Source organism: Oculina patagonica, chromosome 4 (genome assembly GCF_052425735.1).
Source record: "Oculina patagonica isolate OP01 chromosome 4, crgOcupat, whole genome shotgun sequence".
In the NCBI taxonomy this organism is placed as follows: domain Eukaryota; kingdom Metazoa; phylum Cnidaria; class Anthozoa; order Scleractinia; family Oculinidae; genus Oculina; species Oculina patagonica.
In genome coordinates, this window is record NC_135761.1 from 19,262,090 (window position 1) to 19,323,037 (window position 60,948).

The following is a 60,948-nucleotide window of genomic DNA, read 5'->3' on the forward strand; positions in this document are numbered from 1 at the left end:
TGTATTATATTCAGTTTGAAACCTGTTTTATGTTTACTTGCTTCATTTTCTTTCCAGTACTGTAAGATGCTATTTCGATTTTGTCATGAAGCAAGCAACTAAATCACGTGACAACGTTCATCCACGCGATCGATCACTTGACACTAGAGTACAATTCTTGAGTTCTTGAGTACAATTTTTTACCTGATTTTTTAGGAATTTTTCGATTGTTTGAACCGTCGTGCTTTATGAAAATTTTCGTTAACTCGAATTTTAAAAAGACTATTGAAGCAACAAATATGATACTTTTACTTTTCCTGCAAACGTACTACTAGACTCTTGTTTTCTTTTAAACCGCTCTGACACTTCCAAGTTCAATTTAATTAAACTACGGTTTTACTGGCGGCACAGGTCTACAAGAAATTTACAGCATACGACGCACACATAACAAGCACACGTCAGGCTTAAGAAACCAATTTTTTCTAAACACGTCCCTGTTATGTTAACTTTCTGTAGATTGGATTTTGGTTTGAGGTTAAAACAGTAAACGTGATAGTCTTCAGCTTCTTTGCAAACAAGTTTAATTTAATTTTTTTGCGGTTTTAAGTTGGTGCCACAGAGTCTACAGGAATCCTTCCGCAGGAAGAAACATGCAACGTTTGTAAGTGTCTCAGTATATAAAGTAGACTCATCTGCGCATACATTTAGCACAAAGTGTTTTGTTCCACAAGGTGAGCATATTGCTTTCTGAAACAGGTGTATACCTGCCTCGTCCTCAGCGCCTCTCTCTTGTTTGGGGAAATGGGCGCTTTCTTTCTCCTTCGCGTGGTCCCTCTCGCTTCGCGCTCTTCACCAGTCACTCGCGTTTCGCGCTCGCTTTGTGTTATTGCAGCGAGAATCGAGTGCGAAGCGTCTGAGGAGGAGGCTGGGTATATACCTTTGTGCGCTTTATATGAAAAATAACGTAGGTAAACTTCCCGTTTTACCAAGGACAGACGATCAGGACCCCCCTTCCCCTTAGTCAGGAATAATTAATAATTATTGATATTAATAAATTAATTAATTAATTAATTAATTAATTGACTATTGAAAGTTTACACCTTTAGCCTTAGGGCGTAAGGGGCTTAGCGTTTTAGCGGGCTACAGGCCCAAACAACCATCGCAATAGTTCATTTTGCACTATTGAGGATTTTGAGTAAATTACTTCTGTTGTTACCTATGAGCGTCTGTTGCCGTTGGCTCATGTCCAAAAAGACATGCAAAATAAAATAGATTTTGGCACATTCTTTAAGGCAGGCGGTAAAGTACATCATAATCTGGATCCCTAAGATACATTTTTAACTCCTTGCTTTTATATAGAGAAGCACCGTGCATGATTTCATGTTTAGCCGAACCTTAATTACATTGAAGACCTTTATTTTTTTTTAGGGCCGAAAGTTGTTACACTTAGCCTTTATTTCGATTTATTACATTTAGGACAAAAAGTTATTACACTTAGGACCTTTATTTACATTAAGGACCAAAATTTATTACATTTGAGGCTTCAACAGGGTCACCGAACTTATTTTTGAGTTTTAAGGACTTAAGCAAAAATTAAGGGTGTTTTAACAGGTTATACTGTTGCTACGGTAACCAGTGACGTCATGAAAATTACCGCAACCTGTTCAGCAATGATTGGAAATTTGCTTGATACCATTATTGTAGCAGCAACTGATAAAGATTTGTAGTACTGACTCATCAACGGGAGAAGAGCTGCCGTTGTGAGCCTCCTTAATCGATTTCAGCTTGTGGTCACAGATTTTACGGGCTACATTTGATGCGAGTGAAATGCGATTTAAAAGTGCTTACGTATAGAAAGAGGAAACTTGCCGTGCCACGACCAATTTCTCTAAAAATTTACAAGTAAATTCACGATTAAGTATAGTAAATAGAAGCGATTGATTTAAAGTAAAAGGAATAAATTAGGACACCGCTAGGTAAAGCTTTATGAGAGGAGAAGCCCAACGGAGTCTTAACAAACACATGATTTTTTTCTTTCGTTTTGTTTTGTGCCTTTGCTTCTTGCAATTGTGGAGATAAAGTTTTTTTTTATGATCCATGTTTTGAATCTGATTTTTGTGTTTCCTTTCACGCCGGAAAAAAAAAATGACTTTACTCCATATTTATTCCCGAAGACTCTTGCTCGCTGTTTTTTTTTTATTTTTATTTTTTCTCTTTCTCTTTATATTACGGCTCGAATTAATAGTGCATTACATTATAACCATACCTTTTTCTAGTTTCTCTTTTCCTAACGAAGAAGGGTTTACCACTTTGCTTAATTCACGGTTCAAATCTTTTTATTTCTTCTTGGAATCTGATACGTCATTGCTTTATTTTTAAAGACAGCTAAAAACATTTTAGTGTCAGGAACCTCGATCAGCACTGACTTGAATTGACGTCGCTACGCGGAAAGAGAGAACAAAACCCTAATCCGTTAAAAGTAAAAAGATCTTCAGTTAAGCTGTCAGCTAAGCTGATGGAACCATTTTTTTTTGCGGGTAAAAGTTAAAGTAAGATATGATTTTTAAAGCTGTTTCTTATTTAATATGTCTTTATCACTTACCTTTCAGCTACAGCATCAAAACACAACTAAAAGCACTATCGACAACTACTCTAATATGTATCTTTTTTTTTCAATCAAAATTGATTAAAGCGAAGTATTGTTTATTATTTATTCAACTCTTGTTTAATGTGCTTTTTGTGAGTGCATTACTATTTGCTACTGAGAACAGCGTGTTTAGCCAATGATTTGTCGAATTTGGTGGAACCTGTCATTCTTGTCCTGTGTAGATGCCAAAGCGATCGCATCTTTCACGTAAACCAAATGGACGGCATACTTCACAGCCAAGAAAAATAACATTACGTTTCTTAGTTGTCACAAAAGATAAATTCTAAAACAGATTTTGCTGTAAAAAGAATTCGTCAACTAGTAGTTATACTTTTTATTATTTCGAAAAGTAAAAAATATTAATCAGGAAGCGTTTGCCGTGAACGTGATTCTACATAGTTGAAAGATAATTATTAAAATTTGTATAGCGCAAATGTCATAAAAACGATCAAAGGTTAAAAAAACAAATATGTGTTTATAAACGTCTTTTTACATAGTGATTAACCAATAATACAATTAAAAGATGTATAGCGCAATTTTCATACTTTATTCTTACAGTTTTTTTTTGCCACAATTTGATTTCGTGATTTTTACGTATTGAAAATAATCAATAAAATTAACGGATAACAGCGACAATTTAATAACGCATTAAATAGGAAAATAATATATAGATGTTTAGAGCCACGGGTCTGTTGCTGTTCTGTATTAAAAGTGTGTTTTTCCTCTATGAAAATGCATCCGGCTTTCTTGTTTTGTTTTCGGCTTAACCCCTTCCTATGGTTCAGTTTACTGTTATCTTCACCTTGTAAATCATCCAAAACTCTACAGTACAGTCATCGAATTTTCAAATTCAAACAGACATTGGTACCTTTACATTTTTCGTGTTATTTGACATATGATCCGTTTTAAAGTGGTTCAGATCAGATAAGAAAAAAAACCGCGCTGTCATTAATCAACGTGCTTCTATATGATAACAATATATTATAACAAGAAAAAATGTCATGTAGTGCAAATTTCATTAAAAAAACGCTCAAAGTTCTTGATGTGTTAATCAACGTAAACTACATGATAATAATTAAGAATATAATTTAATTTTTTTAAGCGCAAAATTCATTTAACAATGAACAAAAGCGCTTTAGGGACATTAGCCGGCCTTGTCCGATTGCCGCTCCATTCATGTGCCGAATTCCGGGCCGAACCTAACTTGTAAATTAACTAAATCAGCACAGCAGAAGAGCGGCGTTTGAAACAGTTTGGTCCGGCAGTTTACATTATTTTCGGCAAACAACCGTTAATTTTGGCAACACCTGTAACATTATATACGACATTGGAGTGGCGGCTGATTCATACGGCGTTCTTTCCATGTGCCAAGTTTAAGGTCATTGCCCTGTATTGCATTGCGCATCCTTACTGCGCAGAATTTTACGCGTAATTAACGCGCGCACATAAACAAAATGGCGGCTTTTTTCTATGCGGCTTAGTCCGCGAGAGAAGTAAATTGTCGCTTTCTGGTAAACAAGTATGGTGACCTATCAATTTTTTCTCATATTTTGAGTGTAGCGATTACATTGTCTCTGTAAAATGAAAACAGGTCAATTTTTATGTTTCAAAATTAAATTATCGCTAAAATTGTGTACTTTGCCAGTACTCGCAGAGAAATTATAAAGGAATTATATGGAATATACAAGGTCTTCCTACTCCTAAACGAATATGGTGACCCCCCCCCCCCTCCCCCTTTTTTATTTCAAAATTTGAGTTCCCTGAAAAAAAAAACCAATAGGCGAAGTATGGTAAAAAAATCTATGTTCAGTTCCATTTCAGGGTAATGACCTTAATGCGTGAATTACCGTAATGTATTTCAAAAAACCGGCTCCCATGATTTCTCGGGTTGGTTTTCCCGTGCTTCGTGACGACTACACGTCTTTACTTGGAGTTTTGATTGGTTAACTGGATTGTCTGTGTTTTTTTGTGATTGCCGAGATTGCATTGGTTTGGTTTTACGACACTCAATTGAAAACTGCTCTATTTGTAGTTGCAAGGTAATTTATCGAACGAAAATCATTTTAAATACATACGTGATGCGGAAATTCGATTTTGATTTTCCCGAAGTTTTAGTATTCTTTAAGCAAATAATGTGTTCTAGTGTGCTGACTTGGGCTGTAAATTCCCTATTTATTATTAATGCAGGTGTTCAGTCAAGAACTGTATACGACTGATCGTGATTTCCGCGAATTACGCGGCTGAATCGGCCGTTCCTCCCAAGTCGAACCTTGTGGAGTTATTTTCGGCCCATAAGTGGAGCGGCGTTTTAACTGGGCTCTACATGAGTGAAATAGCTTTTTATGATAAGGAATAAGGGACGGACCAATATTTTTTGAGGGGGTAGGGGGGGGGGGGGGGGGTGGAACTTTTCTTGACAATTTATTTCTTTACCTTCAGGTTGAGCAAGATTTTCAAGTTTCGTGGGCCGTGAGCTTGTGCCTCTCGAAAAAAAATAATAATTGTCCGTCCCTGAAGAGGAAGGCTGTGTCAATAAGCGGGATTCAACATGGTTATAATTAAAAAAATAATAATAATTAAAAACATTTGCATAGCGAAAACATTTCCGCTGAGAAATAATCAAACGCGTTTTCATGAATAAAATGACTTTTAATGATAAGTAAAGAAAAAAACTGTGTTAAAAGATGATTCTGCATAATAAAAAAAAATAAATAAGTTTGCACAGCGCAAATTTCATAATTTCATAGTATTTTTCCTCGCCACTACGGGGCTCGGAAAAATACTATGCAACTCGCACAATATCCGCGCGTATTATATGTTAAACCATCGAATAAGGTGTGTTTATTTCCCTAGACAAACTGGTTTAGAGTTTCGGCACGGCTGATAAAATAGCTCTAGCTCCCAGATCACATACATTTCTGGTCGAGTTAAATGTATACAATCAGTTAGCCACTAGTTGATCCCACCAATGGCATAAGGCGGGAGCATATTTCCTTGTATAATGTATAGATTTCAACGTTTTAAGCTTCTTGCATACAAATGTTCACGGCTTGTTCAATTGTGGAGATAAAGTTTTTTTTTATGATCCATATTTTAAATCTGATTTTTGTGTTTCCTTTCACGCCAGAAAAAAATGACTTTACTCCATATTTATTCCCGAAGACTCTTGCTCGCTGTTTTTTTTTTTTTATTTTTTTTTTTTCTCTTTCTCTTTATATTACGGCTCGAATAGTGCATTACATTATAACCATACCTTTTTCTAGTTTCTCTTTTCCTAACGAAGAAGGGTTTACCACTTTGCTTAATCTACGGTTCAAATCTTTTTATTTCTTCTTCAAATCTGATCCCTCATTTCCTTATTTTTAAAGACAGCTAAAAACATTTTAATGTCAGGAACCTCGATCAGCACTGACTTGAATTGACGTCGCTACGCGGAAAGAGAGAACAAAACCCTAATCCGTTAAAAGTAAAAAGATCTTAAGCTGTCAGCTAAGCTGATGGAACCATTTCTTTTTGCGGGTAAAAGTTAAAGTAAGATATGTTTTTTAAAGCTGTTTCTTATTCAATATGTCTTTATCACTTACCTTTCAGCTACAGCATCAAAACACGACTGGAAGCACTATTGACAACTACTCTAATATGTATCATTTTTTTTTTCAATCAAAATTGATTAAAGCGAAGTATTGTTTATTATTTATTCAACTCTTGTTTAATATGCTTTTTGTGAGTGCATTGCTATTTGCTACTGAGAACAGCGTGTTTAGCCGATGATTTGTCCAATTAGGTGGAACCTGTCATTCTTGTCCTGTGTAGATGCCAAAGCGATCGCATCTTTCACGTAAACCAAATGGACGGCATATTTCACAGCCAAGAAAAATAACATCACGTTTCTTAGTTGTCACAAGAGATAAATTCTAAAATAGATTTTTTGTAAAAAAAAAATCGTCAACTAGTAGTTATACTTTTTATTATTTCGAAAAGTACAAAGCATTAAACAGGAAGCATTCTCCGTGAACGTGATTCTACATAATTGAAAGATAATTATTAAAATTTGTATAGCGCAAATGTCATAAAAACGATCAAAGGTTAAAAAAAACCAATATGTGTTTATAAACGTCTTTTTACATAGTGATTAACAAATAATACAATTAAAGCTGTATAGCGCAATTTTCATACCTTATTCTTACTATTTTTGTCCCAACTTAATTTCGTGATTTTTACGTATTGAAAATAATCAAAAAAATTAACGGATAATAGCGACAAATTAGTAACGCATTATATAGGAAAATAATATATAGATGTTTAGAGCCACGGGTCTGTTGCTGTTCTGTATTAAAAGTGTGTTTTTCCTCTATGAAAATGCATCCGGCTTTCTTGTTTTGTTTTCGGCTTAACCCCTTCCTATGGTTCAGTTTACTGTTATCTTCACCTTGTAAATCATCCAAAACTCTACAGTACAGTCATCGAATTTTCAAATTCAAACAGACATTGGTACCTTTACATTTTTCGTGTTATTTGACATATGATCCGTTTTAAAGTGGTTCAGATCAGATAAGAAAAAAAAACCGCGCTGTCATTAATCAACGTGCTTCTATATGATAACAATATATTATAACAAGAAAAAATGTCATGTAGTGCAAATTTCATTAAAAAAACGCTCAAAGTTCTTGATGTGTTAATCAACGTAAACTACATGATAATAATTAAGAATATAATTTAATTTTTTTAAGCGCAAAATTCATTTAACAATGAACAAAAGCGCTTTAGGGACATTAGCCGGCCTTGTCCGATTGCCGCTCCATTCATGTGCCGAATTCCGGGCCGAACCTAACTTGTAAATTAACTAAATCAGCACAGCAGAAGAGCGGCGTTTGAAACAGTTTGGTCCGGCAGTTTACATTATTTTCGGCAAACAACCGTTAATTTTGGCAACACCTGTAACATTATATACGACATTGGAGTGGCGGCTGATTCATACGGCGTTCTTTCCATGTGCCAAGTTTAAGGTCATTGCCCTGTATTGCATTGCGCATCCTTACTGCGCAGAATTTTACGCGTAATTAACGCGCGCACATAAACAAAATGGCGGCTTTTTTCTATGCGGCTTAGTCCGCGAGAGAAGTAAATTGTCGCTTTCTGGTAAACAAGTATGGTGACCTATCAATTTTTTCTCATATTTTGAGTGTAGCGATTACATTGTCTCTGTAAAATGAAAACAGGTCAATTTTTATGTTTCAAAATTAAATTATCGCTAAAATTGTGTACTTTGCCAGTACTCGCAGAGAAATTATAAAGGAATTATATGGAATATACAAGGTCTTCCTACTCCTAAACGAATATGGTGACTCCCCCTTTTTTATTTCAAAATTTGAGTTCCCTGAAAAAAAAAACCAATAGGCGAAGTATGGTAAAAAAATCTATGTTCAGTTCCATTTCAGGGTAATGACCTTAATGCGTGAATTACCGTAATGTATTTCAAAAAACCGGCTCCCATGATTTCTCGGGTTGGTTTTCCCGTGCTTCGTGACGACTACACGTCTTTACTTGGAGTTTTGATTGGCTAACTGGATTGTCTGTGTTTTTTTGTGATTGCCGAGATTGCATTGGTTTGGTTTTACGACACTCAATTGAAAACTGCTCTATTTGTAGTTGCAAGGTAATTTATCGAACGAAAATCATTTTAAATACATACGTGATGCGGAAATTCGATTTTGATTTTCCCGAAGTTTTAGTATTCTTTAAGCAAATAATGTGTTCTAGTGTGCTGACTTGGGCTGTAAATTCCCTATTTATTATTAATGCAGGTGTTCAGTCAAGAACTGTATACGACTGATCGTGATTTCCGCGAATTACGCGGCTGAATCGGCCGTTCCTCCCAAGTCGAACCTTGTGGAGTTATTTTCGGCCCATAAGTGGAGCGGCGTTTTAACTGGGCTCTACATGAGTGAAATAGCTTTTTATGATAAGGAATAAGGGACGGACCAATATTTTTTGAGGGGGTGGGGGAGGGGGGTAACTTTTCTTGACAATTTATTTCTTTACCTTCAGGTTGAGCAAGATTTTCAAGTTTCGTGGGCCGTGAGCTTGTGCCTCTCGAAAAAAAATAATAATTGTCCGTCCCTGAAGAGGAAGGCTGTGTCAATAAGCGGGATTCAACATGGTTATAATTAAAAAAATAATAATAATTAAAAACATTTGCATAGCGAAAACATTTCCGCTGAGAAATAATCAAACGCGTTTTCATGAATAAAATGACTTTTAATGATAAGTAAAGAAAAAAAACTGTGTTAAAAGATGATTCTGCATAATAAAAAAAATAAATAAGTTTGCACAGCGCAAATTTCATAATTTCATAGTATTTTTCCTCGCCACTACGGGGCTCGGAAAAATACTATGCAACTCGCACAATATCCGCGCGTATTATATGTTAAACCATCGAATAAGGTGTGTTTATTTCCCTAGACAAACTGGTTTAGAGTTTCGGCACGGCTGATAAAATAGCTCTAGCTCCCAGATCACATACATTTCTGGTCGAGTTAAATGTATACAATCAGTTAGCCACTAGTTGATCCCACCAATGGCATAAGGCGGGAGCATATTTCCTTGTATAATGTATAGATTTCAACGTTTTAAGCTTCTTGCATACAAATGTTCACGGCTTTATTTATAACCCGCCCTTGAAATTATGAACGACTTATATATTAGAGGGTCAATAACCCAACCAATCAATCAATCAATCAATCAATCAATCAATCAAACAGATTGCTACATTGTCGTTCCAAGATTTCCTAAGTATTGGGTTTATTGTTTTACAGCCTAGTTTGTGAAGGAAAAGGTTTTTTTTTTCTGCTGTACTGCTATGCTCGGTGAATTCGCAAGAGAAACAAGACCTGGGCACTGCAATTTTTTTCGGCCGGAATTACGAACAGATAGTAAACAGATATAGTAGAAACTCAAACACAACTACGATAGTCAGAGGGTCAATAACTTTAATCAGCCTATCCGATTGGTCAATCCCAGATTGCTGAAGTATTGGGTTTATTTTTTCCATGTTATTTTGCCGGGAAATCCACGAATCTAGCCGGTTCTCCATTCATGATTTATTGAAATCGTCATTTGCTCGAAATTGAACGAAAAGCCAGGTTTTTTCATGGTAAAATGACAATTAAAACATGTACTGACGTACAAAGGCCCTTTTGAAGTCAAGTTGTTTGAAATCTGGAAAACGTGAATTATTAGAAATTTATGAAAAGTTGAATAACTCACCCGCTAGGAACAAACTTTCGCCTTCAGTTTTACTGCTTTGTTGATGCATTAAAAAACTTTCAACTTTAAATCTGTTTAGCTCTTGTTTTACTGTTCCTCGATGGGGACAATAAAATTGAATTAGATGGCGAACCATTATAAAATTTATTTCCACAAAATGTGTCAGAGAAACGCATCTCTGAATGTTATAAAATGATAAATTTACCCACTTTTAAAAGTGTAAATGAAGAATAAAAATCATTGAACTCCAATTTCAATTCATTTTCTTACCGAATTTCCAATAGAACACAGCTGAGTTTCTACTAATTGCTATTAGTAGAAACTCGGCTGTGTTCTATTGGAAATCCGCGAATCTGATTGGTTCTCCCACTGATTTCTATTCGCCGATAGAAAACAGTCGCGCGCTCGCGTAGTTCTTGAAACGGTAAATTTTCTTGATTTTTGTCTTCAAAGTGCACAATATTGTAGGTTTTGGACTGAAATCCTTCAGAGTTTCTACTAAAACAATTAGACTACTCGCCCTCGTTTTCTATGAGCGATAGTCAACTCGGCTGCGCCTCGTTGACTATTTGCTCATAGAAAACTCGGGCTTGTAGTCTAATTGTTAAATAGATACATCTAAAACCACCGTTTGATATCGATACTTTAAGTCAATGAGCTACCAGAACTAGAGGAACCAGAACTAGGTTTAAAGCAGACTATGTTTAATATTAAACGTGCATTTCCACTATTGTTCAGAGCAAAAAAAAAAAATGATTTCCCAGTCATTGTCTAGTACACCAGTCCCTAGTTTATAGCAAACCAATGCTCATGGCTACCTTTCGAGCTAAATAGCGTATCGAAAAATCAGTTCAGAGCTTAATTCTTCGAGAATCAGGCACTAAACTGTCCAAATTGGTGTTTAGTAAGAATATCGAAATTCGAAGACTTAAATAGCGATCAATAAGAGCTAAACTGAATGATTTTTTTAACATCAGCGGTCTCGAGCTTCAGTTCTTGAGACATGCGATCAGTGGTGTCCCCCTTTGAGCACTGACCTCTGTGGAAGCAGCATCAACCAGTTGTCGATCTTCCAACGATCTAAATGGGGAGATTTCTTCGAAATTCAAGTCCTCAAATCTCAATTTTCTTACTAAATACCAACTTTCGACATTTTCAGTTGTCTGGTTCTCGAAGAAATAAACTAGGAACTGATTTTTCGATATGCTATTTAGCTCAAAAGGTGGCCATGGTTTTGAGCTTTGGTTCGCTATAAATTAAACAAGAGACTCGATCGATAGAAGGCATCCTCAAGTTTGGAAGTTAATGCTTGCCAATTTGTTGGAACTGTATTGGACTGTATTCGAGGTGGGAAGCAGGAAAGCTGTATTTATGATTTTTATGATTTTGCATTTCCAGGTAAATCGACGGAAAACAGGAACAAATTGATAAAAAACTTCCTGACGTTGCCGCGGGCCCGAAGGGGCAAAATATTTTTAAAAATGGTTCTTAACGCAGCCAGAAAATCATTTTAAATAAACCACATCTGTTTTAATTTAGTTCTAGCGTCTGTTAAGTCTTTCAGTTGCCAGTGTTTCAAGCAAATTTATTTTTTGACGAGAATTTGAGTCGGCGGTTTTCAGAAAGACAGCCTCTTTATATGTTTACAGAAAACCTACGAGAACTGTGATCACCAAATATGTCCTAGAAATGTTAAACATATTTTCATGGTTTATTTTTTACTACATCATGAACATTCCAGACACATGCTAGCTGTTCACAATTTCTTTAGTTACACTGAAATCAATAACTCCCTTAAGATATTGGTAACCAGATGTCCTCTTAGAGGGCTTTTATTTATGCTCTGTGATGGTGCCACATTGTGTTTTTTAATTATTTCAGATGCTTTTCTCTTTTTTTTGGATTCCGTCTTAAATATTTTGCCCCTTCGGGCCCGCGGCAACGTCAGGAAGTTTTTTATCAATTTGTTCCGTGAGTACTGTTTATTTTAACAAATTTATTTTGTTTGGCGGTAAGCTCTTACTCTTGCTGTACCTTAGCGATCGACTCAACGTTGAATGCGCGCGTACAATACAAACACAAACCTTGTAGGACATTTTTTTATCCAAACGCATAAAAGTAGGAAAAATAATTGTAGATCCTTACTATAATTGAGCATTAATCTTGTTTTTAACTTGTTTCTAACAGTTTATTTGATAACCGAATACTGAAGAAGCATTATTTTTTTCGTTTGCTTGCATCGTCTTTTACCCTTTCCCTAGCTATTTCCTGTTTCCTGGCTATTCATCACTTGCACTGTCAAAAACAATTGTAATTTTTTTTGTAGGATATAGATAGTTGTTCCAGGATAAAATGAAAACGCAAATAAAAAAAAAACAAACAAACCACCATTTATTTGTCAACCTTCCTGCCTTTTATTTAGCATCATGATCAGTAAATGTAAACCAATTACACCGCAACCCTTGCAATCTCACGAACCACCTACATTAAGCAACTTGTCACTGTCGCATAATCGTTTAAGCAGGAATGTTCGTTTTGTCTCGGCATCTAAGAATGAGGTTGTGGAACTTCTTCAACAAAGATCCGGGACACTGACTGCCAACCTGTTGATGCGTCAGCAGCGAAACCATGTGCGCAATCGCCAACCCAGAATCCTACACGCACCTTTCCTTTAGGGATGTTGTTACAGTGCCCCTCAATATGGCGGACACGGTGAAGATCTTGAGTGTTTCCTTGCCACATGTACACAATACCGTCAATTGGCAGGGGAGATGCACATTCAGCACCGTTGAAAGTGAAATACGAGCGTTTGCAGCAATTTTATTACAGTGACCTTCAATATGGCGGTGACGGTGGATGTTGCTGCTCTTGCCTTGTGCCATGTAGAACACACCCTCAATAGGTCCAGGAGAGCTGCACTCGGTGCCATTGAAGGTGAAATACCAACGGCTACAGCAGTGGTCACATCCATGAATCCTGAGGTTTCCAGCAAAATAAACATGGAGGGCAGTGTCGGTGAAGTTCTTCGTAAATTCACAGTTCTACAGAAATTATAAAACATCAATCATGAATAAATACGGTTATAGATAACCATTTCCGGCGAGGAAACAAGTTCAATAAGAAATAAAAGGCTTGCAAAATTAAATAAATTAGAGAATGAAGTCAATTTATATAATACAATTTGAAGGATATACTGATGTACTATAATGTTCTGATGAAGAGTTGCTTGTTAAAAGCACTTAAAAAGAAAAAAGAATAGAATAATAACGTGAATCGACGTTTCGATGTATCAAACATCATTTTCAAGATTAAAAAGTTCATAAGTGTTCAAGTTGTTAATATCGACACCTGATTGCTATTCAAAAACTAGACTCTATACAATTCGAACACTAACGAACTTTTTTAATTTTGAAAATGATGTTTGATACATCGAAACGTCAATCAGTCAAGTTATTAATACTAAAATGTGTTGGAAATATATAAATTCAAAACACCAATGTACTGTGCATATTTATATCTCCTCCAACCCGAAAAGAGCTTTTTTTGTGGTTGTTGGAGACAGGGCTAGAAATGTCACGAAATAATGGATAATAAAAACGAATATTGAACATTATTATTTAATAAATGTACGCATTGCCCATATGTGGTCAAAATGTATTTTGTTGACAATTTGTTGAATAATAAAACAGTTGTCCTGCTTTATCTTGCGGAATATGTTCTGATTTAAGCCTACGGCCTCGTCGGCTAAGTATCAGGCAATATCCCACGCGCTTTCACAGAATAATGGGTCATAGCATAGATTGAGCACCAGCGGACTATACAGCCGGATCGTGTAGTATTCTATTTTCCCTTAAGTATAAAATTCATATTTCATCACTTTTTCCCTGGCTAAAACACTTTCCCTTCCTAACAAATTTGCAGAAAGACAATCTTGCCAATAAAATCGAAAACAGAACATTGTCAATAAAAATGATCAAGCAAAGGACCCGATTTGTGGCCTTTCGCTTATAATCTGCTGGAAGTTATGTGAGTATTCCGTAAATACACCAGAAGGACCGTTTGGATACCATAGTAACTGCATTATAAGTTAATGGTGATATAAATGTACACTGTACTGCTGTATTGTTACCATTTTAGACAATCTAAAATCAGAAGATGGTAACAGTGTTAAATTACAAAGTGACCTTAATCACTTGCCTGGATCACACCTGTGTCTTTGTTGTCATACTTTTTCCATGTGCATTCTTTCCAGTTCATGTGCGAGGAAAGCTGAGGTGTTCCTGGAGTTCCACTGTCACCTTTAATTTCTCCCCTCTCTCTCCTTTCCGACCGTCGGGGCCCTGGACACCAGGCTCTCCCTTTGCTCCTTTCTTTCCTTCTGCACTAGGTGGTCCCTCGGGCCCAGTCTTTCCCGGACTGCCCTGGTCTCCTTTGACGCCGTCACATCCATCACGGCCAGGTGCCCCAGGGGATCCCGGCATGCCATGCATACCGGGAATACCATTTGTCCCTGGTTGTCCACGAGAACATAGTGAAGCAGGCTGTGTCATGAGAAGGTGTATTAGAAACTCAAAGCGGTTGTATTGGTATTGTGACTTGATGTTATTCGATTTCAAATTGATTAAGTCGGCAGACGTTTTCAAACTGTCTTTTTGATTTGGAAAAATCACTAAAGACTAATTAGCATTTGCTCTCCATTCAACAGTTAACTTAATATTCTCCTTTTGTCTCTAGCAATCGGTAAGTCTTCTGCAGACTGATTATTTGAGTTAAGATTCATCTGAGCTGAACTAAAATTGAAGGCGTGAGCGCAAGAAACGCACTTTGAGGTTTGGCCAAATTGAAAATTGTCACAAACAACTCCAAATTTCGCACGCAAGTTCGTTTACGTGTGCTCAACACTGCCCTGTATTCAAATTCGCTGAATCTAGCTTCGGTTTTTAGAAATTACGTATGCAAAGAACAAAGGCGTTTTGCAAAGCTTACGTTCTCCACAGTCAGCCAGCAGCATGAGTTTGTCGACACATCGCGTGTAAATCTTTCCTTCTAGCGCTATTTAACTATCCGGGGAGGTTGACAGAGCCATGCTTTTAGTTTCTAGCCACCATTTTGAGGATTCGCTTTAAGAAAAGGACTGGATAACACATTGTGACGCGATGTCACCTGATAGGTGTCACCGAGAGGAAAGAGAAAAAAAATGGCCGTTACTTAGCGTAAGTGCGGCTGCCAGGTGGTTGAAGGACATCATTAAGTCTGAATACCCGTAAGTTTACAGCATCGCTCGAAGAACAGTGATGTTTCTGCCTTTGTTTTGTACAACAGCGCTGTTTAGCGCTTCGGAAAAAACGTTGCAAACAAGGTAGTTTTGAGCCTGGTCGCATAGAAGGCCTAAAACAAGAGGTTTCTTGCCGGGAACTTCGTCAACGCGAGTTTTACTGGGTCCGCTTGGGTTCTGCCGCGACAAAGTTGCCGAGAAGTGACCTGTTTTTAGACTTTAAAAAATTCTTTATAGGTTTGGCAGAGGACCTCCCCTCGCAAAAAATTTTTCCGTGCCTCATTAAATATTCATCAATCAATCTATCGATTCGTGCGAACGAAAACCTCAGAAGTTTATCTTGTTTTCGCGGGATTTTGTAGATGTGTGATGATGTAAGGAGTGGAGATAGAAGTGAGAGCAAGCCGGCGGCACTCAACTGAAAGCAAAACTAGTATAATGTGACAACACGAGCAAACGTATTCAATCAACAATCAGTCTTTTTTCCACTTTCACCTCGGCAAATTACAGCTAACGGTAACAGAGTAAAATAGTCTTGCCCGAAACAACAAAAACTAGCTAACCGCAGGCAGACTGCAGAAAAAGCTAGCTGCAAGCAAACTGGCGTGAAAGCTTACTGCATTAAAAGCGCGATCTAAAGGTTGAGGCTGACTCTGATCCTAAACTTAACTTAAAACGGCTTAACCCTAATCCCTTGGGGTTAGTGTTAAGCTTTTTTTTTTTTTTTTTGCGTTAGGGCTAGGCTTTTGCGTTAGGGCTAAGTCTGTAACCCTAATCTGAAACTCTAACCCCGACCTTACGGCCTTGGGGTTATCTTTTGCGTTAGGGCTAGGACTGTAACCCTAAAAATTTAGCTGACTTCATCGTCTTGAGAAACAAAAGGTTTCCTTTGTTTATCGTTTGTAAAAGAAAAGTCAAAAGACGCCGCGCCAGCAAAAACCTTGTCTTTTTGCATGTGTTATTTTTCGAAAACGAAGGAAAGACCAGCAAAATTAAATACAGGGCAGTGTTGAGCACATGTAAACGAACTTGCGTGCGAAATTTGGAGTTGTTTGTGACAATTTTCAATTTGGCTAAAACTCAAAGTGCGTTTCTTGCGCTCACGCCTTCAATTGTCACTAAATTTTCGGTGGCCTCTGTCCATCTCCAAACGATCAGCAATAGATTAAAGCAAAACTAGGCCATTTGATGAGTTAACATCAAATGCGTAAAATTCACCACCATTAAGTCTCGATAGGCAAATTATTCTCAATCCAGTCCGCCATCTTTATTCAGCTTTTTAGTAAGTATTCTTTCCATTTTTGCTTCTTTGGGAATTATTTTGTTCATGATGAAACTTTCAAGTTTGCACAAGTTTTAATAGAAAGCAACGCTTTCCTGCAACGACAAAGATGTCTTGTGGCTTTTCACATTTCAAAGTCATACACATAATAGAGCCCCTTTAATTTTCATTTAACTTAGCATCTTTATAACACTTCAAATACTTATACTCTTTTTTATTGATTATGCTTAAAGCAAGGCTTATGTATTCATTAGTTGCCAACCCCTCTGACTACAATTTCAGTTTTTTTCCTTTCTGGGAATTATGATCGGTATAGAGGCAGAGTATAGTCTGTGTTAAAAACTTATGATTAATGAATTGGATTACTGCTACTAATGACCGTCGCAAAGCCCAAAGTGATGAGCGGTAGCATCCGTACAAGTGACATGATCAGCAAACTTTTCATACGAGGTAGATTTGCCAATCGATATTCGGTCTAAAGATATTTACCATATAAAACTCTTTCAATATCGGTATCACTTACCTTTTAGCCCCGATCGTGGGTTAATAAAGCTAAATCAAAAGAGAAAATCAAATTTGTCACATTGTCAGAACTATATTAACCTTTCTTTGACAACTTCAGAACATGACGTCTGCCAGTGTTTATAAAACTCATTCTACATCTTTTATATTTTTTAAACCTGAAAAAGCTAATTTAGCTCGTATTGTCATGTTAATTTAGTTTAGTTGTGTCTCAAAAAAGAAAAAAAGTTGTTAGCTATAGGTCTGACGTCAAAACGAGCAAAGAATGCAAACAAGAAATAAGCAGGTCAATAAGTATCTGAAAACTTTTGTCTGTGAAATCATTTCTTCTCGCTGTTCAAACTGAAGTTAATTATTTTATCTAAGTTAAGTAAACCTTTTTGTTATTTGTTTGACGAGGGTCTAGTCAAAAAAGTTTGCCAAACAACAAACACGTTAAATTTCAATTTCTGTTATTTATAAAAAGCAACGTTATTTGCTAGAGAGGTTTGCTGACTCTTTTAAGGGACAGAATTAAATATCTTTCATTTCTGACTTGTTATACTCTCTGATAAGTAGGCGGGTCATATGTTTATTTTATTGATATTTGCTGTAATTGCAATTCTTGATTGTTTCTTTCAGCAGTAATAGAAAAAGGCAAAGATCGCTAATTATAGCAAGAGATACTACAACAGCTTTCACTAACACCAGAACTGCCTCTTACAAAGATTAGTATTCGACATGCCCTTTAATCAACTACATGCTGTTAGATTCGGTTTTAAAATTGTTTAAAAATATGGGAACATACTGGAAAAATATAAATTAGTTTGTTGTTGGTTCTCGTTGTTGCTTCTAGGATTTTACTTTCGGGTTTTCCGGTTTCCTCTAAATTCCAATTCGATCGGGAATCTTAGGGCGACAGATTTGTCAGTCGCAAGACTATTACTGTACGTGCAGCCCTTGTAAACAAAGTCCGCGATTTCCATTCGATTCCATTGGGTTTTTTCAGGCTTGCTTTTCTCAACTGCTTAAGTTGAGTACATTACTGTGATGATCTTTCATTTGCTTAAAACAGCATTATATTCTTGTTTAAAACAATATATATAAGCTCAAAATCTCGATTAGATCAGTTTTCATTTTGTACCACAGGCTAACACAATGCGTGCCTTGCAGCAAAAAGGAGCACATGGGATCATCGATCGACGCTGATACAATTACATAGTACACTTTCAGAACATTAACTTTTATCTTAGAACAGACAATGCACCACTTTGAAGGTCCAACAACTGAAAAGGAATAACTCTATATTGAGTATGAAGTGTCTTTTAAATCGATTCTTAAAGGGGACAATGGAGAATACTATTCGATATATAAAGGTATAGGGAAGAATGGTTCATATAACTCTTTTACCGGCCCGCCGGCTTCCGACTGAAAAAAACGTCGGCACAATTTAGAAAACTGAACACAAGATGTTTAACTGCGGCAGCTGAAAAAAGTACTCTTCGTTCAATCCACGTTAGAAACCCACATATGAATTATCAGGAGACTGAAACAAGACAGCCATTTAATAACGTATTTCTCAGCTAATACAGAAGTTGATAGACAGACAGCTTCTAAAAACAGCATGCAATTTTTTTATCCTTTCTGTATTAAAGTTCCTCCAGAAAGTCCAGTGGATCACGTGTTACGTGTCTACTGCTGAGCTTTTGGCACCTCTTCAATAAAGATCCGGGACATTGAATGCCAGCCTGTATGTGCGTCACCAAGCTTCTGGCCGGTGACACACTTTCCAACCCAGAATCCAACGCGCACCTTTCCCTTGTGAATGTTATTACAGTGACCTTCAATATGGCGGTGACGGTGAAGGTTGTGGTTCTTGCCGGTTTGCATGTAGAACGCGCCATCAATGGACCCAGGAGAGCTGCACTCGGTGCCATTGAAGGTGAAATACCAACGGCTACAGCAGCCGTCGCATCCATGAATTCTGAGGTTACCAGCAAAGTAAACATGGAGGGCAGTGTCTGTGAAGTTCTTCGTAAATTCACAGTTCTACGGATATTAAAAATATATCCACCGTGAATAAATATGGTTATAAAAAATCATTTCCGTCAAGAAAACGAGTTCAGTAAGAAACGAAAAGCTTGCAAAATAAAAATACTAACAAATGTACTTAATTGGTAATTATACTGATATTGGACGTATATGATCGAATACTGAACTAATATACTGATATTCTATAGCGCATTTCCCGAAGCTCAATGCGCTTCACAATTACAGCAGGGGACATGATCGGACATCGGCAAACTACAGGCGCCTTTGGCAGCCGCTATCCGTCCATGTATATGATCTCGTCCCTCCATTCAACCCATGGATACATGTGAATAGGCCAGACCACAACACCGGGAACTCCGTGCCCTAATCTTTGCGATAAGTGTGTGGGCTCTTTAACATCCCTTCCCATTTATCGTCCTTATCCGAGAAGACTAGAATATCTAACCATTTGCAGATGTCAATGCAAAGGCAGCACGTTCTCCTAATCTGCTGAGAAATATATAAATTCAATACACTGATACTTTGTGGATATTTATATCCCCTCCAACCTCAGAAACGAAACTTTTAGGTTGGCGGGGAGGGGGGTGGGGGGGGGGGGGTTGTAGGAAAATGTCATAAAGAGACCTGAAAGAAACTCAAATGATATTGAATATTATGAAATGAACACAAGCAGACCACACAACCTGAGCGTGTAGTACTTCATTTTCCTTTATCTTTAATTTTACTTCACAAGAAATTTATCTTCCCAATTCTTGGTTTTAACGTGACGTCATCAAAATTCCAAAGTCCAGAATCGCGAAAGCCCTTGCGTTGTAATCCTTCACTGGCTATTAGACATCCTTAATATATATGTCTTTGAAGGTTTTCAGCTCGATAGCATCCGCTGTCTTTAAGATATAACATTTTGAATTTCGGAGTTTCGCGAAGTATTGCCAGATCAAAGAACCAAATTTATGACTTCTTCGTTCATAACCGCCTGGTTATAGTATGCCCTTCCTTAAGTAAGTAGACAGCGACAAATGGGAGAACCTTTCTTTAAATACACCAAAAAGACTGAGTGGTTACCATAGCAATTACGTTATAAGGTTACAATCTAATAAATGTCCATTGTGCTACCGCGTGTTTACATCTTAGACCACCTTAGAGTGTTAAATTACAAAGCGACCTTAATTACTTACCTGGATCACTCCTGAGTCCTTATCTTCGCCTCTTTTCCAAGTACATTCTTTCCAGTTCATGTACGAGGAAAGCTGAGGTGTTCTTGAAGTTCCACTGTCACCTTTCTTCCCTCTCTCTCCTTTTTGGCCGGCGGGGCCCTGGACACCAGGATCTCCATTTGCGCCTTTCTTTCCTTCTGCACCAGGTGGTCCCTGGGGACCAGTCTTTCCCGGACTGCCCGGGTCTCCTTTGGCCCCCTCACGTCCATCACAGCCAGGTGCCCCTGGGGAACCCGGCATGCCATGCATACCGGGGATGCCATTTGTCCCTGGTTGTCCACGAGAGCATAGTGAAGCAGGCTGTGTACATTAAGGTATATTGCATAAAAGAGAACATTTGTACCATATGAAGGTGTAAGTGGTGGTATTGGTATTGTGTCATGATATTATTCCATTTCAGAATGTAGATTCGATGATCGTAGTCATCCACATAACTACTTTTGTTCATTTAACTGTTCGTCCTGTTAAAGGGGAGCCCCTCACACAGGCGGGGGGGGGGGGGTCCATGTTCCCATGATCCCTTAATCTTTTTGGATTTTATCCCTTGTTCCCCATTTTTAAAACTCCTTGTTCCCAAAAATGTTTTATGCTCAAGTTCCCTTTATCCCAAAAATTTTTGCTTTTGTTCCCTTGATCCCCGAAAATGTTTATCATAGTCCCCCATATTTGTTTGCTTGTTTTGCAATGATGTTTGAAAAAAATTGACAGGCCAAACATGACTCCTATTGGTCAAGATAGTATAACTTTGTCACCTTCAAAGTTTTGCTCTAACGAGTATGTCCTTCAAAGACTTCCTCTTTCTGTATGAAAGTTCTGTTGCCCGTTTAAGGAGGCTCGATGTAGTTTTTTTTAGCCGAAGGGTGGTTGTTTTGAAAATTGAAATTATCTAGGAAGCCATTGTTCAATTTTTGCCAAAATACACCATAATGATCAAATATGACCAAATTTTAATTTTTAACCCGTCACTTAGCCACAAAGGTTACCATAGCAACGAATGACGTTTTCTTTTGTTTTCAAACAAGCTTGATTTTCTCGAAATCTAGATTGACTCTTGGTGTTTATTTTTTGATATGTAGTAGATTGACTAACTGTTGAGGAAATTTTAGAAAAATCTGTAAGAGCGTTTTCAAGTAAATGAAGAATGAAATTTTCAGAAAAGCCCCGTTTTAATATAAAATGTATTGTTTTATTTGAGAGTATTATTGTTTGTACTTTTTATTTTTAATGTATTATTTGAGCGCCGTCACTCTTACTGAAATATAAATACTTACACCATCAAAGACCATTGACTAAAAGCGAAAGAGTTTAAAATATATCGACTGCCAATTGTAGGAAATTATAAGAAAATAACAAAAACTTCATGCTTGATTTACTCTAAAACGCTCTTACAGATTTTCCTAAAATTTTGTGTACAGGTAGTCAATCTATTATACTTGAACATATAAAAAAATGAATACCAATAGTCAATCTAGATTTCGAAAAAATCAAGCTTGTTTGAGAACAAAAGAAAACGTCAATGGTTGCTATGGTAACCTTTGTGATTAAGTGACGGGTAAAAAATTAAAATTTGGTCATATTTGATTATTATGGTGTATTTTGGCAAAAATTGAACAATGGCTTCCTAGATAATTTCAATTTTCAAAACAACCACCCTTCGGCTAAAAAAAACTACATCGAGCCTCCTTAAGCGTTTAAGCGGTCTACCGTGGTAACCACTTTGATGAAATGACAGGAAAATGGCTATCCCTAACACCAAATCTGCCACGAATTCCATACCTTTACAAAGATTTACAAACCAAACCCGTGACAGCCCAACAGAACGAATCTCGTCATTTGTTGATTACCCCTTCAGTTGTTTGTTAAAACACAGAAATCATATCAAGAAATCACCATTGTATGTAAAACAAACGAAACATTCCAGCTATACAAACCTTCGATACCAACACTCTTCCTCGGAGATATGCTTAGGCTTATCAGCATCTTAAAAGAAAAGTCTTTCTAATTCAATGGAAAAACTATCTTCAAACACATGTACCGCAATGGGCACAAAAATGGCAGTACCTTTTGCCAACACTTTCGAATTTATGGCCGCGGTTGGAAAATAAATAATTTAACGCCGTCCAATAAAGCCGCTCATTTGGAAAAGATACATAGATGATGTCTTTTCTCTGTGGACTGACATAACCAAAGACGAAATAAACGCATTGATAGAGCTAGCAAATAATTACGGCTCCAATTACAATTGATTACGGCTCCCTCTTCAAAAGCTACATTTGAAAAAAAACATTAAACAATTTAAGCGTAGATCACGCGACAGAGGTTACCCAGATAACCTTCTAGACAAGACTCTCTCAGAATTTAAAATTAGCAAAAGAATATCGGCCCTACAGAAAGAAAAAACGGGCAACAGAATTTACCGTTTGTAACAGAGTACCGCCTTTAGTGCCTAATCTTAAAAACATCCTTATGAGCAAATGTCATTTTATACAAAATCAGCCTTTGCTTAAAGAAATCTTTTAGACCCTCCCCTACTTTCATACCGAAAGGGGAGGTCTTTGAAGGACATACTCGTTAGAGCAAAACAAAATTATACTATCTTGACCAATAGTAGTAGTCGTGTTTCACCTGTCAGTTTTTTGAAACATCATTACAAACATTCCCAAGATGCCTTGTGCAGCTTGTAATAATAATCATCTCGAAATTATCTCCCTGACACTAAAGTATACATAATATATTTTATATTTTAGGGGCTCGGAAAGTTAAAAAAATATATATATTATTGAAAAAAGATTGGCGTTCCCTTGTTCCCAACACTCTACCCAAGAGTTCCTTCGTTCCCTGATAATAATTTGAAAATATCCCTGTTGCCTGAAAATAAATGCTCCAGTTCCCTTGTTCCCTAAAACCCCTGGGAGGGTCTCCAGGGGCACTATACAGCACGAGGAATTTGCTGCTTTGGCCAAGACAGTGCTAAACGTATGACTAAGTTCATTTCAGGTACGAAATGCACCTAGAACACCAAGATAAAGATACAAAGGTTAATTTTTGAATGAAATTAAGCAAATTCTAATTAGTCTTTAGTAATTTTTCCAAAGATTAAAGACAGAATTGAAAAGGTCTTCCAATTTTTTCAAATTGAGATAAAACCTGCTGCATGCCAAGAGCCCATGCATACATAACTCATGATAACACCCCTTTAATAGTCGCTTCAGTCCACGGTAGCTGCGTCTTTTGGCTTTTTCCATGTCATACTCATAATAGTGCCCCTTTAATCTTTATTTGATTCAGTGATATTTATCACACTTAAAATTGCTTGATTTTTTTATTGATCATACGTATATAAAGCATGGTCGAAGTATTCATGAAATTCCAACCCTTAGTCTACATCGTAAAGTTAATAAAGGTGTGAGAAACTTAGAGCTAGAAAATGGAGAACAACATGTATTTAAAAGCGAAAACGGAGTATACTGTATAGCTAGTGAAAATAATAAGTCTTCAACTGAGGGTTGCGTGCAGATTATTTTTTTCAGTTTCTTGTTGGTTATTTTACGTACACTTGGGGCATGCTATGGATTTTATTCAGGAAGTGTTCATGTACTCCCAAACGGTAATGAGGTGAATATATTCTGTTCACAATACTCAGTGAACTTACATTGTTGCCGTTTAGATTGTTGCTGCTCAATTCCATTGCAGAGCACGAGATGATGAGCGCCAGCATCAGTACAAGTAACATGATAAGTGAGGTTTTTACACGAGATTTGCCCATCGATAGTTGGTCTGTGGATATAAATGTCAAAGTATCGTAAAAAATGCATGGTTTTCGACATTTACAGTAAAGAGAATATCACATATTTTGTGATACTTTCTATTGTTTTAAGACTACAGTCTCTCTTTTCCTGTAAAATATGAATTTTTGCACGCAGCCATTTCGTTTTTTAGCTCTCACCTTCGATTTAGAAAAAATAAATCATCAATTAGCATGAACAAGGTTTAAGCTCCATTCTGAAAGTACAATAATCCTTAAAGCCAAGATTTAGAGGTACGGTCGAGTAAAGATGTCCATAGCTTGCGCGAAGTGTCCACTTCCACTGCGTCGCGCCTAATCAGTAAAAAACTAGAAGTTCCCACACAGGGTTTAATTTACAACTGATCGGTGAGCAAAATGCACTTTATGGGGTCCGTTCAGCCAGTCTAAAGTAGTGGTGCATCTGTGACTCAAAAATGAACAACATACATGTACAACTACTTTGCACACCGGCAACTTATTTTGGTACCTTGAAGAAACCCAGTGTTTGTGTTAGTTCAGCCTCAGTGGAATAGAAAGCTAAACGGCAAAACGAAAGTAATTAATAGCGGTGTCAGATTGGAAGTCAAACCAGACCAACAATCCCAAACATGAAATAATCACAAATCCAAAACATGAAATATTCCTGACTAAACTGCAAGCTTACATATTCAGCCTGTGTGAAGCCTTTCCTTGTCGCTGTTCAAAACTGAAGTAAATTTTTCTAAGTTTAACTTCTTTTAATCTGTTTATACTTAGGTTTTAGACAGAACTAATTTGTTTAACAACATATACATATTAGTTTCCTATTTTCATTTTAAAAAGAAATGCTATTTACTAGGAAGGTTTGCTGACCCTTCGATGTGTCCGAATTAATGATTATCATTCATTTCTGATTTTCTGTATTCTGGTAATTTGTTGACGTTAAATCCATATGTTGTTTCTATATTTATTCCTGTTTAAGGTAATATTATTCTTTGCTAATATTTCGGCATAGCGCAAAAATAAGAGTAAAGAGCAATTCACGGCAAGAAATACTAAGGAAGCGTTTGCGTTTCATCCCTCGACAGATATTCGCCAGACCTTTTTAAAGTTTTCTGTCCGTGTATGTTTAAAAGTACGAGAGCATATCTGTTTACTGCCAGATGGTATAACTTTGTATCTTACTAAAAAACAACTAACTCTTTTTTTCCGGTGCAAAGTTGGTCAGCTTTTAATTACTTTATCAAAATAACTGCATGCATATGCATTGGGATCAGCTTACTAGGGGAACGCTAAAAACAAGTTACCGGTAGTATTACCTAGCATAGCCACCCAACTTATTTTCAAATTCTTAAGCCTATAGGTGACGGGGTGGCAATTCTTCCATGCTGATCCGGCAAACTGAGTGCCACTCGAGCTCCGAAGCACAGCCTGCACTGTCAATATCCAACAAACATGCAGTATATGGAAGGAGGTGGGGGTTTAAGTTCGAAAAACGACCACAAGCGCTCTAATCGAGGAAATACGGCATACGTATTCTTAGGTAACTGAGAGACTAAATTGTGTAGCTGGGAGAAGCTCTTGGCTTATTGTTCAATTTTCACCCCCTCCCCCCCCCCCCCCCCCCCCCCAATTATCTACAGACATTATCCAAACATAATAAAAATCTCTACTTATTGACAGGTATAACCCCCCTGGGGGTCTCCTATATAAAGGGGAAGGGATACTCGTCGTCTCACTTGGGGTATTCCGGTTAAAAGGCCGATAGTTTTAGCCATCAAGGTTTCGTTTAGGGTTGCTCACGAAGACATTTTCAAATATAAATTCTATTTTAAGAATCTTGGTATCTTTTAGGGTGTCAAAAAATACTTAAGCTATGCCCAGATTAGTCTCTTTTAGGGGCTCTTTTTGGGAGTCTCCCGGAGGATAAACACTCTAATTTTCTTTATTAAATGTACAAGTTTACTGTATTTTCAAGTGCAAAAGAACATTCCTAGTGCCTGTTAAATCTTCCTCGTTTTAACCTTAAAATGTAGCTACAACATTCGTCTTCAAAAATCTGCGCGTGGGTTGTTAGGTTTTTATATTTACTTGTTGAAATCAGAAAAGTGAGTTTTATCAACGCTACTAAGCCGATTTTGGCCTTTTCTTCTATTATTGTAGAAGCACTCGGGTTCAAATTTGTCGCTTCGCTGATAATGAATAATTAATGATGTCCATGCATTCTGCCCTATGGCGTTTGAAACCTTGATCAGTGTTACGCTTTTCTTTTATCGAGTTTTGTAGATTTGAAACGACGAAACGTGTGTTTCAAGTGAAGATACATTTTTGCCTGCAGGCCTTTTTTTTTTTGTTTTGCCTTCAACTTCTTTAGACGATTATAAAATTATAGCACAAACGCGCGCGTAAAGATGGTGGAAGCTTTTGCAAGGACATTCAACCACTTTGAATACCCTTTGCGTCGTACCTAGCTATAGTACGAAAACTATATTCTGTTTGTATCTGACGTGCGCAAAATGGATAATTCATGACCATAGAAGTTGGCTAAAGCATTAGGTTGATGTGTTTCGTTCAGCCTGTCCGAATAAGTGATGATGCGTTTGAGTTTCCAAAATGAATTGTATAGCGAAACATGAACAGTTATTTTTTTTTAGTTATTTAGGTACCTTTAAAGCAGCCGAGCGTTTGTGTTTGATCAGTGCATCGTGAGTGAAATTAAAAAGCTAAACGACAAAAAAGTGAAGGGAGTGTCTTGCCATGAAACCGGGCAAAGAATCCGAAATAACGAAATATAGCTACACTGCAAACTTACATATCCAGCCAGTCAAATATTTTTTTGTCGCTGTTTAAATCAGAAGTTACTTAATTTTTTTTTTTAAATTAAACAAATTTTTTTTGGTTTGTTAAGGTTTCTGTTCCTTCCCAAATGTTTACCGTCTTGGTAATAGGGAATAATATTGTCGAGCTTGGTTGACTCAAGACTGCCGACAGGCAACTCCAGTTTCTAAAGCGCCTGACTATGTAATTATGGTAATATATAGGGATATTGCTAATGTCCCTTGATGGGATGCTAGTCCATCGCAGGTTACTTCACCAAGCACTTGTTCAGGTCGCCATAACAGGTCGCTGATAACCATTAAAACTGCTGGGTAAAAAGAGACCGTGCGTCAGAGTTACGTGTGGTCTCGATTCCAGACTACTTTTTATTAATCCTTTTATATTTTTTGGTTTTGTTTTGTTTTTATCTCGTAACGTTTGCTTACCACTTTGGTTTGAGGAATAAATATAGGTTATTCACCAGCCGGGAGGTCCGTATTGGGAAAAACTGTGTCCGAGGTCTTGGATACCGCCCGAGGCCGCAGGCCGAGGGCGGTTCCAAGACCGAGGGCACAGTTTTTCCCAATACGTAACGACCAAGGCTGGTGAATAACGTTTTTATTTTTTTCCTACTTTATTTGTTTTTAAAAGAAACCTAAGAAGATTTTTTCACAAAATCTTTGTTTGTATACGCGCGTCATTTCAACGGTTGTGTTGATCGACGGATTAGCAAGAGTGTAATTAAAATGCTGCCTGTTTGTTATTTAATTCGGAATAAAATAGCCTCGCTTAAATGAGCCGAACTAACTGTTAAGCATAATAAATTGACACTGAAGAGATTCAATAAATGAAATTGAAGTAGTAAATATGGCATAAATGTAAAATCAAGCCAAAGCATTTATATCATTGACAAAACTGAGCACTTTTAAATCGATTTCGGCTTCCAGATGAATGTTTTGAAAGGAACTGTGTTCGTAGGATAGTAATTCTCGGACTAAAAAATATTATCTGACTGAAAGACAGTTTCGGTTCGGTACAGCTAAACATAATTGTTTTTAACGTATTAATAAACTCTGCGTTGATTCCCAGCAGAATTTCTTTGTGATGAACAGTGCGAAAGTGAAACTGAATGAAATGCGTAATTTGGACGTACGGCACAATATTGCGAGAATTATTTTGGCTGTTTTGCAATTAAGAATCTCATTTTCTTGAATGATAGCAACTAAAGTTTTGTTTTGGCAAAAAGTGGCCGATAAAAAGACAGTTTTTACTCAAAATTGAAGTTTAAAACCTGTGCAGCTTACCGTAATGGCGTGAAAATGATTGCGAAATGACAAACAACCACAAACCACGAAACTAGAACTCGATTTTGTCGATCAAGAAATGAATACTCGCCTTTAGAAGAACTTCGAGGCCTTTAATTCCACTTCTATTTTGTCTTTTCACATTTAATAAAAGCGGTTGGTGAGCAGCAGTTTCGATTTTGCAGAGCAAATCTTTCATGTGTTCGTTCGTACAACGCTGCAAAATGATTTCGCGCGGAAAATTCACTCGACGATTCATCTCGCAACGGATACCGCCCGCTGTGAGGGATTGGAGAATACCGCCCGCTCCCGGAACCAATCAGATCGCAGGATTTGTAGAATACCGCCCGCTCACGAACAAATAAAAAAATAATTTTGCTTATTTGTCTATGTTGAAAGTGACAGGCCAAAGCTGTATATCAGGCGCTAAATTGTATTTCAAGATAGAAATTTACGACTTATGCCAGCTGACCTAAACTGATTCTTTCAGGGGTGGAAACAGGCATTTTTTGATTGGTGGGGCGGGGAGGGGGTCCAAACTGATTCAGAAAACACTGTTAAAATTTTTTCTCGGCAAATTACTTCTTCCTCGCACCTTCCCTCCACCTCACTAGTTGCGGTTGCACATTATAATTCCTTGGCCCTTCGTAACAGAAATTCTTAGCCAAAGCGTATTCAAACCCTCTCGTAGACTAGTCGGTATTTGCGTAAAGTCATTCTCAGATAAATCAAGGGGCATTTTTTAGTAAAAGTTGGTAACAGTAGTTTTCTTAAGTAATTTGACCTGCTGAAAACGAAAATGCTTGTTACCAAAATTTTTTTTGCGATCTTCAGTCTCAAAATGACGTCACAAATAAAGACACCTAAAATGAAGTCATTACACCGTTAACCCTATCCGTAACTTCCTGAATATTAAAGCAATCACAATGAAATTTAGAGGATATATAGTATGTCCAAAAATCAATTTTTTGTAATACGTCATGTGTAATGGTTACGTCACATCGCGTGACAATTACATCATGATGTCAAAACAGGCGCCATCTTGGATCCGCCATCTTGGATTTTCATAATTTTCCCAAAACGTCAGAAAATCGCCCAAGATTACTAAGGCCCCCTTTACATGGAAAGAGGATGATCCTAGTGCCAGGATCATCCTAGCACTAGGATCATCCGAGCGCGACATGTTTTCAGCTTTCAGTTTACATGCGAAGGGCTGCATTTGGTTCCAGTGCTAGGATCATCCTAGCGCTAGGATCATCCTATCTGAGACGAGGGATGATCCTAGCGCAAGGATCATCCTAGCTCCATGTAAACAGGCTCGAAAGGCCCAGGGCTCTCTTCGCACACACCCGCCATCTTGAAAATAGAGATTGTCCTGGGGACGAGGTTGTCAAACAAGCCGAAGTTGAGCAGCCAGAGGGTCGACCAAAAACTTTAAAGAGAAAAAAAGAGCGAAGTAGAGAAACCGAAGAAATGGAGCTGGAAAGAGGAGTATGTTGAGGCGCTCATTAAAGAAATCAAGGATTACAAAACGGTATGTGATTTTAATGCCGTTGACTTTGAAGCGGACCTCAAGGAATTGTACACTGAAGTCCATCGTCGCCTGCTTTAAGATTTCCGGTAGAATTTGGTCCGGATAAGGTTAGCGAGCCTCCTACTGATGTAAATGACATGACATCCGAGGAATATAACCTCTACGCCGAACTAAAAAGTACTGGAACCGTCCTGCCAAATTTTGCATGTAAACCAAATGAAACGCTGATCCCAGAAGTCCCATTTTTGCATGTAAACCAAATGAATCTTCTAGGATGATCCTGGCACTAGGATCATCCTCTTTCTATGTAAAGGGGCCCTTAAAAAAGTACTCACAATAAATAAAACGTTGCAAAAAACTAGAAAGGTGAAAATAATTGCATTAATGTTAATTTAATTTCATTAATAGAACACAAAAATTACAAATTTTGCAAAAGAAAAATATGCCCTTGACGACGAATTTGTACCACAAAGATCCGAAGAAAAGGTAAATTTCACGTTTTGTTGGAACTACATGGAAATGGACTCTATCCTCTTAATTCTCACACGGGCTCATAGAAAGGGGATATGGGATCTGTACTTGCAAGTTTCCGCCCGATGTTGCCATATGAAGGGAAACTTCCTTTTCAAATGGAATGCAAGCAAATTCAGCCAGGTCAGTGCTGATCACAGTCTTGAATGGCTAAATGGGATAGGGAAAAGAGCAGGTGGGATCGTGGACATATCCAAGAATTAATCAGCATTGAGTAGAGCGGCACTGTTCTATAATCCCCTGTCACAGATTGCTGATATTACACACACAATGTTTGGATTGAGCCAAGAAGTTTTCCCGCAACAAGTCTACTCATGGTAGGAAAGATTGGGGCAAGAAAGATGAATCTTTATTTTCGCCATCAGAAAATCAAACCTGACTTTATAGCATTGCCACGAACGATCTGTCGCTGTTAGATACCAAAGAGCTTGGTCAAAAAAAGCAAAAACAGGTGAGAGAATTTGTGGTGCAAAAGGTTGGAAACTGTGTCTTGACAGGAGCAAGATGAATAGTCAAAGATGAAATTCTGGGACACAATGCACAAGAATAACGCTCCAACTTTCGATATAATTAACTTAAAAGCCTTATCATTGCCTATAAAGCTGGTTGTTCAGTACTTTTATTTCTTCTAAGATATATTTGAAGCAAAAACACCGCCAATATGAATAAGTATAAGGCAAAGATGTAAATGACTATTTCCTAATAGCGAAACGTCCAAGGAATGTGTTCGCATTTTTTAAAGGAAACCGTTCCTTTTTATAGACCCAACGAAGATTCCATAACGGTAAAGGTATAGATCTCAGTTGTTTTTTTAACTTTTAGCCACAGTTGAAAAGCCTATAAAGTCGACAGTATTTATTATATTTTTCATTCAGCATTTCAATTATCCTGTCGCTGTGTAGTTAAATGGCAAGCTATCTGTGGCGTCATTACACATGGACGGCGGAGCATTTTTCCAACTGGGGGGGCTGACTAGTGACTTGAAGTCGGGAGGGGGCATAAGGGACTCTTCTCTTATTAATTCTTTATTTTTCTGTAAAAGTGGGGGGCTAAAGCCCCCCAGCCCCCCCGGCTCCGCCGTCCCTGTTACATGACGCCACAGGTTGCCTGGAATGCTTTCTGTGGCCTATTCTAAAAAAAGGCAGGAACTAGGTTGGATGCAATTTATTTGGTATAAAAAGATGCAAATATAGTGCATACGGCTTAGAACCTATTTTTATCCACAAAGTTAAGCCTATCCAGACCGGTAGGGGAAGCTAACTTTGAACGCTTATAACTAGGGCTTTCCACAAGTTGCTCGAGATTTCCCAAAAAGTTGCCCGTAATTTCTCAAAAAGTTGCTCAAAAGTTGCTCCAAAAATCCAAAAACGTTTCTTCTGATTAATAAAAGTTGCTCGAAAGTTGCCGCGAAAAGTCCAAAACGCTGCTTCTAATTATGAAAATTTCTCTAAATAATTGTTAATTTCCCTTTGAAGTACGATTTTTTAAGCAGTTTATTTTGGAATTCAACAGCAAAAAAAGCATCTAAATAAATAACAACTGTTTTTAAAACTGAGAAAAGTCGGGAAGATATCGATGACGTTATGCTTGCTGACGAGTTTTGTACTGTTTTAATGGGGAATGTGCCGAAAGATGAAACGTTTTCAGGGGTTTCTCGAAAATCTTCGGCAAACTTCGTAAATCTTCGGAAACGTTCGTATGGCCTTTGAACAACACTCGGATAATCTTTGGAGATCTTCGTGCTGGAAATAGCTCAAAAATACAACAAGTTGCTCGAGAGGAAAAAAGTTTCTCGAAGGGGAAAAAGTTGCTCGAAATATGAAAAGTTGCCAAAAAGTTGCCGAGTAACTTGTGGAAAGCCTTACTTAGGGACTGACCATTATTTTTTTGGAAGGGGGGGGGGGGGGAATGAAAATTATTGAAAAAAATTGTTTGCAGGGCTTGGAAAGACAAAATAAATTGTTTGCAAACACGATATGTATAACAAAAAATAGAGGTGCATAAACTAAAAAAAAAGTTTGCAGAGGAAAATTTTTCATCCCCCCCTCCAAGAAAATAATGGTCCGTCCCTTATAACTTTTTCAAGATTTAACCGAACGCTGCCAACTTTGCGAGTTTATCTAAAATTTATCTGGGAGTAATTTGGTAGGATGGGTTGTTGTTTACAATGGCAATGGCATTTTGACAGGAATGTTTTCCAAAATTTGTGATTTTTGTGTTCTATTAATGAAATTAATAAAACACAAAATCTTTTCAGGTTTTTTTTGTTTTGCAACGTTTTAATTATTCTGAGTACTTTTTTTAGTAATTTTGGGCGATTTTCTGACGTTTTGGAAAAAATTGAAATTCAAGATAGCGGATCCAAGATGGCGCCTATTTTGACATCACGATGTAATTTTCACGTGATGTGACGTAATCATCCCACGTGATGTAAAACAAAATATAGATTTTCGGACAAACTATATATTCTCTAAGTTTCATTGTGATTGCTTTAATATTCAGGAAGTTACGGATAGGGTTAACGGTGTAATGACGTCATTTTAGGTGTCTTTATTTGTGACGCCATTTTGAGACTAAAGATCGCAAAAAAATTTTTGGTAACAAGCATTTTCGTTTTCAGCAGGTCAAATTACTTAAGAAAAATCCTGTTACCGACTTTTACTAAAAAATGCGTCATAACTTCCAAATTTTATGAAAGTCGTCTGAGTCTATCGCTTGGAAGCGTTATATATGTCGACGAAATTTCCTCCCCCTTCGACACCAACAGAGAGGTTTTAGCTAAGTTCATTGATGAAGCAATTAACCATCATACCGTGATCATGTCCATTACTGAAATTTCTGGTACAGAAACTACTTTCCTGGACACAGACGTTTAAGGAAAAAATTCAAGCACTTCCAATCACATTTGTCGAGAGAGGTTACCCAGGAAGTCTAGTCCAAAGAACTCTCGCGGAAGTTATTTTTGAAAACAGAAAGCCACGGCCCACCAACCAAAACCTAAAGCAAACAAAAAAGGCCTTTTGAAACGCAATGCCAGACGGCAGTACCAAACTTGAAACATATACTCATGAAAAACTGGCATTTCATTGAACAAAAACCATTGCTCAGAAACATGTTCAAAAATCCTCGCCTAATATCATACAAAAGGGGTAGCGTGAGGTCTCTTTATTATCCAACTACGCTTCGTGGAGTGCAAATAACGCGCAAAACGAGTACAAATATATCACGATATTTATACTTCACAAAACCGGTTTAATGATATTTGTACTCTACAAGACCGGTTTAATAAGTTCCGTATTCCTTTTTTATGCGTAAGTGATTCAAAAACGTTGAAAAGTCAGCATATTTCGGGAAAGAAAACATTGGATATTAAATATCTTGCCTGTATTCAGACCCCATGATTTAAGTGTGTAGTATGGCTGTACATTTTAACTCGTCATTTGATTTTTGACTCGTCCTTCGGGCTTGCCGAAATACTACAAGACTCGTAAAAATATGCAGCGATACTACACACCAAATTATCTAATAAGTTCTATCTACGTTATACTCGCTAGATCAAAACTATGAAAATGACTGATACGCGTCATAGTGTGTGAGAGTTGTGCAGGCCTGTCAACTCATTTTTATCACTGTCAATGCAAGATTTTCAGTGTCAAGCAAATGTCAGGTCTGATTGGGAGGTGACGGTTCCGGATCCCCCGGAATCATCCCCCTGTATCCGCCACTGTCCTTCTTTTCAATTCCGTGAATGACACTGTTTCGTTAGTTATTCGTGACTAAAAATCGGTTCATTACCATACTGTGGGGTCAACTGTGTTCTCAACACTCGACACATCTTATATTAGAGACAATGTGTGTATAACTTGAAGAGCCTTAGAAGACAAATGTGATAATGTTTCTGGATTATTCTTACTGTATTACAAGGCTGCTTTTTCTGTCTTTTGTAAAGTCACTACTGGACGTTTCACACAGAAAGTACATTGGCGTTCATTTCTACATCCTGTTGTTGCTGATGCGAACGGAAGTTAATGAATCAGGGGTTGAAAAAGGCTTGTTTGTTATATACATAATTCAAACATAACCTGAGATTGAACACTTGTTTGATAGGGACGAAAAGTTGAGGACAGCGAAGATAAAGGAGAGTCGAAAGGCAAAATTGAGATCTCTGGCTCCGATTCGGACAACAAGGCGTCTATAAATGATTCTCGAATTGAAATGAAAAGATACTTTTTTGTTTTTTTGTTTTTTTATACATAGATAATTACGTCTCGAGCATAAAACTGAATTATCACAATAGATTTAGATTTATATCTGAAATCTTTTAAACCGAGGCTAATTGTCATTTTATGGCAGTCAAATTTTTGAAAGTCTAAAAAAGTCGCCCCCCCCCCCCCCCCCCCGAAAAAATATTCACGTGCAGTTTGAGCATACTCTTTGTTTACAAATCGTTAGAAATCTACACATTTATTGATAATCAGGATACTTGTAACTGAAACAAAACAGCTATTTAATACTGTTCCTAGACTTCAGCTTTTTTTCAGCTAATACAGAAGTTTCAAATCTGTTGAAACAAACCATTCTGAAAAACAACTGTGCAGTTTTTCTATCCTTACTATACTAAAGTTCTTCTAGAAAGTCCAGTGGATCAAGTGTCACGTGTTTACTGCTGAGCTTTTGGAACCTCTTCAATGAAGATCCGGGACATTGTACTCCAGCCTGTGTATGCGTCAGCAAGCTTCTTGCCAGTGCACTTTCCAACACAGAATCCCACTCGCACCTTTCCCTTGTGAATGTTATTACAGTGACCTTCAATATGGCGGTGACGGTGAAGATCGCTTCTCTTGCCGTTTCCCATGTAGTACGCACTTTCAATAGGCCCTGGAGAGCTGCACTCAGCGTCCTTGAACGTGAAATACCAACGGCTACAGCAGTCGTCACAATAGGCAATCCTGAGGTTACCAGCAAAGTAAACATGTAGGGCAGTGTCCGAGAACTTCTTCGTAAATTCGCAGTTCTAAAGAGATAAGGATAATATAACTCACTGAATTAACCCAGCAACGAAACTGACATAAAGTCCATATGTAATAGTTATTAAACAACCGATACATTTGCGACTTTGGTCTGGATGGAGAGGAGGCTTGTAACTTATAGATATTGAGGACTCATATACAGCGTTTTATTGCAGCGCCTCCAAAGGTGGTTCCAGTTGAGCAGCAGAGAACAAAATGTTACGGCAGTACAGCACGCTTTACCTCGAAGAGAAAAATTCAAATAACACCCACCCTCATCCCCCCGTTTCAGTGTTGGATAGCACAGTCTGCCCAAACTCCTCGTGCAGTACGTTTCAGTTTGTGAGAAAAAGTAGGCAGCAACTGAATTGAAGGCTTTTTTTTTTCATGCCACGTAACATTGCTCAGGGGAAGAGGGGAAATTACTTGACTTTTTCATTTTTCAAGTAAGAAAAACAGCAACTGTGCCAAGGTTTCGTCAATGATTGTAGATCGCGTGCAAAGTAGTAAACGGTAGAAAGCGGAATAACAGTAATGTAAATCAATTGTTAGACGATTTTGTAACTGTTTGTGCATAGGACAATTTAAATCAATGTCGGCAGGTAGCTTCGAACGGCTTCCAACTGTCTGTTTCGTGGCCAAACAATAGGAAAAATTGCATTAATTTCATCGGGGGCATTACGCTAGTGTTAAGATATACGCACAAACCATCAGCTCTGACGAAGCGTACTTTCTTAAAATGATTCCAAAGAGCTACACTGTCTCGACCTGTGCGTACAGCTGATTTATGGCAGCTTTCAGCAGTTTTCAGGTGATAATAAGAGTTTTTCAAAAATGACAAGTTGGCGGAGGAATGTTGCCAGTATGCCTCAGGAAGAACTCGACGTATTACACCGTTGCTAATACTAGGGGTAGTTGACACTAAAAGTGCCCCCGGTCTTTTGATCTTATCTGATTTGAATAAAATGGAAACTTGTTTGTGTTTATTTTTGAGCGGTTGTAAATATGTGCGAAACTGTAGCTTGCCGTTTAGTGTTACGAGGTTGAGTGGCTATCGCATCTGGGTACTGGGTGAGGCATTGATGGGCAGTGAGAAGTTGAAGATAGCTCAATTTTATTGTAAAATATTTATTTATCTTTTAATTTTAAAATACTACACTGTAACAATTTTTTAACGTGGCAGTCGAGTTTTTGGCAAGGTAAGGATATCTTGGATTTTGTTGCCATCGAAATAGATTACAAAGCTTAACTTGCTACTGTAGAGCAAGTTGGTTACGATCACGCGCTGGAATGAAAGATTACAAAAGCCCAAAAACTCGACTGCCACATTAAACTTCTCTTACACAAGCTCAAAAACTCGACTGCCACGTTAAGGATACCATCAGGGTTGTCTCACTTCAAAACACTGTAGTGCGTCCGGGTTGAATTGAAGATACATAAAATCCTATATTAAATTAAAGCTCATAGAACTGGCTATCTAAATATTTCATCCATTTTGTGATAAAATAAATTGTTGATTTTTTTTTACGAGGTCTAAATACGAAAGTCGGAATCGGCTATTGAAAGCTTTAACTTACAGCGAATTTTAAAATTCGCTAATTTGATTTGTTCAAGGGTTTCCGCTCCCAAAGTGCTAAAAAATCGTGTCGGCGTTTTGTCGTCTTCGATTACAGTAAAAAATCACCGAGCATTTTCGAAGAAGGGCTAAAAAACATGGATTGATCGTACAGAAAAGCCTCTCAACGCAAAAGTTTTTATAAATAAAACAATCGCCAATATGTTTTTGTTGCTGACATATTGAAGAAATTCCTCTGAAAATTTGAAGTCAATTAAACAAAATCCCTTGGAGTTTTAGCTATCATGCGAAAAATATACTCGAGAAAATAGCGTGTAGATCTATCGCTTCGCAAACACGTTCTCAGATGACCGGGCCATCTCCTGGGGGAAATGTTCACGCAATTCAATCTTCGCACAAAGCCTCGAATTTCTCCTAGAAGTGCAGCGACCGAATACAAAGCCCTGACTAAAAGATCAAACGTTTTCATCAAGTATCGCTTTAGGGCCTGTTTATATGGAAGAGAGTTGTCCCTGGTAGGAGGGTTACCCTTCATACCGAGCCACCCCAGGCAAGAGAGCTTTTCATACGTTTCTTTATAAATAGCTGCGAACTGTTTATATGAGAAATTGCAAAGTTGGCTCGGGGGGCAGGGTGACCCTGGGTGGCGGGTCACTCGCTTTGAAGGTAGGGTGAGCCAACTTTTTTCCATATAAACAGTTTGGTTATTTTTGCCTCGCCTACCAGGGACAAGTTGACACATACGGAGCATGCGCAAATGCTAGAATCGGCCAAAACAACATCGAAGTCGGCGGAAAATTTGTCTAAAATGGTCTTTAAAAAAGGCAGCCTTAATACATATTTCAAAATAACTCTCGCCAGTCTTTTGAACCAAGAGGGCCAAGTTTTGGCTCGGTCAACAGGGACAACTTTCTCATATAAACGCTCGGTAAAAGATAGCTCGGGGGAAAGGGTTACCCTCCTACCAGGGACAACTCTCCTCCATATAAACAGGCCCTAAGGCGTTCATTCCCGACCGACAATAGCTTATAATTGTTGTGTGATAATTACATGCGAGTCTGCCGATGTCACGTAGGCTCTTCGGTTGACACATTCTAATTAGCTTTATAGGCACTTAGCGGACTAAAACGTTAAGTTGAAAGAATACGTTTTTGTCGGAAACTCGCGTGCGTTTCAAGTTTTTTAAATAATTTTTTGGTATATCGGATATAAATTTAAAATCTTTCATCCGGCTTGAAAATTTTGAAAAAAAAAAAATCACCCCTTAAAGGTATACGGTATATATCTCGCCAAAATATGATCCACAACATGTGCGAGGTGAGAGTTGAGGAGTTGTTGTATCTTTTTGGTGTAAAGCTATCGACCGGCCAAAAATAAGTTTGCCCGAGCAATAATAAAAATAAAAGCTCCATTTGTGGGCCCAGTTCTCGGCCACCTTGGCCCAGTTCTCGGCCACTAAAAAGCTTGTGCGTAATTATCTGTAAAAAAAATGCTCAATTAATTTTCACAGTTATAAAATCACTCTGTAAACCTATTTATGTTATATCGATCCCAAATTATTTTTATGAGGCTTTGTTTTACTTTAGAAAAGAAGGATTTTAACGCGCCTAGTTGCCTATGTGCAGGTTCTGGCAAAACCGCATTGTGTGACCCGTGCATTTAGATGGTTTATTTTGCAGTGAAAAGGTCTTGAAAGATTTAGGTGTTGTAGAAATAATAGACAAGACAAGAGTCAGCTCAAAACTTAGAGATAAGATTGAACTTTATTTTTAAAACATTTATTTCTTTCATTCTGGCAGCAGCAGATGAAATTATATTAAAAACCAAGCGCTAAGCTGTGATAGCGAGCAGGGTGGCCGAGAACTGGCAAATACGCAAACGTCGCAAGAAAAAATTTCGAAGTATAAAATTAAGACCAAAAAATACAACGGTTCAACGAAAAGTTAACTAAAGCAGAAAGCTGAATTATTCTACGTTTCACATGCCAAAAATTAGCTCGTATGGTGGGGGCTTTTGGATAAAATACGAATTTAACTACATCCATGAATTTTAAGGAGCCGTAAACAAACAAATTTTTCGGGAATGCAAATTCACCTACCTCCGCGTAAACTCGACTTGTGAGCTTTCTATATCGAATTGAACGATCAAACTCAAGATACTTAAAGCACATGAATCAGTCTATCGTTTGAAGGAAATACCTTTTTCTTTTAATTCAACTGGAGTGTGAAAAAACGCGTTAAACACAAAGTGGCCGAGAACTGGACCCGACCGAGAACTGTGCCCCATACTGTACTGATATTCACCATTGTGAAATTGCACTTACTTTGACAAGTTAAAGTTATTTTTGTAAATGAAAAAGGTAACGTCATTGATGTCACGCAGTGTTTTTTTTAGCAAACTAGATGGTTTGCTGGTTTCTGACTATGAATGGGGGTGTGATCTTGCGGTATATTTTTTGAGCCTGACTCCGCCGTAAAACTTTTTTAATCGGGCGTGGCCGATTTATAGTTTACCCTTTGGTCGTCCTAGAGCGTAGTCTCCTGGCGCGGCCAAAAAGACGGGGATAGCTTGGGGTTGCTACAAAACCGCTACGGGTGACGCATACCGCAATGGTTTTCATTTTAGTTTTGACAGGAAATCGTTGCAGGTACACTTGGTCGACTTTTGGGTTAATGTGTAATCAGATTGTGTTTTTTTGCTTCGGCGGAAGGACAGAGAAAAAAGCTTACGGGGCAAAGTACAGTATGGGGCCCAGTTCTCGGCCACTTTTGACGTAAACTTGTATTTCTTACCTCAGAAGAACCGCAGGAACTTGAAATTTCTCCCAGAGCTAGCTACATTATTCAGCTTTTTTGGTGTAAAGCTATCGACCGGTCAAAAATTAATTTGCCCGAGCAATAATAAAAATAAAAGCTCCATTTGTGGGCCCAGTTCTCGGTCACCTTGGCCCAGTTCTCGGCCACTTTTGACGTAAACTTGTATTTCTTACCTCAGAAGAACCGCAGGAACTTGAAATTTCTCCCAGAGCTAGCTACATTATTCAGCTTTTTGGTGTAAAGCTATCGACCGGTCAAAAATTAATTTGCCCGAGCAATAATAAAAATAAAAGCTCCATTTGTGGGCCCAGTTCTCGGCCACCTTGGCCCAGTTCTCGGCCACTTTTGACGTAAACTTGTATTTCTTACCTCAAAAGAACAGCAGGAACTTGAAATTTCTCCCAGAGCTAGCTACATTATTCAGCTTTTTGGTGTAAAGCTATCGACCGGTCAAAAATTAATTTGCCCGAGCAATAATAAAAATAAAAGCTCCATTTGTGGGCCCAGTTCTCGGCCACCTTGGCCCAGTTCTCGGCCACTAAAAAGCTTGTGCGTAATTATCTGTAAAAAAAAATGCTAAATTAATTTTCACAGTTATAAAATCACTCTGTAAACCTATTTATACTATATCGATCCCAAATTATTTTTATGATTCTTTGTTTTACTTTAGAAAAGAAGGATTTTAACGCGCCTAGTTGCCTATGTGCAGGTTCTGGCAAAACCGCATTGTGTGACCCGTGCATTTAGATGGTTTATTTTGCAGTGAAAAGGTCTTGAAAGATTTAGGTGTTGTAGAAATAATAGACAAGACAAGAGTCAGCTCAAAACTTAGAGATAAGATTGAACTTTATTTTTAAAACATTTATTTCTTTCATTCTGGCAGCAGCAGATGAAATTATATTAAAAACCAAGCGCTAAGCTGTGATAGCGAGCAGGGTGGCCGAGAACTGGCAAATACGCAAACGTCGCAAGAAAAAATTTCGAAGTAAATTAAGACCAAAAAATACAACGTTCAACGAAAAGTTAACTAAAGCAGAAAGCTGAATTATTCTACGTTTCACATGCCAAAAATTAGCTCGCATGGTGGGGGCTTTTGGATAAAATACGAATTTAACTACATCCATGAATTTGGAGCCGTAAACAAACAACTTTTTCGGGAATGCAAATTCACCTACCTCCGCGTAAACTCGACGTGTGAGCTTTCTATATCGAATTGAACGATCAAACTCAAGATACTTAAAGCACATGAATCAGTCTATCGTTTGAAGGAAATACCTTTTTCTTTTGATTCAACTGGAGTGTGAAAAAACGCGTTAAACACAAAGTGGCCGAGAACTGGACCCGGCCGAGAACTGGGCCCCATACTATACTGATATTCACCATTGTGAAATTGCACTTACTTTGACAAGTTAAAGTTATTTTTGTAAATGAAAAAGGTAACGTCATTGATGTCACGCAGTGTTTTTTTTAGCAAACTAGATGGTTTGCTGGTTTCTGACTATGAATGGGGGTGTGATCTTGCGGTATATTTTTTGAGCCTGACTCCGCCGTAAAACTTTTTTTTTATTTAGCAATGTCGATTTTCATTTCTGAACAATTGGTCGTCAAGTCGTTTGTCACAAAGAGTAGAATGTTTGTACAGCATGTTTTGGAATTATTTTAGATTTGGTTAGTAAGACGCTTCTGAAGACCTGAGCAAAACATTGCGAATGTACAGTATTAATAGGAACTTGAATGGAATTTTTCACAAGTTGGATAAAGGTATCAACTGAAAAAAATGGAATTCAAAATGAGAACTTGGATTTTGTTGTAATTAAATTTTATCGCGGATTGGATGCATAATATCACGGCTTTGAAAGTCTTCAAATAATTAGAAAGGTTCCTTTCTTCCTTTTGATCTTATTGTTATTTTCATGTATTGATTATTCGAAAAAGGTTTTCGTTGATACGAAAAAAAAACGGGTTTTCACTGAATTGCTTGAAGTATTTTTAGACGTGATAATATTGGCTTAATCAAATTACATTGTGCACGAAATATTTGTTATTCTTTTGTCTTGAAACTTTGAGGAAATTGAAATTTTTGTTTGACAGTAGTGTATGAAAGGCATTTTATAGAACTGAATAAAAAATAAGAAACATTGATAAAGGTTATTTCAAAGATTTATTTTGCCTGATTTTGAAGGGTTTCAGGAGTTTTAAAGAGTGCTGGTAAACGGCTGTATGTTGTTTGTGATTACGGATCTTATTTAGTTTCGAACGCTCTAATTTTTGAAAGGTTAAAACAAGTTAAAACCGGGCGGTTTCATGAGTTTTTTGGGTAGAAAGGTACGGTGGTGGTCAAAAAAAAATGTTTAGAAAGGAATGACTGTAGTAGCACGTAAGTCGGAGGTTTGCGTGAGTCACGGGGTATAGTATGCGTGAGCTGGATTTCCGGCGTCATAACGGCATGTTTTGTTTACTGAAAGATACACTCGACGTTTAGTTAGCTTAGTCGGCTTGGGAAACTATTTTAAAAATGAATGTTGTAATAGTTAATTAATAGTAATCTAGAATTAACCCACTCTCGATTGGAGTCTGTTCTGGATTCGCGCTACCTTTTCGCCGCGAAGGAATTTTGTAAAATTTCGCTAGTGGAAAGAGGTACTGTAAGAACAGTATCAATAACTCAAAAGGAGGAACTTCTTTGTAGCTCTGAATTAAGACGTATGATAAAATTTTAGAATAAGAAACTTTCGATATATGATTTTCATATTGTTTTTGTCAATTTCCTTTTGTGGCAGATTTTTTGAGAATCAGCTTTTCTTTCGTGTGATGACAGACACAGGACAGAACGAGAGGTGGATGAGAAAGATGCCGAAGATGAATAGGCACCGAAAAACGACAAGAACCGTCAAGGACTTATTAATCGGGCGTGGCCGATTTATAGTTTACCCTTTGGTCGTCCTAGACGATAGTCTCCTGTCGGCTAAAAATGACGGGGATAGCCTGGGCCAATCGGTTTCATTTCAGTTTTGACAGTAAATCGTTGTAGGAACACTGGGTCGACTTTTGGGCTAATCTGCAATCTGTTTCTCTTCTTTGCTTCGGCGGGAGGACAGAGAAAAAAGCTTAAGGGGTAAAGTACTAATAATCACCATTGTGAAACTGTAGTTGCTTTGACAAGTTGAAGCTATTTTTGTAAATAAAAGGGGTAACGTCATTCATGTCACGCAATGTTTTTGTGGGAAACTTTGAAACTAGACGCTTTGCTGGTTTCTACAAATAGCAGTGTGATCTGGCGGTACATTTTTTTGAGGCGGACTCCACTTTAAAACTATTTTTTATATATTTAGCAAGAAGGGTATGTCGATTTTCATTTCCGCACAGTTGGGCGTCAAAGTCGCCTGTCACAAAGAGTAGAATGTTTGCACAAGATGGTTTGGATATATTTTAGATTTGACTAGTGACGTTAGTAAGACACTTCTCAAGACGACAGCAAAACATTGGCAATGTACAGTATTCTTGTGAACTTGAATGGAATTTTTTACGAGATCAGTAAAGTTATCGAATGAAAATTATAATTAAATACCAATTGAATTTTAGATGAGAAATTCCGGAAGTGACATCTGTGTTCAAAATAGGAATTTTTGTACAACTTAAAGTTCCGAAAAAAAAGACCACATGTTTTGTAAAAATCACAGACAAACATGATCAGGAAAACAAAACAGGCCAATGGGTTTTATTCACGAAAATACAACTTTCTTAAGAAAGAGTTTGTAAACAAGACAATGGAATCGAATTACATTTCACACGAAATTTGCATACATTTGAACTTGCAAAAAAAAAGTATCTCTGCCGAGACAGACCAGTTGCTCACAACTTGTTGTTCACCAGTTGCTATTACAGTAATGGTATGAAACAAATACCTAATCATTGGTCAATAAGTTGTGATCATTTTCTTGACAATAGTAGTTACCTGATTAGGAGTTGTATACTGTTCCATTAAAGTGTAAGGGCTGGAAAATACTGAAATGTGTCAGCCACCTAAAGCGTTGGAAAAATTGGTCTTCCGGTAAAAACTCCGCCTTTATTAAGTATTGCGAAAAGGCTGCACTTTGCTAAGTGTTACAAATTTATATTTTCTAGACGTCTAGTTCAATCGTTTATTTGTATTGTGCGAAATATATTTTTATAAATTGAGACCATTATGTCATTACGTAATAATGCAATTTTGAAAACATTCCAGATTTTCATTATTAAATAGAAACACGAAAAATTCAAATTTGGAGAAACAAGCCTGTCAAAATGACGTTGCCATGGTGATTTCAAGTTACTGGCACAATAACTAATCCTACCAAATTATTGCGAGATAAATTTTAGATAAACGCGCAAAGTTTGGCAGCGTTTGGTTGAATCTTGAAAAAGTTATAAGCGTCCATAGTCAGCGCGGGCCTCAAAGGCCCCCTCCCCCAGGCCTGAATAGGTTTAAGTGACTGTTTTCCAGTGATTTTTACTGTACTGTACCCTGCCTTTCAAGTCAAAACAGATAGCTAATTATTAAGCGCCCGATTTTAAGCTTCTCAAGCTTCTCAAGCTTCTTGTTTAATTTCTTTTGTTCCCCCGAGTTGGTTTTATTTTGCTATGGATTAACTGATTAGCTATTGCCGTAAGTTGATTTTCTTTGGCCCTATAAAGTCGATATCTTCTGACCACTTGCCGTGAATGTTCTGTCAGATGAGAGTTATTTCTTATTGCTGTGAGTTTATACCGACTTTAAGCCGTAAATTATCTGCGCAGAAAAACATTCAAACAGTATATATGACGTCTTTTGATTTGCTGAACGACGACAATGCAGAAAGCTCGAGCAAAAATAATTTATTTAAACTTAATTTTTCCTGAAATTATGTTTATATACCCCTTCTAGATCTAGCTCGTGTGCGAACTGTGAATACAAAATGACCCCCACCCCCCTTTTTAAAGGTGTTTCAAGCATTTTTTTTGCCTTCACTAAGCTCACTTTTACACTGAATAGTTATCCATTCTCATTCATTAAGTATGCCGCTCATTGTCTGGCGTGGTTAAGTTATGGGAAAAATATTGTGGCCGAGGCAATGAGCGACTGGGTGCGAAACCGACGCTAGCTATTTACACGTCGCCGAAGGGGAGGTGGGAGGGTCGAAAATTTTACCTTACTTACCGGCTAGCGAATTTCTTTCGAAATGCCCCGAATCGAAGCATCCGGATCTTTAAATAAGGAGACATTGCACATGGTAATTTATCACTTTATTACGTAACCAACATTCCACAAACAGGGTTATGTAATCCACGCATTCTGGAATTTCGCGGCATAATCATGAATGAGAATAGCTACACTGACTAGAGATGTACGTTCAAATTTGTTTCAGCTGTGCACACGGAAAGAGATAAAAAATGTCCACCGATTTATCCCACAAAATTTGCGTACGAGAGCAACCCATTTGAGACAAGATAATACAAGCAAGAAAAGTGAGACGGGAATATTTTTCCACGAAATATATTGACGTGTCTCTTGTGGAAAACGATAGGAGGATCGCGAAACTATTGTTTACTCTAAGAAAGTAGAGAATAAACTCTTAACAAATTTTTAGTGTTCTGCCTCGAGATTATTACTTTTGTTGTATCGTAAGACATTCATTTTAGCCATGAGCAATTTAAATTTGTCTTGCACCTAAATCTATATATTAAAATTCAATAGTAACGTACACTCAAGAGATAGCCTTCCTCAAGTGAACAGAAACAAATGGGAGGAACCTTGTCAAATCCATTGTACATCCGAAAAACACTCACCTGGATCACACCTGAGTCTTTGCCGTTGCCACTTTTCCAAGTGCATTCTTTCCAGTTCATGTGCGAGGAAAGATGAGGTGTTCCTGGAGTTCCAGTGTCACCTTTCTCCCCTCTCGCTCCTTTTTGGCCGGCGGGGCCCTGGACACCAGGTTCTCCCTTTACTCTTCTCTTTCCTTCTGCACCAGGTGGTCCTTTGGGCCCAGTCTTTCCCGGACTGCCCTGGTCTCCTTTGGCCCCCTCGCGTCCATCACGGCCAGGTGCCCCAGGGGAACCCGGCATGCCATGCGTACCGGGAATTCCATTTGTCCCTGGTTGTCCACTACAGCGAAATGGGACCTATGTTGGATAATTACATAAATAAGAGTGAATCGTCCGCGTGGAACTAAGTTATGTGCAAGCTATAATGTCAGGTCGACGTAAAATAGGAATGAAATCTTCTAAAAAACAATGGCGTTTAGAAGCGATAATATTGGTTCAATATTTGCAGTGTTTTTTTCTTGCGATGACTATCTAATATTCCTCTGCCAGCCTTCATACAGCGCAATAGATTATGTTACATAGCTAGAATAAGGTCACAGAAAACAACCACAACAAAGAATGGCATATACATAACCTATCACCTACTGTCTAAAATGTTAGGCGCGTAGATTTAAAAGTAGTTATTAAACAGCATGGAATGACGAAACAAACTAATGAAATAAATGCATATTTCAAGGTGTTGTGTGTTTTGCGGAGCTATTGCATAGAATTAAATTTATGAAGATATATATATATATATATATATATATATATATATATATATATATATATATATATATATATATATTCAGATTTATTTTAGTTTAGGGGGCTACTCACTTTATTGTCACATGGTTTGCTGCTGGCATTGCTGACAGTCGCAGAACTCAAGATGATCAGCACCAAAAGCAATACACATATCATGATCCGCGAGCTCTCCATACGAGATTTTCCCATCGGTATCTTTGAATCTGTGGATATATTAATTTACAAAATGGTCATGTACACGTACCGAGTACACAGAATACACTTGGCTTTTGAGTGATCGATTATTTTTTTTATTATTATTGATTCCCGGGTATTGCTGCATTTTTTTCAATTAACCCGAGCAAGGCAAAATTACTTCCTCTGCAGTTTACGGTAAGTTTACAAGATAAAGTGCCTACCTTCCTCAGAGTACAGCAGTAAACATCTGAATGAAATAATATTCATCAATCTATCAAAGTATTTTATCTTAATCTATTCTTGATTAAGTTTCGTGTTAAAAACACGTTTACTAGCCTATTACGTGCAAAACGTTGAAATACGTCGAGCAATTTAATTGGTCCGATCATTTCTAAATTGACCAATGACAAGGAGTGTGACATTTTTGCTTACTTTGTTTTGTTTTACCAAGTTTCACGTTAAAACAGGTTCGAGTATGACGTGTTAATCATTTGCAAAATAGTGCAAAGGCGAAAATCAACTTAGTTTGCCTTTTTTGTGTGTATCTGACTTCAATTTTGTCTTTGAATATATTGACCACACGTAAATAAGGAGAAACCGTTCGATTTAACACTGAATTAAAGGTTTTTTAATGACAAAAAAAATTGTTAAACAAGCAAATCTGTTTGGGAAATTGGTGTGTTTCCTTATTTAAACGTCGAGGCTACAAAACTAGCTTCACAAGTTCAAGGATCATGACATGAAAGAAAACTCAATTATTTCAGAAAGCAGTTCTATACGGTTGGAAAGTTATAACCCCTAAACGCGCTCTGACTGATAGAACAATGTACAGATTTTTCTTTTTGCACCTCTTCAAAATGCATATCGGTTAAACAAATGTGATGTGTTTCTAGGAATGATTGTAAATCGCTGTAGAAACACTTTCCCTTCTTTTCCCTAGTACTAACATGATGTAAGTAACATTTTGAAACTACTGAAAACTGAGTGGATAAATAAAATCGATCTTCGATTCGCTTTAGAAGTATTCGCACCGAAATGACCTAAATACCTGTGAAACTGGGTTATCTTAGTTTTTGTTTGTTTCAATCCGCCATTAGTCTAAAGCAAAGTGGAAGGAGAATTTTTTCAACATTGAATTCTCTAGCCTAAAGTTATTTGAATCATTTACCTTCAAAGTAACTAAGGTGGACCTGTATCCAGCTCTGAATAGAAACAGGAAGCTAAACAGGGAAGAAGAGAGAGAAGAAAAAACGAGTGTTAGCTACTAAGAGTGAAAGAATGTAAAAAATAATATTGGGAGCGGAAATGCGAGCTTACTGCCTCAACTTGTACAATCCTTTCTTCTCGTTGCTCAGGACTGAAATGAACTATTTTATTCTTCGTCATCAAGCAAACGTTTTCGCTTCGTTTATTGATTTGAGGTTCTTGTAAGAACAAGTTTGTGAAGCATCATACATATTAAGATCTTATTTTCATTCTAACACGCAACGCTATTCGCTAGAACCGTTTGCTTACCCTTCGATTTGACCAATGAAATGAAATGTTTTATTCCTGCATTTTCTAATTACGTTTATTTTATTTTATTTGGTTCTAAGGAATTTCTGCGAGTAGGCTTTTGTTCCGTTTCTCGATAAAAATAACTGTACTTCAGATGATGGAGTTTGCTTCTGTTTGCCGCTAGTTTGAGTTTCTAGAATTAAATAAAAGTTTATTAACTGCATGTATAGAGTATAAAGCTATAGTTGATCAGATGACATGGTTATGAAACACAGTTATGAATCGGCGTTATCTAAGCGAAGCGCGGCTCTTGTTTATAAACAAAGTTTAAATCTAGACGTTGAAATTCGTTATTATACGAGCGAAATTACTTATATTACTCATATATAGTATATGACTGTCTTCATGCACTCACTGTTTATTACAAAAATGACAAAATTTTGGTTTGAAATGATCGCGTCATAATCCCAAACTTACGAACTGCGTTTCTGTTAAATTCTGATTTTGTTTTTTTCCACCGAAAAAGTCAGTCACCAAACTGAATCTAGACCTGCAGGTATGCCTGAAACGTTTGTTTATAGTTGCGTAATCAATTTCACTGCTGTTGTATCACAGTATAAAATCTGCACTGAAATTGCTGTATTAAGTAATTAACCTATACTGTCGCGCCAAGCTAAACTTGTATTTGACCCTTTTTATAAATCCAAAACAGTGGTTAAAAGACCTGAGCTTTACACGATGCATGTTGTGTAATATTGAAAGATTTTTTGTGCTAAACAGTCACATATGTTTTTGTGAAAATGATTTTACTCTTACTGAAATGTTAAAAATCTAAGCATGCTAAATTAGCCAGAAGAGGTAACGGCTGTCGGTTAATGTTTATCCGTATATATCTCGACTACAGTTTAAGGTGCGCAAATCAGTCGATTTAGGAGCCTTTTTTCTCTTTCTCTGAATCTATAGACGTACTGCAGTAAGTTTCATACGTTCTAGTTAACACTAAATCATTTACCTTTGAATTCTAAACTCAGCGTCTGTGTCGTCTGAGCAGAAACAGAAAGCTAAACGGTAGAACAAAAAGAACGAATGTAAGACTTAACGTATAAACCAAAAAAGAAATTAAATAAAAGATAAAAGAACAACAAGCTTACATCGTAACTACTCCAACAGCTGAACAAGGTTTCTTGCTTCCTCTATCAAAGTTTGTTTAGTGAGCATGAGTTTCTCGTCGAACAAGTTTGTAATTAAAAGCAACAAACACACCACGTATACGTAATTTCTGTATTTTTTTCTAACACTCAATGTCATTCGCTATCTATATGGAACGGTTTGTTTAGTCGTCAATTTGGCCAATAGGATGAAGCCTTTCATCCGTAAGTTACTTGTCACTGCTGTTATGCAATTTCAAACAAACAAACCAAAACCGTGCTGAAGAACTTTCAATTGCGAACGATAAGAAATAACTGTGTCATCCTTTTCGGCTAAAAAATAGTTATAGTTATTAAATTTGTTTCAAACAAAAAAATGATTACTGCGTGGAACACTCAGAGTCAATTTTTCGTTTACAAGCGAGTTTCATCTATCAGTGTTCTAACTACGTGAAATGTCAGTCCAGAAATTCGATTGAGAGTTCTTCCTATTGGTCCAAATTGTCCTGCCCTATATCAGCCGCCCTTAACTGGCCTGCCAACTATACTTGCATTCAACCTATATACTGCGACAGTCCTTTCATGAGACTATCGGTTCATACAAAAATCACATCCCTTTCGAAGGAAAAAAACACTTTAGTTTTGCTTTGATATACAACTGATAATTTTTCTTAACCTAAATTATAAAATGAATGTTATGCCATCCAGGCAGTAAAAAGTGGTGTGCTCGATTCGTCGTGCTAACACACACACCGAGTCAAAATATGCCATGGCCTGTAACTAAAGATAACCGAACGACTGTAAGTACCTGACAAGTCCTGGTCGAATTATTATTTTAAACAGACTGAGTATATGATTATTAATTAAAAATTATAATATTATCTTAAAAAAATCAACAACTTGCATCTTAAGGCTTGCTTGTTTCGGATGTAAGCAAAAACTAACCCAGTCAGTTTGGGTAAGAGACATTTTTTTACTGAAGAGGCTGGCTGACCTATTAAAAGCAAAATTCAATATACGAAAGGAGGCATTTACGTTCAACTTCATTTTCATTAATATTAGAGGTAATGTTTACAAATAATTTGAACACATGCTCGCCAAGGGATAGCGCGCATTTACTGACCAAAGAGGAAAGAGGACATAAGCGAAAAAAAAAAAAGACGACAATCGTACCTGTAAACACTTTCTGAAGTCTTCTTTCCATGATAAGAATACATCGAAATGCGCGCTTGGTCGTTTTTCTTTCATGTTGGCTTTATGACTACTAGAATCTTGTTCCTACCAGTTTTTTATTGACCAACAAAACTATTGTTTTTAATTGTTCATTACTGACATTAATGCCAAAATCTTGTCACGATAATTCTCTTCTATATCCAATGAAAGATGTGATTTTTGGATTTAAGTGCTTTTCAAAAATGTCTAGTTTTGAAAACGAAAACAATAGTGAAGGATGAAGTTTGTTTATACTGTAACCTTTAATTATTCAGTTTCGACCATTTTTTGTGCATTCTTAATCGCAAACGATGTTTGTTTGGGAGATGAAATATAAACAAACTCTATACAAACCATTATACATCAGATTTGGGCCGTCATTAGTTTAATATTTTAACAAGACATCGAGATAAATAGCGAAATGTCCGATAGCAGAAAGAAAAAGCCCCTTTGTATTTAACTCTGAAACCCTACAACTTTGTCATATCCCGGGTTCAAATCGTTATTACAGCCCTAAAGTTCGATATATAAAGCTGTATATTTATCCTGCTTCGTACTATGTATTTGCTAGTAAGTGTCTGAGGCGAAACACGTATCAGTCAAGGGCATCGATGGGATGATGGGGAATCTTTTCTCGCTCAAGAGCCTATGGTAGCGCTTTCATTCTCTTCTGGCATAAAGAGTTTACACGCGGAACAACCAAAAAATGTCAAGTGCTTCCACGCGTGGTGTTCATTGAGTAAATATTTTGATGGCGAATGTTTGATTTTTAATTCACGAGGCTTGTTCAACACAATTGAAAATATAATTTAAAGTAAAGAAGCCTTCTTTTTATGTTTTCTAAATGGCAGGTTTAAGAAAAAGCATAAATGGAAAGGCGCCCTGCAATCAATCTCGATACATTGCGTATAAAATGCGAAAGTTTTAATGAAATCGAGCCTTATAAGAGTTTTTAACCTGGTATACAGCTCGCCATTTATTTCGATCGAGTCACCTTAATGTAAACATACCCTAACATCTTTTTTAGCACTGTTTCCATCTTAAAGTGTTATTTCTGTTTTGTCGCTTTTCCCTCACTTTAATTTTTAACAGTATTGTTGCGTCCATACTAAGAATCAATTGTTGATGGGAATGCTTTTCAGAAATGATCGATGATTATAAAAAGCAAAGGAGAGATGGGAGGTGAGGTTGGATTGGAGCAGGAAAGCGTGATTACACCAGTCCTCGGATGAGTTATATTTATTCGTATGGAAATAAGCTTTTGGCTCAGCAATACTTCCCAAGTTAATTTTGCATTTGGTGAACTTTAATCAACTACCAAATACTGTTCTTTGGCTAATTTCTTTATTAGTATTAAATTTAAATCTTGTTCTCTGACAAATGTGTCTTGAACGTTCTTTGACCTCCATCAAACTTTATCAATTACAACAAAATGAGCGAACTTAACGAACAAATTCACGTTTACATTCCTTTAAAACTTCTCTTTGTTGCTCAAGAAAGTGCCTAAAATAACAACTTTACAACCTCTTTTATTACTGGCCTTTAGTAAATTTTATTATGAGTGTGAATTATTTTTTTAGAACTCTAACCAGTTCGGGTTACAATTAAATGATTCAAAACATCTTTTCTGCGTGTGCTCCACGACGACTCTTAAGCCTGTGGGGGTGGTACTTCTTCCACGAGAATCCGGGACACTGAGTTCCAGCCCGTGTATGCATCAGCAGATCCGTAACCAGCACAGTTACCGACCCAGAATCCCACGCGCACGAGGCCTTTGTTAACTCTCTCGCACACTCCTTCGATCTGTCGCACGCGGTGCAAATCTTTTCTGCCGTTAGTTCCCTGTACCATGTAGACCACACCGTCAATCGCTGCAGGAGCCGAACACTCAGCACCGTTAAAGGTGAAATACCATCGTCTGCAACACGCGTGGCAGTTGTAGATGCGAAGAGGGCCGTTCCAGAGAACACGCAGCCCCGTCTTGTCAGACATTTTCTTGAAGAGACATTCCTGCAAGCATAAACGATTAGAATAGGTCATAAATCCATTATTGCGACCGCTAAATAGAAAGCCTAGGTTAATGAATTTCTCTTCGAGCCCCTCTCAACAGAAGGGTTGCTAGTAACGTTAGTGATCATTATTATTTCTTGGCTAATTATATAGCTGTCAGTTAATCCTATATCGTCAGCGCAGCTATTTTTCCTTAATTTCTGAGAACTGTCCAATTTGGGATTAAATTTGGATAGTTTCAATTAGGACTTTCAGGTAAAATGCACAAACTGTCCAATTTACGAAAAATTGGACAGTTTTGTCTCAGCCAATCAAATCGAAGGAAAAACGACATGTGACGGATATCAGCCAATTAGCATTAAGCATAGCGTCAGCCCGGGAAACTTGTCGCATTGTTAGTCGACAATGGAGGAATTTTTAAGGCAAGTTTGCACAGGTGCACCCAACGGAATATTTCGTTAAAAATATCTGTTCGGAAGACGATTTGAGATCTAGAATTTTCGGAACATTCATTGTAATTTTTTTTGCTTGCCTGCCTTTCCTAGGATTTTCGAATATCTAAAAAATGGTATAATTGTTCATTTTTAACGGATTTTTACTCTAAAAAGGTCACCTAGAATTTTCGGGAGCCCTTCTCTGGCTGGAATTTTTTCGAAAAGGTAAGTTTTGATCCCTATAACTTTCGGATCACTAGACTTTCAGCTAGGAAATCCGAACAGATAAAAAATTTTTAGGAGATAAAAATATGCCTATATCTACCGTTTAAGAGGGCGTCTTTCTTAGAAGCACCCACTCAATCTCGCTTAAAAAATAATTTTGCCTGAAACTCTGTCAGCTGAAAGACATTACCAAGGCAAGAACTAAAACAGATATGGTTTGATTTGAAATGATACTCTGGCCGCGTTAGGAGCCATAAAATATTTTCCCTTGTCGGCGCCGGTCACAACGTCTCGAAAATTGAAAAATATGCACTTTACGTAACACTGTAAAATATTTTTTTCGCATGATCCAGCCGCAAATTTTATATCAACTTGCTCATAAACCTTTCTAGTTTTCCAAGACAGTCACAATTTGCCTCTCAATTCTCCTGAAAAGGCAAAATCGAGCGTATTATGACCACTACTAATCGCCTTTGAGCAAAGGCTGTAAATTGGCTTCGATTTAGAGGCTGTTTTTTAAATTTTGGGACCAACCTAATACTTCTAGCCTATCCAGCCGACAAGAGTAGTCGTTTATCTACAAATAGGTGCAAAATCCCATGTACGTTTTCAATATTTCAAAAATTATGACCGTTTTTATCAGCACATGTACCAGCATTTTCGATTTTTCGCCTATTTTAAAATCGACTTCTCTCGAGCAGATTTTGACACACATGCAGCCTACCTGCTTCTCATCTCGGCTTATGTCCAACACTAGACGGTTAACAATCCCCAGATTGCTAAATCTCATAATAACTCCAGCAAATTGGTAGGTATTGCCTTCAAAACTTGAGCACCACGGCATCTATCGAGTCCCTTGTTAGCGAGCGAAAGCCCGAATCCAAGGCTACATTTCGCACTAAATACCCCATTAAACCCCGTTTCAGAGCCGTATTTCTTCGAGAAGCAGACAAAAGACTCTCCGAGACTGGTATTTAGAGAACATAGCCGCGATTTGAGGTCTTAAATTCCGAAGAAACAACACCATTTACAGTGTACATCTCGACAATCGATACTGTGTGATGCTGTTTCCGCAGAGGTCCGCATAAATGGGGAGACCGCTGCTCGCCTGTGCCAACAACCACGTCTAAATGTTACCATATATTTTTTTAATCAAAATTTGGAAAGCAATTTCGAGTTTTAAATTAAAGAAATCAATCCTATAAATAAATAAACAAACACGAAGCCTCGTGCCAAATGGCCCATACTGTCACAGCTTATCCCGGTTTCGATAGCATTAAGCGGCTAGGAATATTTCTACTCCCTCCTGGATGGAATGCTAGTCCATCGCAGTTCCCCACCCCCCGGCCCTCCCAGCATTATTTCGCCGGTACCTATTTATACAGCTGGGTGGGTAGAGGCGCTATGAGAGTAAAGTGTCTTACTCAAGAACAGTACAACACAGTAACCCTGGCCAGGGATCGAACCCGGACAGTTCGATCTGGAGTCCAGCCGGCGCGCTAACAAATAGGCCACCGCGCCTCCCATATGAATAAATAAATAAATAAATAAATAAATAAATAAATAAATAAATAAATAAATAAATAAATAAATAGCATTCGCCGTCTGTAAGATATAGCATTTTGAATTGCGGGGTTTCACGCCACACAAGACCTTAGACGGCCGCCAGAAAGCTGTCATGTTTTCTTTAAAAAAAATTGCCTCATCCTGCCATTTTTAATTCTCTGGACAGTTTAGCGTCGAGGTTTTGCGGGAAGTGTTTATTTGAATGTTTCCTTTTTCGTGATGGTGTTCTGATTTGTAGTAGAATTTAATGCCAGATCAGTGTCTGTGCTCTCCAAATTTGCGTGAAACAGTTTGACGGATAACTAGAGTACGGAATAATGTACAGATCTTAGAATTGAACAAGTAACGGTAGTTTATATAGTAGTTTTCTACAATCTGTAATATTCTTGATTTTTTTGACTCAATAGTTTTGGTTTATTTTTCGCGGCGTGACAGTGAAAACCACCTATAGGATGTGATGGTACAGGTATTCTTAGCCTGCTTGCCTACCTTAACATTATGTTTTGATGAGAGGGATGAGAGGACTTAACGTAATAAAAGCACAGCTGCGTTTAGGCATGAAGCCAAGACTACTCAACGACTGTCTGTTACTCTTATGGGATGTTTAACATTGTTTTAGTCAGAAACACATTCATATTCACTGATCATGTCCGTCAGCTTGTCTATCAGAATTTTCTTTTTTTCTTTTGACTTTACAGGAATCCCAAAGTGGCTACAGATGGCTTTCAGCATGACCACATTGAATTTTTGAAGCGTGTTGCTGTAGTAACACTCACAGAAGTCATACGTGTCGTAGCAGATGGGATGGGAGACGTTGATTTCTCTGTTAACCTGGTCTACCAGGTTAACGGGTATTTTCCTGGAAGGAATTGGACATCTTTCTCGTCATCCGGCGACATTTTGGGAAGGGTGCGCCTTTCGCCCAGTTCTTTCTCCTTAAGTGTAAACCGTGCCGTAAGGTGTTCTTTAACCTTCTGCGAAAATCTAACGTTGCTCCTCGGTTTGCTTAGGGCCCATCCTCAGATCTGCACGTTATTCCGTACTCTAGTTATCCGTCAAAATGTTTCACGTAAATTTGACGAGCAAAGACATCTGATCTGGTATTAAATTCTGCTACAAATTAGATGACCCTCACGAAAAAGTTAACATTAAAATAACGCTCAACTATCCAGAGTATTAAAAATGGCAGGATAAGGCAATTTTTTTTAAGAAAACGTGGCAGCTTTCTGGCGGCCGCCTAAAGTCTTGTGTGGCGTGAAACTCCGAAATTCAAAATGCTATATCTTACAGACGGCGAATGATATTTATTTATTTATTTATTCATATGGGAGGCGCGGTGGCCTATTTGTTAGCGCGCCGGCCGGACTCCAGATCGAACTGTCCGGGTTCGATCCCTGGCCAGGGTTACTGTGTTGTACTGTTCTTGAGTAAGACACTTTACTCTCATAGCGCCTCTACCCACCCAGCTGTAAAAAAAGGTACCGGCGAAATAATGCTGGGAGGGCCTGGGGGTGGGGAACTGCAATGGACTAGCATTCCATCCAGGAGGGAGTAGAAATATTCCTAGCCGCTTAATGCTATCGAAACCGGGATAAGCTGTGACAGTATGGGCCATTTGGCACGAGGCTTCGTGTTTGTTTATTTATTTATAGGATTGATTTCTTTAATTTAAAACTCGAAATTGCTTTCCAAATTTTGATTAAAAAAATATATGGTAACATTTAGACGTGGTTGTTGGCACAGGCGAGCAGCGGTCTCCCCATTTATGCGGACCTCTGCGGAAACAGCATCACACAGTATCGATTGTCGAGATGTACACTGTAAATGGTGTTGTTTCTTCGGAATTTAAGACCTCAAATCGCGGCTATGTTCTCTAAATACCAGTTTCGGAGGGTCTTTTGTCTGCTTCTCGAAGAAATACGGCTCTGAAACGGTGTTTAATGGGGTATTTAGTGCAAAATGTAGCCTTGGATTCGGGCTTTCGCTCGCTAACAAGGGACTCGATAGATGCCGTGGTGCTCAAGTTTTGAAGGCAATACCTACCAATTTGCTGGAGTTATTATGAGATTTAGCAATCTGGGGATTGTTAACCGTCTAGTGTTGGACATAAGCCGAGATGAGAAGCAGGTAGGCTGCATGTGTGTCAAAATCTGCTCGAGAGAAGTCGATTTTAAAATAGGCGAAAAATCGAAAATGCTGGTACATGTGCTGATAAAAACGGTCATAATTTTTGAAATATTGAAAACGTACATGGGATTTTGCACCTATTTGTAGATAAACGACTACTCTTGTCGGCTGGATAGGCTAGAAGTATTAGGTTGGTCCCAAAATTTAAAAAACAGCCTCTAAATCGAAGCCAATTTACAGCCTTTGCTCAAAGGCGATTAGTAGTGGTCATAATACGCTCGATTTTGCCTTTTCAGGAGAATTGAGAGGCAAATTGTGACTGTCTTGGAAAACTAGAAAGGTTTATGAGCAAGTTGATATAAAATTTGCGGCTGGATCATGCGAAAAAAATATTTTACAGTGTTACGTAAAGTGCATATTTTTCAATTTTCGAGACGTTGTGACCGGCGCCGATAAGGGAAAATATTTTATGGCTCCTAACGCGGCCAGAGTATCATTTCAAATCAAACCATATCTGTTTTAGTTCTTGCCTTGGTAATGTCTTTCAGCTGACAGAGTTTCAGGCAAAATTATTTTTTAAGCGAGATTGAGTGGGTGCTTCTAAGAAAGATGCCCTCTTAAATACTAAAATACGTTGAACGGTGCTATCTTTAAGTGGTTTTGAACTATATTCTCGATGGGTGCCCCTGTTTGCTACGTTTTTCCATTTCTTTTGAACTTTTCAGCAATAGTAACAACAAAGAGAAATTTTCTACGTTGTCAGAAGAGGAGCTAGCTACACTAAGAAGCAAAAACTAAGAGCAAAACACCTCTAATAGTACAAAACTTGGGTGAACGTAAGTGCAGCGAATTAAGCGAAGCAAGAAATCTGTCAGATATTCATCGCCGCGAGCTAGATGCAATTCTTTGTCGTTTATGCTGAAATTCGAAAAGAAAAGACGGCCATGAGGTATGAACGAAATAGTGGAAAGGAGTATGTCAGATTCAAGAAGTTGTAAAGCTCTTCGGACACTTTAATTTGTTTACGACTTTCATTGATTGATGCAGTGTTTTCACTCACTTTGTAGCAAGCTTCGCAAACTCAGGTGAATAAACTGTTGCACTGTTTTGTTTAAGTTTTATTTGTGATACAATGCTTTGAGTGAGTTGCATGTGCTATGTTATGCCTACTATTGTTGAATGTTTTTCCCGTTCTGGACATATAAAAAAGTTTATTGTTTACGCTGGATTGACTGACTACAAGCTATATAATTAATATGTAACCGGACTACATGCTTGTCCAATTTGGAAATAATTAGATTCAAAAAATTCCTCTGACAGCCAAATTCGACTCGGCTTACGGCCTCGTCCAATTTTGGCTGCCCTCGGAATTTTTTTCATCAAATTATTTCCAAATTGGACAGCATGTAGTCCAATTACGTATACTAATTCAACGTGCGGTTTAAAAGGGATTTAGGGACTGGTCAATAAGTATCAGGGGGGGTGGGCCGGAGCAATTGGAAAAGTGGTGGCTCGAAAATTTGTGACCCACCCCTTCCGTCTGGCTCAAAACTGACTAACCCACCCCTGACAGGGGGTATGAAAATTACATGACCCACCCCCCTTTGCTAAAAAAAATACAAGGGACATATCATTTCTTTATCATCTGTTAGGGGTTGGAGATTTTTTATTTGACTTCAGCTTTTAAAGTGAAATTCCCTACATAGACATTTTCCCTGATGGACACTGCAGTTCCATGTACGTCTTTTTCCATTTCTTGACACACCAAAGAAGGATGAATTTATCACTTCTTATACTAGCCTTTTGTAAGTTTTCCACATATTTGTGTGTAAAGTCCATGGGGAAATTTAGACAAAAACATATGCAAAAAACTGAATCAGTATATGATATTAATTCATAATCAATTATTGAAGAGCTCATATTTTTATACAGAAATTAATAACATAAAATGCAACCACTGTCCATCATTCATATTTGCAAATTGTTTGAGAAAAGAGTTTACTGGTATTAAAAGGCCTAAAGCCCAGCGTAAATCTATGCAGGTTGAAGAGAGTCAGGTAAAACTGATGATATGATTACAAGCCATCTAGGGGGATCAGGGGGCACGCTCCCCCGGGAAATTTTTATATTTGGGCTTTTTAAAATCGCTAGAAATTCATTTAAAACTGCTTACATGGAGAAATTTATCAATTTTATATACTGATGAATACAACTTTTCTTGGAACTATAACAGTTAAAAGTTAGTGAATAAATAAAATGACCCACCCCCTACGTGTAGATAAAAACTACATAACCCACCCCTTTTCGAGGGCTCAAAAACTGATGACCCACCCCCTTTCTGCTCCCCCCCCCCCCGTACTTATTGACCAGTCCCTCAGTAAAAAAGTGAAATGTAAATATTTGATTGGCCAATTCTCCGTTTTTTTTTGTCTGGGAACAAAAAACGAATCGAGGCAGGCAGCCCAGATTACTTTATGCGCATCCGAGGCGTTAAACACGGCACAGGCAGAGAACAACACCAGCTAGTGATCAAAGTGGAGGTCACGCCTGGACCTGGAACTGGCGAATCTCAAGCCTAGCGCTCAACTGTAAGGGATCAATCTGTCCCTTTAGTGAATACGTGGCTTGGAGATATTTGTTTCTCATAGCATTACTCGAATGTTATTGTTTTAGACTATGCAACCCTACAACGGTATTACACTAAACATATTTCTCACCCGAAACAATCTCAGACAACACTAGATGAAAGGCTAGCGCTTTGCCTAGAACGTCATTAAGTACGCATCTACGAGAAAACATCTTCCAAAACGAATTCAAGGTTCAAGCTCGATACCTACCTTGATCATTCCAGTGTCGATTGCATTATTGAGATTCTTAAACACGCACTGCTTCCAGTTACGCCCGGCGTTCCCCGAAGGGCCCTGAGGCCCTGGAGGGCCCTGGGGTCCGATACTGCCTGCATCACCTTTGTCCCCTGCTGGACCAGCTGGGCCTAAGGGTCCTTGAGGTCCCGGACCACCGGGTGATCCCGCAGCGCCTGCCGGTCCCGCGGATCCAGGGCTCCCTGGAATACCTGGAATTCCTGGCGCGCAACAACAGCCATGGCAATTACAGTGTTCATCTGGTGGTTTCGCTGTAGCTGCCGTCGCCGGTGTCGGCTACGGGAGAAAGTTCATTCAGCTGCGAGTCAATAGGCCATTTCCGACTTACCCTTTGCCTCTGTTTCAAAACTAGTCTACGAGCGAAACCATTTAAATAAAAATAAGTCTGATTTGCATGAAAATGGACCTGTAGGTGAAACTCATTTTCATGTGAATAGTCTCGCACGTAGACTCGTTTTGAAACAGAGGCAAAAGGTAAGTCAGAAATGGCCTATTGCTGGTTTTCACTGTCACGCAAGTAACGATACTGTCACGCGCTGCAAAAAATAAATCCAAAGCTATTGAGTTAAACAAATCAAGAATTTTACAGGTTGTAGAAAATAACAAGATAGTCTACGAGTCCAAGTCTCAGGTCTGTACGGTATTCCGTACTCGAGTTATCCGTCATAATGTTTAACACAAATTTAGAGAGCACAGTATGGAAACGCCATGTTGGATCCCATGTGGAGGGGCACCAAGATGGCCGCCGGAAATCAATGAAAACATCTGGCATTCACTTCTGCTATAAAGCGCGGTCAGTTCACCTTCGTGAACACGTAAACATTCATATAAACACTTCTTGTAAAGCCTCAATTGTTCAGATCGTTAAAAATAACAGGATGAGGCATTCTTTTTAAGCATACGTGACAGCCTTCAGACGGCCATTCTGATGTCGTGTGGCGCAAAACTCCGAAATTCAAAATGTTATTTCTCAAAGACGGTGGATGCTATCGAGCTGAAAACCTTCAATGAGATATATATTAAGGACGTCTAATAGCTAGTGAAGGATAAAAAGTCAGGGGGCTCGCGATTCTGGATTTAGAATGTTGATGACGTCAGGTGAAAACCAAGAATTAAACGGTTAGAGAATTTTTTTTTCTGAATAGTGATCTAGGGCTAGGGGCTAATTAACTTACCGGCTTTTGTGTCAGTTGCTGTTTAGATTCCGGAAGAAGCAGAAGCATAACACCAAGGACAAGCGCAATGCCAAACATTTTGGACATTTACCTATAAATCCCTGCAAAGAGTAAGATTAAGTTTGTTCAACTTTTCTTCAGTAATTAGTACACAAACGTTGACCCTGTGAAGAAAAATAAAAACCATGCACGATAAGACCGACTGGGATTCTAGGTAGAGAGCATTAGTGCTCCATTTATTTACATTAATATATTTTCTTTCTTTTTAGAGCTTTGAGGGCATCATGATGATTTATGCAACCTGTCTTAATATAATGTTCATTCTGTCACGT

At 37.9% G+C, this 60,948-nt stretch overlaps 5 protein-coding genes across 5 annotated transcripts in view; all 5 read right to left on the reverse strand.

Annotated features, from left to right (window-relative positions):
- The window catches only part of LOC144651872 (collagen triple helix repeat-containing protein 1-like), a 5,778-nt gene extending 3,182 nt beyond the window's left edge, over positions 1-2,596 (reverse strand). The window contains exon 1 of the mRNA XM_078511922.1: positions 2,582-2,596. The gene's annotated coding sequence lies outside the window, so the exon portion shown is untranslated. The remainder of the gene's footprint in view (positions 1-2,581) is intronic.
- A 9,833-nt stretch (positions 2,597-12,429) lies between these two features.
- Positions 12,430-14,442, reverse strand: LOC144648217 (collagen triple helix repeat-containing protein 1-like). The gene is made up of 4 exons (XM_078507835.1): positions 14,223-14,442; positions 14,090-14,172; positions 12,806-12,933; positions 12,430-12,665 (listed from the first exon to the last, which is right to left on the reverse strand). The coding sequence occupies exons 1-4, from the start codon at positions 14,440-14,442 to the stop codon at positions 12,440-12,442; spliced, it is 657 nt and encodes a 218-aa protein (XP_078363961.1). The 3' UTR covers positions 12,430-12,439.
- A 4,078-nt stretch (positions 14,443-18,520) lies between these two features.
- LOC144651859 (uncharacterized) lies at positions 18,521-24,705 on the reverse strand. Its single transcript, XM_078511909.1, has 5 exons — positions 24,671-24,705; positions 24,494-24,543; positions 23,872-23,996; positions 20,181-20,519; positions 18,521-18,999 (listed from the first exon to the last, which is right to left on the reverse strand). Exons 3-5 carry the CDS (start codon positions 23,983-23,985, stop codon positions 18,643-18,645), a joined length of 810 nt encoding a protein of 269 aa, XP_078368035.1. The 5' UTR covers positions 23,986-23,996; positions 24,494-24,543; positions 24,671-24,705; the 3' UTR covers positions 18,521-18,642.
- Positions 24,706-34,710: 10,005 nt separating this feature from the next.
- LOC144651866 (uncharacterized) lies at positions 34,711-49,026 on the reverse strand. The gene is made up of 5 exons (XM_078511917.1): positions 48,989-49,026; positions 48,850-48,898; positions 46,236-46,366; positions 45,378-45,713; positions 34,711-35,185 (listed from the first exon to the last, which is right to left on the reverse strand). The coding sequence occupies exons 3-5, from the start codon at positions 46,350-46,352 to the stop codon at positions 34,832-34,834; spliced, it is 807 nt and encodes a 268-aa protein (XP_078368043.1). The 5' UTR covers positions 46,353-46,366; positions 48,850-48,898; positions 48,989-49,026; the 3' UTR covers positions 34,711-34,831.
- A 2,396-nt stretch (positions 49,027-51,422) lies between these two features.
- LOC144651879 (collagen triple helix repeat-containing protein 1-like) lies at positions 51,423-60,732 on the reverse strand. The gene is made up of 3 exons (XM_078511928.1): positions 60,617-60,732; positions 59,397-59,717; positions 51,423-52,207 (listed from the first exon to the last, which is right to left on the reverse strand). Exons 1-3 carry the CDS (start codon positions 60,701-60,703, stop codon positions 51,848-51,850), a joined length of 768 nt encoding a protein of 255 aa, XP_078368054.1. The 5' UTR covers positions 60,704-60,732; the 3' UTR covers positions 51,423-51,847.
- Between the last annotated feature and the right edge of the window lie 216 nt (positions 60,733-60,948).

Excerpts from the sequence above, each read along its gene's own strand:
- LOC144651859 (XM_078511909.1), bottom strand. The coding sequence starts at position 23,985 with ATGGGCAAATCTCGTGTAAAAACCTCACTTATCATGTTACTTGTACTG. Across the intron at positions 20,520-23,871 it reads ACAATCTAAACGGCAACAAT|CCTGCTTCACTATGCTCTCG; the intron begins GTAAGTTCACTG and ends TAATGTACACAG. Across the intron at positions 19,000-20,180 it reads AGGACTCAGGAGTGATCCAG|AACTGTGAATTTACGAAGAA; the intron begins GTAAGTAATTAA and ends TAATATCCGTAG.
- LOC144648217 (XM_078507835.1), bottom strand. The coding sequence starts at position 14,442 with ATGACACAGCCTGCTTCACTATGTTCTCGTGGACAACCAGGGACAAAT. Across the intron at positions 14,173-14,222 it reads TGGTGTCCAGGGCCCCGACG|GAACACCTCAGCTTTCCTCG; the intron begins GTCGGAAAGGAG and ends GTGGAACTCCAG. Across the intron at positions 12,934-14,089 it reads AAGACACAGGTGTGATCCAG|AACTGTGAATTTACGAAGAA; the intron begins GCAAGTGATTAA and ends TAATTTCTGTAG.
- LOC144651866 (XM_078511917.1), bottom strand. The coding sequence starts at position 46,352 with ATGGGAAAATCTCGTATGGAGAGCTCGCGGATCATGATATGTGTATTG. Across the intron at positions 45,714-46,235 it reads GCAAACCATGTGACAATAAA|GTCCCATTTCGCTGTAGTGG; the intron begins GTGAGTAGCCCC and ends TATCCAACATAG. Across the intron at positions 35,186-45,377 it reads AAGACTCAGGTGTGATCCAG|AACTGCGAATTTACGAAGAA; the intron begins GTGAGTGTTTTT and ends TTATCTCTTTAG.
- LOC144651879 (XM_078511928.1), bottom strand. The coding sequence starts at position 60,703 with ATGTCCAAAATGTTTGGCATTGCGCTTGTCCTTGGTGTTATGCTTCTG. Across the intron at positions 59,718-60,616 it reads AGCAACTGACACAAAAGCCG|CCGACACCGGCGACGGCAGC; the intron begins GTAAGTTAATTA and ends TTTCTCCCGTAG. Across the intron at positions 52,208-59,396 it reads TCGACACTGGAATGATCAAG|GAATGTCTCTTCAAGAAAAT; the intron begins GTAGGTATCGAG and ends TTATGCTTGCAG.